Here is a 72,089-nt window from a genome sequence, read left to right as displayed (position 1 = left end):
CCTATCCTATGCATAGTATATCATATCTGTTACCATTTTACTAGAAAATACCAGAATAGCTTCCAGTCCTATCTGCAATACTCTATTTATATTTTCAAATTTACACCAAAATAAGCCATTCACCAGATCTGTGCTGGATAATAAAAATCTCCAGAATTCTGCTTCTGCTATCAAACTTGAATATCCCACTTCAACTAAAAGTAAATTATTAATGTCTTTACTGGGTTTAGCATGAACCTCTACAGTATTTGAAAATATAGTGAATTTATTCTAGTTCCCTTAAATGCAAAAAAAGAAGCAGGGCTTTCTTGAATATGTTGAAAGAAACAAAAGTGTTAATCTCATTCTCCTTTTAAATTCAGAAATGTTCAGTCATTTCCACTTACTAATCCACTTGTTCCACTTCAAAAGATTTTACTCAAAACAGTATTGACTGACAGACCTATACTAAAACATACTTCTGCACCCCCCAAAAAAAATCCCCATTTAAAGCAAGGATCTCAGTTGTGGACTAATTAATGTTTACTTTGAATGTACATGGAAAGATTTTCAGTACCTCAAAAATGCAATGATCAACCTCCCTTCCTTACTCTACAAGATCATGTCACATGCAGAGCCATAGAAAATTGCCTAAAATCTCCGCAATGTCTACACCTGCCATTAAATATTTAATAATTTAATGAATAATAAAATATAACCATTGACTCAATAGGCACTTTGAAGGCAATGGATTTTCTATATGATATCCCCAAATCATCAATTCAGCACCACATGGTATGATGACTTAGTAGTTAAAGTATAGACCTAATTTCTCCAGCATCAGGAATTCAGTCCTAACCAAATACATGCTACTGTCTCTCTGTATAATTTGCTTATTTGATGCATAGCTGTGTGGGAGTCTGTTAATAATTCATTTTCTTACCACCTCCCAAAATATGTGGGTTAATCAGCTACTCTTAACTGTTCTTTCATATTGCATTTATCCTTACCCTTGTGACCTAGATTGCAACTGAAGGAGGTCTGCAAAGGACTGATTTACTTACCATGTAAACAAATAAATGCATTAAATTAAACTCAGTTAAATTCTGCTTAACCATATAATCCCTGTGTAATAGCTTTAATACAGTAACTCCTTTTGTAGCAACACTTGCCACTTCCAATCCATTCCTCTCTCCCACCATGGAATTAGATCAAAGGCCTCCTTGGTTTAAACAGGCAATGTACTTGCTCCGTCCCTTCTCCTTATTCTGTTTTAGAAAACGCTCTTGCAATAAATATAGATTAGTTTGACTAAACCTATTGTTTACTCCCCAAGTTTACTTTTCCAAAATACTACTCAAATGCTCATCTGATGCAACAGAAGCTGCAGGAGGACTTTATAATCATTGATATATAACACAAGGATCAGTGCTATAAGATTAGTAAACCCATACTGTAAAGAAGGGGTAGGCAAATGTCAATCTTCGGCCAACTCTTCATGGCATTCAGCCATATTTTAGCATAAAATATTGCAGTCCTGATCTGTGGCTATTAAGTAGGCAGTTTGCCTAAAAAGGAAAATAATTCCATGTTTTCCTCAGTTCTTTTGCTACCTGAACTAAAAGGTCACTTTTATTAGGTTCATATAGTTGTTAAATTTTTGGTGTCTTTTGAGAATAATGACATCCGCTGAGAAAGTTGTCATATTTCACCCACAGATCCTCATCTCTAATACCTTTTGTGTCTTGGCTGAAGGCTCTTGAGGTGAATCTTGGCACCAAAGTTGACACCTGATACTAATTCTTTGTAGTGCATGGAACTTTGAACATCTGATCCATGTGCTATCAGTTACAGAAACAAAAAGTGCAGGAGCACAAAGTGTTTTTTTTTTTTTGCCTTTCAAAGCCTTTGAATGCTGGTAAAAAACTTCAGTGCTGACAGGCAGACAGAAACAAAGTGTCCCTCTCCTTTAAAAGTGATTACACACTTTATTTTGTGTTTTTTTTTTGTTTATACATGTAGCAGAGCTAAGTATCAACATTTAAAGATTTTTTACCTTTTGCTACTGCTGTTTGGTGGCTGTTAGCGTCCACTTCCACTCCCCAGCATGAGACCCAATCTTAATAGTTCTAAGGGGTGCTTAACTGAAGCTTGTAAAACAAATTTCTGATGTCAGAAAGGTGCTTAACAGGCTTGTCTTTCTTCCACATTTTTAGAGTATAATGTAGTGCTCCATGCACAACATTGAATATGTGGTCAATGTGCTACGTTTAATAAAAATACACTAATTAGAATCTTATAACCTTTACTGAGTTGTCAAAGGTGTAGGACAGGTGGCACAGAGGTACAATCTCACAGGGCTATATATACCCTCCATAAATCTTGTCAGGGCTTTTGTTAGATGCTCTGCTTTTTTCCCATATATTGCCATAGGTGAATTAGATATTTTCCAAATTTTCTGTAGGGTGTGTGTGTGTGTGTGTGTGTCTGTGTGTGTGTATGTGTGTGTGTGTGTGTGTGTGTGTGTGTGTGTGTGTGTGTGTGTGTGTGTGTGTGTGTGTGTGTGTGTGTCTTGCAATAGACTGGCATCTTCTCCAGCACCACATTCCACATCTTTTCCTTATTTTATAACCAGGAGAGGATCTAGCTCCCATATGACCTTAAACTGAATTAGATGGGTAATTGTAGAATAAATAAATGCAAAAAGTTGCAAGATGTTTCTTCTAGTTCAGTATCTACCTCTCAGTCGGACGTCATTTCTAAAAAATATCAGAAAAATGTAGTTTTACTTTAAGGAGAAACATAGGGAGCTGCTAGAAAAAATATAAAATAAAAGAAATTAAGAAATGTTGAGCTGTGGGAACCTTTAAAGGAATGAAGGCTTAGAAATGTGTGCGTCTGTTTGCTTGACTGTCGGTATTCTCTCGCCAGACATTACAGTTAATGCTCATCCAGTCACTCCCAAAGGTGAAGTCCCTCAAGTGTCCATGCCCTCCAGACTTCTCATGCTTTTTTTTCCTGAGGATTTAAAAGGACCGGTGATAGTTTTGAGGCAAGTTCCTTTAACAGAACAGCAGAAATTTCAGAAGGTTTAGGTTGAAGAAATGTATTCAGACAGAACAACATACACCAGATATCCTTCCTCTGACAGTCAGGACATATCCTGAATATATTACTTTTTATTTCTGGAAAATGTCACTGTTTCTCTCTCACTTTCTTTAAGGCTGTAATTTCTACAGTTATGATGAAGACATCTGGAAACCATATGCCAATTGGCCAGATACTCAGATGTAAAGTGACTTTCTCTATAAGGGAAGAGATCTCTAGTTCCTGGACATCAGTTGTATGGATACCTAAGACTTGGATGTTTGTTCTATGGACAGCAGAGTCCCCAGTAGTCAAAGAATGTTAAAAGATAGAACAAGAATATTTTGACCTTTTTCAGAAGGCTGTATCCAGAGTCATGACAGAACCCAAGTTACCTACTTCAGGGAAAGTTCCTGAAGAAGAAAGTAAGAGAGAACTCTCATCCCCATCATTAAATTCTTAAGGTGAGGAAATGGTGGCTCATACGTGAGGACTCTGATGAGATGTCCTTCCATATAGGTTACAATACTTATGATGATGAGCATTCATTGTCTTTGGGATGAAGTATTCTTGGTGATTCTCTTATTTAATGAAAGAGCACTTTAAGTGGGCAAGTAAAAATATTCACTGTATAAGCAGAGATGTTTTGAACTCTTGGAATTGGGACAGTCCAAACCTGTAGCTATTCAACCTTTCATTGACTCATAATCATGAAATATTTAATGAAATTGACCAAGAACCTGACATTATGCCACATACTACCTATACACAAATAGTTATTTTATAGGAATCTGGGCTGACCCTGATAGTATAGAATTAGCATCTGACAAAGAAAGGCAATGCCTGCATTACTTATTAGCATCTGACAAAGGGTTGGCTATCACCCCCTACAACAAGATCTCTTCAAATAGGTAAACAAAAAACAGGACTGGAAAAAAGTTTGCACTGCGGCCACGTTGGGTGTCAAGGCTTCTAATTACCAGCCCTGTAGAGCACACTACCCATCTGATGTCCTGAAATAAACAGTGATTTTGCTACTGCTTCTGACAGAGTAAGAAAAAGAGTGCATAGATCCAAACTCAGCCTTTTCCTGATGATGGAAAGACAACGTCTTTCTTTCTTTCTTTCTTTTTGTTCTCCACTGAATCTGTCTGATGGCAGCACTACCTTCACCCACCATGGGGTCTCCAGGCTGGTTGAGAGTCCTATAACATTTATTCTTGCCCACTCAGCTTATTATCATTCATTCCCCCCATTGGCAAAATTCATGTGGTATGAGTGTGCTAGCTTACCAGTCTAGTGGGGTAGCCTAATGTCTGCCTGAGGAGCATTACCAAGCTCAGCTTCCAAGCTGCCACCTGCAGGTAATGTGCCTCTGTACACTCTCTTGGTTTATGTGCAGGCAGTGTGTGCTCATAGGCTTGTGCTCCATGGGCGCAACACTGGATAATTCTTCTAACTCACTCCCATTCTCCCCTGCCAGATCTTACAGGCACCAAAGCCAGTTGACAAACTTAGGTCACCTGTGTCATAGACAGGGCTTTATCCCTCTATATCATACAGCTAGGAAGCCAAAAGATTTCTTGGAAGGGCTTACCTTTTTGTTAGTTTTTTTCCATGTTCAGTAACAGTCCCAATAAGGAAAGACTTCATAATGCTAAACAAAGGTTTAAATCTCCATTTGCAAAAAAATAACATTATAACATAAATTATCCAAATAAAAACTGGTCATTTTACAGGAAACAGTCCAGACAGATGCAGCTTACAAATCAGAAGCAATTTCAAAGACAACATAGGTTCATAGGTAGGTACTAGGCTATCTGCCTGAGGGCAATTATAAGCCTAGCCAGAGTGTGTTGGCTTTCGCCACCCCACTGATTAATTAACTGATCCTCTGTCAAGCAGAGCCAATGAAGTAATCCCAGGGGTGTATTTTCTGTTACCCATCCACTCATCAAGGTTTCTCTTGAAGAGTGTTAGTGAGGGGCTCTGTCTAATGTAGTTTGGAATCTTGTTCCAAAGCATGGGGGAGTCTCTGTGACATGAATCTATCCCTCCAGCATGTTCTATTTATTGTTGTGGTGAGGTTTAGCTCACTAGAGCGTGTGGCTCGCAGTGAATTGGATTTCTTTAAGTGGAGCATGTCCATCAATTCTGAGTTGGACATGGCTTTGTAAGTCAGGCAGAGATCACCTCTGAGTAAGCGCTATGCCACTGAGTACAGCCGAAGGTTTTTCAGTCGGGCTGCATAGGACATATGTTTGAGGCTAGTAATCCTCTTGGTGAGGTACATTTGTGGTCTTTCCAGCTGTTGGAAGTGTCTTGTGAGGTACATCCCAAATGGGGCATTGTACTCTATGATGGGTCTAATGAGTGATGAGTAGAGATGCACTATAACCTCTTTATTTCTAGATGCGAACCCTTTAGTAATTAGATGGGCCACATAGAAGGATTTTCTAACTACTTTGGCAATATGATTGTCAAAGGAGAGATTGCTATCTACCTGGGTCCACAGATCTCTTATTATCTCTTCTGTATTAAGGGGGCTGCCACCTATGTGGTAATTCGTGGGTGTTTTGTTTTTCCCAAATGAGATGACTATGGATTTTTTTGCATTTAGCTTGAGGCCATGACTTTGACACCAGGTGTCCGTCTCAGTAAGACCCTTTTGGAAGATGTCCGTGTCAGCCAGAGAGTCAATTATGGCTCCCAGTTTGCAGTCATCGGCGAACTTGGTTAGCCATAGTCCTTCTGTGTTTGCCTGTACGTCTGAGAAGTTTATGCTGAACAGTAGGGGTCCCAGGACCGAGCCTTGTGGGACACCACTTGTGACTGGTTTAGAGTAGGACATGGAGCTCGCTATTCTTACCATGTGAGTTCTGTCTGTAAGCCAGTTGGCAACCCATGTCGTGATGTAGGGGTTTATGTTCGGGCTGGTGAGTTTTTCTGTAATACCAGAGTGGGGAATGGTGTCGAAAGCCTTGGCGAGGTCAAGGTAGGCTGTATGAATGACCTTTCCCTTGTCTATGGCCTTGGTGACTGTCTCGAAGAAGTCAACCTGGTTTAGTAGGCATGATCTGCCCTTAACAAAGTCGAACTGGGTTGGGTCAAGTGTTTGGAGGTTCCCAATGTCTTTATTAATGAGTTCCATGATGATGCGCTCCATAGCCTTGCAGACCAGGGTAGTCAGGCTTATGGGGTGATAGTTACCAGGGTCAGTTGTGGCCCCTCCTTTCTGGACAGGAATAACCATTGCTGTGCGCCATTCTATGGGCATGTAGCCTGTGAAGAGGCTGAGGTTGAACAGCGTGTTTAGGTGGGGGGGTTAGTTTGTTCTGTAGTTTGTGCAAGACGCAGCCTGGGACACCATCTGGTCCCATTGACGCTGTGTTTTTGGCTTTTGAAAGGGCTGTTTTCACCTGTGCATCTGTAATTTTTGGGACACTACACTTTTCTGGTATTGTTGTGGGCCCTTTTGGAGCTGAGAGGGGGGTGAAGTTTGCACTGAATCTATCTGCCAGGATGTTGGCAATACAAGTAGGTTCAGTAAATTTTGTGCTATTTTGCACTAGTTCAGTGCATATCTGTGAGTTGCCACTTAGATTCTTAACATAGTTAAAGAAGGTTTTGTGGTTATCTTTTGAATCCTTGGCTATTTTTCTTTTGAAGTTAGCCTTGGATGATTTCATGAGAGACCTTAGTTTCTTACTGATACTGATCAGGGATGTCTTTCCTTCTTGGGATTTGCTTTTTTTCTGAACTAGTTTCTTCCTTCTATTGTATGGCCTGTTTATGGCAGGGGTCCACCAAACTGGTTTCCTTTGCTTAGAGGAGTGAGTCTTGGTTTTGCTAGGGATGGCACAATCCATGCATCCTTGCAGGTGCTCATAGAGTGCATTTGTCAAGGTTTCTGCATCTTGGGCAGCATTATCCCTTAGCGTGGGGTCTGTGAAACTTACCACCTTTGTCTTAAGTAAGGTGAAGTTTGCTTTAGAAAAGTATTTTACTGTTGTTTCCTTAGTTGGGGGTGGTGGCAGGGTGTGGACATCCAGAGTGATTAGTTTATGGTCTGATCTAACCAGTGATGGGTTGACCTCCGGTGTGGAACACCTGTTGCCCATGTTGGTGATGACCAGGTCCAATATGTTTTTACCTCTGGTAAGGGAGTTTACCAGCTGATCCAGGGTGTTTGAGTTGATGAATTCCAGGAAGCACTGGGCCTGGGAGTTTGTACTCGAGTAGTTTTCCCAGTGAATGGTAGGGTAATTGAAATTGCGCAATATCAGGGTGTTCTGTAGGACCTTCATGTTTTCCAGTGTCTCTAGAAAGGTGGAGTGGTGGTCCTGGGTCATGGAGGGTGATCGGTAGCAGGCCACAATTTGCATTGCAGATTTGCCCGATGTTAGTTGCACATGGATGATCTCAGAGGTATCATGCTGCGCCACTAACCTGGAGGTGTAGGTATCCTTGATGAATATGGATACACCCCCCCCCTTTGTATTTTGGTCCGTGTTCTGTGGTCGAAACGTGTGGTATGAGTTGTAGCCCAGTAGCACTGGGGGGGCTCTCTGGAGCCCTGAACCAGGTTTCAGTTACTGCACAGATGTCGATGTTCTCCATACTGAGGAGTGCTTCGAGCGTGTGCATTTTGAGATTTAAACTCCTGGCATTGAGTAGCATAACCCTCAGTTTTTTGTTAAGTGTGCTGTTTACGGAGGTGGGTTTGACTTTTGAGCCTTGCCTAAAAAAGGCACTATGGGGCAGCAAGAGCCTTGGCCAGTATTCGAAAGCCTAGGGGTGACAGGTGCAAGCCGTCTCTTGCGAAGCAATGTGGCTTGTCGAGCATGTCGTCCCAGGCTGACAGACACTGGATCCCCTTTGAATGACACCAGAAGCTTAGCCAATTGTTGAAATTGATCATTTTTTCTTTATACTGAGGTATCATTCTTGGTGAGGGCAGGATGCTACTCAGGGTCAGGGTCATACCAGCCTGGGCTACATGATCATGTAGTCCAGGGAGGCATGTATTAGGTCATTCACACCAACATGAACAATGACAGAGTCATATTTGTACTTGTTCTGGAGTGACCTGAGTGCTTGTGTTATGTGGCGGATTCTGGCTCCCGACAGGCAGCTAACAGTAACCTTCTGCTTGTCCAGCCTAGTGAGTGGGACGTCAGTGTGCCTGACTGTAGAGTCACCTATTACTAGTGTGTTAGGTATGTTATTTCACCTTAAGGGCTGTGATTGTGCGGCACACTGATTTTGTGTTTTATGTGTTGTCTGGTTTGTGATGGGAGGTGCAGGTTGTTTGGGTGTCTGCTTCGGCGGTCTCTGATGCTTTTTCAGGTTTTTATTTAGATCTTCTGAGTATGATTTTGTGTATTTATGTGTATTTTTTGCCACTGCTGTTTTAGTAGGTCTGTGTGCAGCTGGAGGTGTGGTGCAAGTGTTAACCTTCTCCTCTTGACTGTCTGTTCCAGTCTTGGGTGGAGACAGCTTAGCTTCCAGTTTGGCTGTATAATTGCATCTCTCACATATGTTAGTATTTTGTGGTAGGAGGAGAGGGTTGTCTGTGTACATGAGGCAGTTGTAATATTGCCTCCGGATACCCAGATTCACCAGCTGGACTGGAGAGTACACCTGAAATTGCCCTTTGGTCATGCCTAAATAGTAAGGTGAGCTGCTTAGTTGCTTGGTTGGTGAGGGGTGAATAAAGAGCCTTGCCCTGCTGGGCAATCAGTGTCAGGGTATATTAGTGCTTGCTATTAGGTCTGAGCAAGTGCTGGGCTGTAGGATGCTTTTTGAGTGCTTAGGTTGAGAGTTAGACTAGTTTCAAGGGAAAAACTAAAGAGGAGACTTAGTAGAGCCGGGAATAATTTAACCGTAGCTAACCGTCGCTGCCCGGTGTGCAAAACTGTGCAAACACATTTTTTATAGTAGGGAAATGAAAGAGATAGAAATTAGCCCAAAATGGCCAATAAACTACTAACTTCTGGGCTGGAACCACTCCTCCAGGGACAGATAAGTTGCTCAAAGCTCCCCTCTCTCACAGGTGAACAGAGAAACTTCCTTCTATCCAAGTAAGGTATGGGCAACTCAGAAACATCAGATTTAGAGGGGAAAAAGCAGCAATACACCAGAGTTTCTTTACAACAGAATAGATCTTTCTCTATACACTTGTGAAATTCAGATCCATCATCACACATCCCCTACCCATCACCTATTCAGTGCAGAATGGAGATAGATTTTATTATTTCAAATATCATTGGGAGCAAATAACATCAGGCCTATAGGACAGAGAGGTTCAGTTAAGGAAGAGGGGGACCTGAGAATTTGTGACATTCCAGTTCCATGCAATTGTCTTCATATACTAAAACTTCATTACCTAAGCAACCCCAGATCTGAATAATCTTCTGGACATTGAGGTAGCAGCACTTACTGAAGAAGTAGAAAGGTGAGCAGTTTTTCATGTTTTCATGCAAGTCCCTTCCTAGTCCCCCCCAAAAAGTAATTATTTATTTTCTTTTCTGTATGCTACCTGTTTTTAAGTTTGTAATACAAAGACTCTTTGTAATTCATTCATGTAATTAATTAATGTAAATAAACTATGTATTACGGAGCGTTTCTCCTCGGGCCTCCACTGAAAACGGGCTCTCCAAGCCCAGTGGACCTCCCCGGTCATCAAACTCGAATAAATAAATAATAGAGACCCATCCTAGTGATCTATCAAATCTGAACAAATAAACAAAAACAAAAAACACTCAAGATGCTAACCTTGCAGGCCATCATACCTGTCTTCCAGCCAAATGCCTTTTTTAGTCCCTTTGGAAATGCAGATGCATACCTTCACATGTCACTTTTTCAGGTTCAGTGTTGGGAACTCATATTTTTGTGTGCAGTCTTGCCTTTTGTTCTTTCTACTGTGTACTTAGTTTTTTTTTCAATTTTCCAAAATGGCTGTTCCCAGAATTTGCCCACTTAAAACTAAAGGGATATGTATACTCTTACTTGTTCAACTGTGAGTCATGCATAACATCTAGAGACTGTCACTCTATTTAATGGAATGTTGTATGTTTTTAGCACTTAAGCAGAGTTCCAAATATACAAAGGTCAGCTCTCTGATGTTTTCGAATACATTTTAGAGGCCATTATTAACATGAACACTTTCACTGGGTCTGACACATGGGACAGGGTTCAAAGAATGATGGAACTGGTCAATCCAGCAATGAAAGAAACTCATTTTACTGCCAGAACATTCTTGAAGATAGTAGGGTTTACACTCTCCTCCACCCTAATGAGTCATTATGCAAGGTTTCACATGAGAAAACCCAGCTGCATATGAGGACCTTACAGAATCAGAAGAGAAAGACTAGTCATTAAGAATTCAGTCTTCCTCTTTTGTTCTCATTGACAATGAAGTTACAGTGCTGGATCCAACAGCCATGACCCAAGAATTTACATTTGTACCACCTTCCTCAAACCAGAAGTTAAGTATGGAAGTCTTACATTATCCTTGTGGAACCCATTTCAAAAACTGCAAGTGAAGATATGTTCTCTGCCATAGATCAAGAAGCATATAAATGTAAAGATGTTAGCTATCCTTCTGACCATCAAATCACTCCAGACAGTTCTTCAGCCAGAGAATCTACATGCACTGACAGTAGTAATGTGGTATAGAAACAAGCATGAGGCATTCACTCTTAAAAGCTGAATGCTGGCAGTAAAATCCGTACATGGCAGTCAAGTCAAACACAATCCAGCAGCAGCCAGCTTCAAGGTACAGAGATGAGCTGTGATTGACAGGTAACCTAAAAACTGGAGGAGTTGGCGAGGAAGGATGTGAGTGGTGAAAGGTGGTCCCTCCCGTCCTGGTGCAACCAAAAATCCAGACATATTATGAACATCTTGTAGTATATCCAATGTGTGGCCTGTAAGGGTGCATGACTAAACAAAAGCCAAAAAGGATGATACTCTGGTTCATGTCCTAGATCTATAACCTAGTTATAAACTGTATGCTACAGACTGGGTCAGATGAGGATCATGTGATAAAGAACCACACCAGTAACAGGTTCGACAATATCTTTACTTAATCCTGATGGACAACTAATCTTGGTTAGTGAATATCCAGTAGCTGTTACCGTTTTTAAATGGTAACAGAGGGGGAAGTGCTATGTCTTCTGGGTTTTAGCTGGGCACATTGTTGGGAGTCCTTTTCACCTGTTTTGCATATCCAATAAGAGCTGGTGTCTGTTTTACCTGTTTTATATATTCAATAAGACTTGGTGTTCTTTTTACCTATTTTGCATATCAAATTGAACTCAGTATTCACCCAACAAACAAGTTATCCTCCTACAATGTATCCTCTGTTTTGAAACAAAATTATTTTTATGTGGATCATTAAGTATAAAACTACTAAAATTTACTTTATACACAATATTAGTTAAAAAAATTTAGTAAAGAACATCTGAAAACATTTTGATTTGCTTTAATCTTGGAGCTTCATCATTTATTTAAGCAGTATTGTCTGTATCATTATCTGTCTTAAACCCTACTGTTGGCCAAGGGCCTGTAGATCACATTAATATTGTTAAACACACTCTGGAAATGCAGTGCCCACTTTCATGGGTCTCAATAGCTTAAGATTGATAATATGTATATAGAATACAACAACTGTAATTGTTTTTATGGGGCTCATATACAGAGAAAATTATGCTAACAAATAAAAATGCTTGTTACATGCTGACACAGAATAATGAAAGGTTTTCAGTAATATGACTTGGGCTGTAGCTTCCTCAAACCTAGAACAGTCTTTATGGAACAACTGGAATGGCAGCTGTATTACATATAACACTACTACCACTACTACTATTCAGGCAAACCATGTTTTATGGCAATGGTATATATATATATATATATATATATATATATATATATATATATATATATATATATAGATATATATATATATTTTTTTTCTTGTATATTTATTGTAATATGCTCACTTTTGGCAGTTAGTCTGATAGCAGCTGCAATTCCCACATGTCACTCCTTTCAATAAAGGACTGTGAGGAGAGACGAGGATAACTTTTTGGTTACGGTTGTGTAGAATCTTGACTGTTTGGGGGGAGTGAGAGAACAAATGTTTTTAATATGCAGGGAGTACCTGTTCCACAGTAGCAGAATTATTTGAGTCAGGTGTCCACCATGCCAGCAGGTTCCCTTTATGGTTTGACGAAGGTTGAGATCTTTTGTGAGGTTGTTCATGCTTTACTGGTTTTATGAATATGAAGGCAGTTTCTCAGGATATGGCCATTTGAGGCCTTATAGGCTAGTCAGAAATCAACTCTGAGGAGTCTGTATAAGACAGAGAAGAGGGATAGTACTTTAAATCATTCTGTGTAGGTAATGGAGCTCTTGCCTTTGATTTTCTTTAAAAGGAAACACTAAGGCCTTTGCAATTACATCATATGTTACAGGCACATGTCGATGTGAGCATTGTATTCAATAGCACGTCTAATAGGGGCAGATTAGGTAAGTATGATAACATCCTCAGACCTGGAAGATATACCCTAATAGGGGCAGATTAGGTAAGTATGATAACATCCTCGGACCTGGAAGATATACCCTAATAGGGGCAGATTAGGTAAGTATGATAACATCCTCAGACCTGGAAGATATACCCTAATAGGGGCAGATTAGGTAAGTATGATAACATCCTCGGAACTGGAAGATATACCCTAATAGGGGCAGATTAGGTAAGTATGATAACATCCTCGGACCTGGAAGATATACCGTAATAGGGGCAGATTAGGTAAGTATGATAACATCCTCGGACCTGGAAGATATACCGTAATAGGGGCAGATTAGGTAAGTATGATAACATCCTCGGAACTGGAAGATATACCCTAATAGGGGCAGATCAGGTAAGTATGATAACATCCTCGGACCTGGAAGATATACCCTAATAGAGGCAGATTAGGTAAGTATGATAACATCCTCGGACCTGGAAGATATACCCTAATAGGGGCAGATTAGGTAAGTAGGATAACATCCTCAGACCTGGAAGATATACCCTAATAGGGGCAGATTAGGTAAGTATGATAACATCCTCGGACCTGGAAGATATACTCTAATAGGGACAGATTAGGAAAGTATGATAACATCCTCGGACCTGGAAGATATACCCTAATAGGGGCAGATTAGGTAAGTATGATAACATCCTTGGACCTGGAAGATATACCCTCAGTAGTTAGCTGGGTCAGACGGAAGGATTTTCTAATAACTGTAGATACTTGATGGTCACAGAAGAGTTTGGATACTTGATGGTAACAGGAGAGTTTATCAACAAATGTGCCAAGGTCTCTAAGAACTGTGTCTGTTTTGAGGAAAGTACTGTTAATGTGGTACAATGGGTCTTGTATTCCAATGGATACTATATCATATATTTTGACATTTAGATTAAGGCCATGTTCTTGGCACCATTTGTTTGTACAAGTTAAGTCCTTCTTGTATAACTCCAGAGTGTTTCAGGGAGTTTATGATGGCATCATGTTTACAAACATCCTCAGACTTGATCAGTCAAAGGCCCCTGACATTAGCTTTGGCATCTGAGAAATAAATACCAAATAGGAGCAACTCTAGTACTGAGTCCTGAGGGATACCACTGGTAATTATCCTTTTGGAAGGGAGTGTGCACTCAATCTTAAGTAACTGTAATATGTGAGCCAGTTTGCTATACAATGGGTAATGTAGAGATTTACATGTAGTTTGATTAGCTTATCTAAAATAACTTGAGTAGTGAATGGTGTCAAAGGCTTTGGCTCCACTGAAGTATACTGTGTGTGCTGATTTGCCTTTGTTTAAGACCAGCATGATTATTTCAAAGAAATTAGCTAGGTTATGCTGGCAGGACCTACATTTCACAAACACAGACTGATTTGAGTTAAGGGACTTTAGTCTACCAATGTCTGTGTTTATGAAGTCAATAATAATGCATTCTATTGTTCTGCAGATAAGGTTTGTGAAGCTTATGGGTTTACGGCTTCCAGGATTACAGATGAGATTTCTCTTGTGAAGAGGGATGAGTACATATCCTCTCTACACCTTATGCATGAAGCCAGATGAAAAGCTGAAGTTGAACAGATTGTGGAGTGGGACAGGCAGACAGTGCTCCATGCTGACAAGGAAGCACCCCAGCACATTATTAGGCCTCATTAAACTAGTGATTCTTACCTTAGAGAAAACCTTTATGACTTGCTCAGGGGAAATTTTTGGTGGTGGGACTGATATGAAGTCAAGAGTATGGAATCAAGGCAGAGGGGGAATAAGTCAAATTACATTTGTCTGCTGATTTGCCAGCTGTGTCTTCAGGTCTGAGTAGGTAGCATCATCATGTATCAGCTAAGAGCAGTGATGAGCATTTTCTTACATTTTTAACATACTTATAGAAGGAGTTGTGATTACCTTTGACTGGTGTAGCAATTTCCAGTTCATACTTTGCCTTAGAAGATTTTATGTTTTTTCCTGAGCTCTTTGTTTAACTTCATGAGTTTAATTAGAAAGTGTGTGTATGTATGTATGAGTGTGTGTGTGTGTGTGTGTGTGTGTGTGTGTGTGTGTGTGTGTGTGTGTGTGTGTGTGTGTATGTGTGTGTGCTTGTGTGCTTGCATGTGCGTGTGTTTGTATGTGTGTGTGTGTGTGTGTGTGTGTGTGTGTGTGTGTGTGTGTGTGTCTGTGTGCAAGAATTTGGGGGGGGGGACAAAGGCCCAAAATCAGGGACACATTTTAAATATTGCTCCTATCAATGTGTAAAGTCATTAGAGTAACAGGTTTTGCATTAGCATGCATTTTCTGAAGTATATGAAGTCTGAAACTAAAATGTATGTCATTATCTATTGACTTCAATCTTCAGTGATTTGCCAGGAAAATACAAATGTTATGAGGAACAGCCTAAAGATATCACGCAAAAATCTGGACATGCTTGCAATATCTGGACAATTGCAAGGTATGGCATTGAACCTTGGGTGGAAAGGTGGAACCATATTTTAATAATGATGCAAATATCAATATTTTCAAAAGTTAAGCAGGCCTCTTTGCAGGGCCATTTCTTAAAGAAACTTCTGGCATTGAACAGCAGTACTCTCACACTGTCTTGATTTGGTTTGGCTAGATTGCTGGATAGACCAAATTGACGTTGGAGATGGAGATGTCTTGGCGAGTATAAGAAAGCTCTTGTGAAGCAGATATAACTGTCAGCCAACTCTCTACAGGTTGACACACATTGGATCATTCTTTGAATGACACATATCTTAGCCAGTAGTTAAATTCAGTCATCTTTTGTTTGTTCTGAAACACAAAGCTCTCTGAATAAGATACTTTATTCAAAGTAAAATAATAAAAGCAAGTCAAGCTCAGAGAAAATGCTCAGCACAATCCACTTTGTCAGAGCTATTTAGCATCGCAAGACAAGTCATTTTATGATATGCCATTGGTTAATCAATCAGCCAGTAGCCTTAATTTTGTTTGCACTAAGGCATCATTCTTAGAGAAAGTAGGATGCTGCCTAAGACTAGCTGCATACCATTTTTGGATGTATATTGTGGGAACTCAACACACTCTAGATTTAGAACTTGCTATTGTCTCCTCATCTAGACAAGGGATATGTGTCTTAAGTCATTCATACCTGCTTGAACAATGGTCATGTAGTAGGTGTTTCTGGGGTCAAGGGGCTTGAGTTCCCTAGTCACCTGATGTATCCTGACTCCTTGAGAGGCAGCTCACCATCAGCTTATCTTTTCTAAGCCTCATGAGTGGAGTATCTGTGTGTATGGGTATAGAGTCATCTATGACTAGGTCATTGCCTTGTGTTTTGTTTGGCCCTGAGACCTTAAGGCCAGTTGCAAGGTATGGCAAAGAGGGTGACCCTCCTAAGAAATGTTTGTGATTGATGGTTATAAAGCTGTAGATTGAGTGATTTCATTGTGTTCAGAAATTTGGAGGTCAGACTTGTAGGTATACTCTCTCTCTCTCTTTATATATATATATATATATATATATATATATATATATATATATATATATAAATTCACAAATACACACGCACACACACACACACACACACACACACACACACACACACACACACACACACACACACACACACACACACACACACTTACTCATGTGCATATGTGTAATGTTTGAAGCACATTTCTTCCTATAAAAGAACAAAGAAGTGCTTTGCACTGTTTTTACTTTATGCCCTCCCCCAGTCTTGTACAGAATCTGACTGTATCTCTGGCCCCTTTACTAGACCAGCCCCAGATCTTCACACTGCAACTTGACAAGTATCCTGGAATGACAGAGTGAAAGATGAATACATGTATGTATGCAAAAAATGAGAACTAAATCAGTACAAGAACAGAAGCGATATAAAGATAATAAATGCTGAAGTGATACTGTTAATAACCTCAGGAGCTTCTTTTAGCATATTGACAAGTGATATTTGCCAAATGATAACCCTATAACCAGAGCAACAGAGCACAGATGCCAGAATATATGCACAAATCTAAAACATGCCTTTCTCTATAAAATGGTGATTATAATGCATCAGCAGAGATGTATGACAGAGTGGCAAAAGCAATTTTCAATGTACTGGGGTGACTGTATCATATTCCCTGAGCTTTTTATGCAAAATTTGTTAATCACACAAGGGAACCAATCTCTGGACCTTTTTCAGTCACATCCAAGGCCTCCAAAGACATCAAGCATCAGTTTATAAATATAAGACATGTCATGAACAAATTGATTAAATACGTTTTGCTAATATCTCAGAAAAATCTTTACAATAAAGCTTTAACAAAATAAACTTTAACATTACAGTTCCTCTTGATATGCAAGTATTGGAATAGCAAACTAAAATATGTGTAGATAGCAAAAACAGAGCATTAATATACAAATGTGGTCATACTTTTACATATGCTGCATTTGTACATCAAAAATGTATATGTAGTATCAATGAAGGATGTATATTATTAAGGAAAATGTATGGCTTTTTATATAAAGATATTCTTAATGTTCATACAATTGAGTTTGTTTTGATGAAGTTTATATCCAATATTTGCAAACGCTTTCGTGTACCAAAATACATTCACTTCTTCAGACAAGTTACTTTGGAACTTCCTGTGAGTATAATTACACTCACATACACAAATAATTACCTAATTAAATTAATTAATTAAACAGTCAAATAATCAAGTAGATGTATTCAGCCCCACGAAAACAACTACCAATACTTTACTACTTCATAGTTGAGTGTGACAAATACTTACACAGAAGTTAAAATTGTGTGTTTGTGAGAAAATTATTGCATACCACTTATCATAACTTATAACTAATAACTGTTATTTATTATCTAACAGTTATTAGTTATAAGTTATGATAAGTGGTATGCAATAATTTTCTCACAAACACACAATTTTAACTTCTGTGTAAGTATTTGTCACACTCAACTATGAAGTAGTAAAGTATTGGTAGTTGTTTTCGTGGGGCTGAATACATCTACTTGATTATTTGACTGTTTAATTAATTAATTTAATTAGGTAATTATTTGTGTATGTGAGTGTATTTATACTCACAGGAAGTTCCAAAGTAACTTGTCTGAAGAAGTGTATGTATTTTGGTACACGAAAGCGTTTGCAAGTAAAGGATTTCGGATTTTACATTGGTACTGTGCTTTGTTGGATTCACTTATTGTTTTCTTAGTTTTCGTAACTTTTCGAAGTTCTCTGTGTTTTTTATATCCAATATTTACAAAGTATACAAACAAGTAATCTCAGCTGTGTTTAGAGGTTAACTGCAAGAGCTAAATTTGGTTATGATGAATTCCTTTATATACAGGCAGAGATGAAGTTGTTTTGGCTTGGACCATTAACACAATGCAGTTTTTTTTCCCCTTTTGAGGTGTTTCTGAAGCTACATCCTGAAAAATACTAGGTTGTTTGTTTTGCTTATTCCTTGTGTGATGTTACTCTAGCTTGCTGGGCTGTTTTAACAAAGGTTTGTTCAGTTGTTACCAATGTGCAGTAGGGTTTTTGTAGTTGAGGACCCTCTTTGTTTTGAAGACAGAGTAAGCTGCATGTCTCATTTGGAGATGTTTTTTTAGTAGGGGTTATTAATTTATATTGAGTAATTTAAAGGTTAACCAGTTAGGGAAAAGTTACTGTAGCCATCACTGGCAGCCAGTTTACCAAATGTTATGTTCATAGGTTCATAGGTTCATAGGTTCATACTAGGCTATCTGCCCGAGGGCATTTACAAGCCTAGCCCATAGTTTTGTGGCTTACGCCACCCCTTTAGTATGGGGAACTATACCCATTATTTTGCTGTGCCTCTGTCGAGCAGTGACACTGAGGTAATCCCTGGGGTATATCTGCGATCTCCCATCCATTGGTCAAGATTTCTCTTGAACAAGGCCAGCAAGGTGCTCTGCCTCACATATACCGGGATTTTGTTCCACAGCATAGGGAGTCTTTGGGTGATGAATCTATCCCTCCAGCACATCCTATTAATAGCCGTGTCGAAGTTTAAGTCTTCCGCCCTTGTGGCTCTGACAGATCTAGATTTTTTAAGGTGAAGCATATTCATCAAATCTGGGTTTGACATGGCCTTGTATGTCAGGCAAAGGTCACCTCTGAGCAAGCGGTAAGCGACTGAATAGAGCTGAAGTTCTTTCAGTCGGGCAGCATAGGACAGATTTTTGAGACCCTTTATCCTTTTGGTGAGGAACTTTTGTGGCCTCTCCAGCTGCTGCAAGTGTCGGGTCAGATACATTCCGAATGGGGCATTGTACTCAATCATTGGTCTGATGAGTGATGAGTATAGGGAGACTATGACCTCCCTTGATCTAGATGTGAATCCCTTCATGATAAGGTGGGCAATGTAGAAGGTCTTCCTAACTACTTTAGCTACATGGGTGTCGAATGACAGGCTACTGTCAACCTGGGTCCCCAGGTCCCTGATAACTTCTTCTGTGCTCAGTGGATTGCCACCTATATGGTAGCTAGGGGTAACCTTGTTTTTCCCGAAGGGTATGACTATGCATTTTTTGGCATTTAACTTTAGGCCATGGCTCTGGCACCAGTTATCCGTTTCTGTGAGACCCTTCTGAAGGATATCTGTGTCAGATGTGTTTTCGACTACGGTGCCCAGTTTGCAGTCATCTGCAAACTTTGTCAGCCATAACCCTCCTATGTTTGCTTGTACTTCGGAAAAGTAGATGCCAAACAAGAGTGGGCCCAGGACTGAGCCCTGTGGGACACCACTTGTGACAGGCTTTGAGTCTGACATGGCGCCAGCAACTCTGACCCTGTGGGTTCTGTCACTCAGCCAGTTTGCAACCCATCTTGTGATGTATGGGTTAACATTTAAGCTGATGAGTTTTTCAATGATACCCGAGTGGGGTATTGTATCGAAGGCCTTCGCCAGATCGAGGTAGGCTGTATGGACTGCCTTTCCCTCATCAATGGCTTTGGTGACTGTTTCGAAAAAGTCAACCAAGTTTAAAAGGCATGATCTGCCTTTGACAAAGCCAAACTGGGTTGGATCCAAAGTCTGCAAATTCCCTATGTCTTTATTTATGAGGTCCATTATGATCCTCTCCATGGCTTTGCAGATAAGGCTTGTCAAGCTAATGGGCCGGTAATTTCCAGGGTCGGTGGAGGCACCGCCTTTGTGAAGTGGGACCACAGTCACAGTGCGCCACTCCCTGGGTATGTATCCAGAGGTGAGACTATGATTAAGCAGCTGTCCTAGCTGTGGGTTTAATTCCTCGTTGAGTTTGTGGAGCACACAGCTGGGGACACCATCAGGTCCCATGGATGCTGTGTTTTTTGCTTTGGAGAGAGCAGTTCTCACTTGGGCGTTAGAGATGTTTGGGGGGCTGCAATCGTTTGGTATAGATATCTCTCCTTTTGGGGGGGGGGAGAAGTTTGCACTGAACCTGTCAGCCAGCATGTTGGCAATGTCTGTAGGATCAGTAATCTTCACATCATTTTGAACTAGTTCTGAGCATATCTGGGAGTTTCCTCCCAGGTTTCTAACATAGCTAAAGAAGGCCTTATGATTGTCTTTTGAGTCTTTAGCTATTTTTCTCTCAAAATTTGCTTTGGATGATTTTATGAGAGCTCTTAGTTTTTTACTTATAGTGATCAAAGGTGTCTTACCTTTTAAGGATTTTGCTCTATCTTGTAGTAGCTTCCTCCTTTTGTTGTAGAGTTTGTTTATGGCTGGGGTCCACCAGACTGGATGCTTGCCTTTGGTACAAAGAGTCTTTGTTTTGCTTGGGATTGCCTTATCCATGCAGTCCTGCAGGTGCTGGTAGAAGGCATTTGTAAGTGATTCAGCGGCTTGAGTACTGTTTTCCGCCGGCTCGGGGGCCTTAAAGGAGACCACACTGGTCTTTAGAAGTGTGGTCGGCTTTCGAGAAGTTCTTTACTGTGGCCTTTTTTATTTCAGGTGGGGGTGGGATGAGGACCTCCAGCGAGATTAGTTTGTGATCTGATCTCACTAGTGAGGGGTATACTTCCGGTGTTGAACATTGTGCTCCCATGTTCGTGATTATGAGATCAAGTATGTTTTCTCCTCTTGTGGGGATGGTGACTAGTTGTTCCATGGCATTTGAGTTTATGAATTCCAGGAACTTTTGGGCTAGGGTGTTTGGGCTTGAGTAGTGTTCCCAGTCTATATTAGGGTAATTGAAGTCACCTAGTATGATGGTGTTTGGAGATACATTTATCCCCTCCAGTGTTTTCAGGAAAGCCATGTGAGGTTCCTGAGTTTGTGAGGGTGGCCTGTAACATGCTACAATTTGCAGAGCAGTCTTGCCTATGGTTAATTGCACCTGGATGGTCTCCGATGCATCGTGCGTTGCCACCAGTCTTGAGGTGTGGGTGTCCTTGATGAATATGGATACCCCCCCTCCTTTCTTGGTATCCCCTGTTGTTTGATAGGTGGACGAATCTGAAAATTTTATTTTCTCTTGTCTGTAAAATGGAAGTGTTTTGAGAAGAAAGGAAAGCAAATTAATAGCGGTGTCCCCTGTTGTTTGATAGGTGGACGAATCTGAAAATTTTATTTTCTCTTGTCTGTAAAATGGAAGTGTTTTGAGAAGAAAGGAAAGCAAATTAATATCTTTTATGGACAGTAGTATATTAATGACTTTAACTTGTTTTGCTTTGGTGTTACAGAAATGATCTATTTTGTAAGAGACTTTAAGATGGGCTAAAATGATTTCTGGTTGATATATTCAGTATGTGAAACCAATGAACGATTTTGATGTAGTATTATTTATAGATATGTGTGTTGTGTTGTGAATTCTACAAACAAGCCGCTGGGGGCGATCAAAATTCTGGGCAATACAAGCAGTTTGACAAATACAAGTTAAAAATATATGTGTTAAATGAATATGGTAACTTATTTGAAGGCAGAAGAATACCAAAGACTTCTTTTAGAGGTTTACGTTTTTGCATCTGCCCTTGGTATGACACACCCCTGCACTTTTATTCCCCCCTGAACAGCTCCCCAAGCAAAGTCCAAAGCATCTGTGATGATTGACTGCTTTGGAGAAAGGATGGACAAGGGGAAACCCGGATTTAAAGATATCCATTGTCTCCACCAAAAGATTTCTCTTCTGACAAGCCTCTTCTGTAGGGATATGATGATAAACATTGTATATGCCTAGGGTTACCAGGAAACCTCAAAGAGGAAGAAGAGGTAACAGATTGTGAAGTGACATCATTTTTGAGTTAGGGCACTATCACATACAGGTCTAGAAAAAAAGATCCAGAACTGCTTTCCAAGTATTTTCTTTCTTCGGCACTACGAACAACATTGAAAAAAAAACTTCCTCACTAGAGAAGAAAAAAGTGGTTCTATCAGTCCTTGGGACAGGTGGAAACAAAAGAGTCTGATCTGGAGGATGAGGAAAGGCTCCTTGGAAAGGAGGAGTTTTCTCTTACTGCCATTTTTAATCTTGGTGAGTGACATACAGAATCCATTTGTCTGAAGCAATCTGTTGCCAAAGAGAAAAAAAAAAAAGGCGATTAAGACTTTCTAGAAATAAAAGGGGGTCAGGGTGGGAGTGGATCACACGGTCTCTTGAACAGTCAATTAAACATATTAGACTGTCCTTGGTTTGTGGTGGTCAGAGACTTCTTTTTGAACACCCTTGTCATTCCGTCTTAAACATCAGTTTACCTGAATTCCATTTAGATTATTTACTTTGTTTTCTGCCAAAAATGGAAGAGGAGAAAGAATATCGGAGACTGCTGCAACCCCCTACTGTAATGTCTTCCCTGATAAGATCAGACCACAAAATGGTCTCCTTTGAAGTAAAAATAAAACCTGGACCCCTAGCTAAACCTGAAATTTTCAGGAACTATTCTAAGGCTAACCCCCTGCTATTAAGCTCCCATAAACCCTTTGAACACTTCTTCCTATGCAGAACTGTTCACAGAAACCCTGTACAAGCATGTTAATAGCTGCATAGAGGCAGCTGTATCCCCCAGGAAGAAATACAGAACTAACTCAAAAAACAAACCACCCTGATGGAATCACAAAATCAATCGGCTGTATAACAGGAGGAAGAAAATCATGGCAAAAATTAGGAGGTGTAGCACCCAGCAGGATCAAAGTACTCTCATCAAACTAAACAAACAACTCAGGACAAATAAAGTCTACCAAAGCCAAAGTTGAGGTGAGTTTGGCTTCCCAGGCCAAGGACAACCACAAAGCATTTTTTAGCTATGTCTACAACTTCAAAGGCAATACACAATTGTGTGCAAAGCTGATTGTAAATAGAGCAACCTGTACTGAGTCAGAAGATATAGCAAACCTCCTGGCTGATAAATTCAGCCCCAACTTTACCCCTCTCTCCCGCTCAACCTTCCCTCAGGAAATATCATCAAATATAACTCCCCTTACTATCACTAGGGAACAGGTCCTTAATGCTCTCTCTAAGACCAAGAACACACTCTGATGGAACTCATGCATATCTGCAAAACAAACAACACCAGAATTACCCATTCTAAAGACTTAAATTTTGCCTGTGATATAAATGGGACCTGCTGGAGAGACAGGTATGTATCCCAGAGACTAACCCGTTTGTGGAACAGGCTCCCCATCCATGTGAAGCAGAGTTCATCCTTAACCCAATTCACATGCAACTTGGATAACTGTATGGGAAACAAGAAAGTCATCCCTTGTTTGGCACCTATGTCTCTAATGGACAGAGGTAACCTGTAAATGGTTCATCTCCCCGGCCCATGCTTATACTTATCAAGGGTATCAGAACTTGTCAGAGATTTGGGATGCATGGCTAGGCTTAAAAAGGCCCTTGTGGTCGTTAGCCTAGTAAAGACCTATGAATCTATGAACCTATGAAAATCCCTTGAACAGTTCAACAAAGGAGAGCTGAAAAATCTTAGAGATTCCTTGGATTAGCTTGCCCCTTTCATCTCACTTTTTGATCACATCTACAGCAAAGGGGTAAAACACTAACTCTCTGTCCAAGGAAGAATTTAAAATGTCATTTTAAACATCATCTGGAAGGTTCTAAGATTGCAGTCATGCAACCCTCATTAAAACAGTACCAGTGGCCATAGCCCTGGAGGAAGTATTAACAGAGCCATACAATACACGACAAACAATGAGTAGTGACTGGTGCAAAAGAAGAAACTAAGTTATTTATAGAATATTTTTTCCTTACAAGAAGAAACTGCAGGTAAAACATTCCTTATAATATAGTTAGAATGGTATAGTTGTAGTTATGTTGGGTTGTATCTTTAATTTTGTTTATTTACATACTTGATTGGGGTGGGTTCTTTTTGTATTTAATGTGGTTCTCTGCTCAGTTGAATCTTTTGGTCTGAAGAAGCTCCTAAGTGAAAGCGCTTACCATTTGTATACAATAAACCTGAGTTTTTATATTATAACCAGCACTGTTTTTTTGCTTGAATTGACACCTGCTGCTGCTTTTCGCTGCTGTTCTTAATGGACTGGTTTTTGCTGCTGTTCTTGGCTACTGCTTGTGTGGCATGGTAACTCCGTGGAATAGTTGCTAATTTAGTTATTTTTGTATTTATTACCACAGAGTTTTTGCCCCCTGGTGTGCTGGTTACTTTGTTACTTTTTATAGTTTTCGTTTTGTTTTTACTGGCTACCATTGGGAACATGACCAACGAACAACAAACGGACATTGAGTTAGACTATAATCCAAATGGAGAGGTGAATACTGTCATTTATAATAATCCTGAGACTGTATTATTTGGAGGGATACAAACATCTGAATTGATTCCCTTGTTGGTGAGATTTGAACAATATTTAACCAGAGACATTGGGAATGTATGGGGTTTTGGATTTCACGCCACTGGAGATGACGTTATTGGAGCAAAAGACAATCTAGAGAGTCTTCAGAACAGCTTGGATGTTTTTAAAAGAGATTTCCTCCACTACAAGCATCTACAATTGCAACGTTTACATTTTGAGACATGCCTTGATAGGAATATTGTACCCAGGGGGTTGCGTGTATTTAATATGCCAAGCCAGGGTTCTCGGTATCCTGAGTTGCTTACATAATGGCAAAAACTCAATCTTGAGGTAAGCACTAATTATATGAGACTTCTCATAGAATTTTTTAAACCTGAGGAGGAATAGCTTAAACTGTCTTTACAGAAAAAACAATCAGAACTGTTTTCGATCACTCTACTGTGTTGACTCCCCTATTTGAGAGACTGTTGGACAGTGTCGCTGTGTTCGAATGGAAGTTGATAGAACAGAAATGGACTAAAATTATGAGACACTTCAGATTTTAGGGCAGGACATGTATTTATGTGGCCTCGCCCAAGGTTTAATGATGGTAATAATGCTGTTTGTAGTAATGTGAATGTTTCAAGTAATATTAATGCTGTACCAGGTGAAATGTCTAATACAACAGTTCATTGTGGTTTGCAAACATCACAGGGCTCTAATGTTGAGGTTCCATCAAACAAAACAGAGAGACTGTGCCCTGTTAGCAGGGTCTGTAGTAATGAAGGCAGACTTGAGTGTAATGTACATGAATTAGGTAATGATGTACCACTTGAAAGGACTGTTGATGAAAATATACAAGGTGCTGCTTCGAGCCCAGGTCTGGATGTCAATAGGGTTGGTAATAATACTGCCTGGCAAGGGACTACTAGCACGTTATTTCCTCCCTCTACTCCTAATTTACTTGGGAGGAGGGTAGATGTGGGAGAACATGAAATAGTAGTTAGACCTAAAACTATTACTACAGGTACACAGAATTTATACATCAATGATACATCAGGGCATGGTGATGGTCATGGACATGGCGTACTTCCTTTTCCACTACCCGCTTGTTCAGACAGGGGAGGGGGGAGAGGGAGGTCTTCCAGTAGGAACAGATTCAAGAGGAAGCTATCAGGGGACTTACCATCCAACCAGACTATAAAGAAAATGTGGGGGAAGACCAAACTGCATTAATTCATAACATCTCGAGCTATCTCTTAACAATAGAAGAGAAGAATGTATTATGCAAAGGTTTGAGCTTTATACCCACTCGTCCTAGTACTGTTCAGGATACAATACAAAAAACATTGCTGGATACTGCTGTTCACCAAACTTAAAATTTATTGTAACACAGAATATAACAGAGATAAGCGCTTTCGGGCTATGGCCCTTCATCAGATAAAGTTACTCAAACAAACATTTCTTTTTAAAAAGACTACAACCAATGAGATGCTAATAAAAAGCCCGCCTATTTTTAAGGGCTGGTTTAAGGGGGACTACATCATTAAGCCCTGGTTTCTATGGGCCATCATCTCCAAAATCCACTTAGATTCAGTTAATTCTGTTAACTGTTTGATGTCGCCCCCTATTCATTAATTTCAGGTTCACTATAACCCTAAATTTAAAACCATGTTGTAGTTATGTTGGGTTGTATCTTTAATTTTGTTCATTTACATAATTGATTGGGGTGGGTTCTTTTTGTATTTAATGTGGTTCTCTGCTCAGTTGAATCTTTTGGTCTGAAGAAGCTCCTAAGTGAAAGCGCTTACCATTTGTATACAATAAACCTGAGTTTTTATATTATACCAGCACTGTTTTTTTGCTTGAATTGACACCTGCTGCTGCTTTTCACTGCTGTTCTTAATGGACTGTTTTTTGTTGCTGTTCTTGGCTACTGCTTGTGTGGTATGGTAACTCCGTGGAATAGTTGCTAATTTATTCCATATACTTTCACAATTTGTCAGAACAAGCTTTAACATATGAATCTGGCAATTTAAAATTCTAAACACCAAAGTTGCAGAAGTTAATTTCCTCCTCCTTATCAGAAAGAGTAAGATTGGAATTGACTAAGTTCTTAGCGTCAAAGGGATCAATTAAGGCTATAGCTGTGGGCCAGGTTTGGGAATAGTGTATAAAAATTTAAAAGACTGAAGAATTTGATACATCCTATCTGCCTTTTTAGGGGCAGCTGGCTGACTAACAGGAAAATTGCAGACAGTAACACACACATCCTCTAAACCTGGCAGAACAGGAGGAATGGGTATAGGTTCTGGAGAATCCTTCTGCAAAACTCATAGTATTTTCTGAGGGACTGAGAAACCTCAGGTGTTTTCAGATTGAAAACACTGGGACATTCTAGCAATAGTCTCAGAGAGAATAAGAAACTAAGTTCTCCTCTGAGTCTGAATTAGAAATCTGAGAGAAAAAAACTGAGTCTGTCCCTGCATCTTCCTGCTTCTTCCTGTTCAGATTCTGAATCTTGAATATCTTCAGGTTAGAGGAATCCCTCTTTCTTTTACCAGAAAGTAGTTTACAAGAGGATCAATAGCCTGAATTAAACCCTGAGCTAGACCCACTAAACTACTCCTGCCTAAAGAAAATGGAGGAGTAGATACATGCTTGGTTTTCTGTTTCTTTTTGAAAGGAACAAATGGGTGAACTGTGTTACTCATGGCAGCAGCTACTTCTCAGGGGGTGGGCAGAGCATTCTGGCACAACAGGGAAAGCTTCATTGTTTCCATTCCCAGGACCGATAAGAGTGACTTTCCCTTGATCACTGAGGGGACTCCAGCAACTGCAGAGGACAAAGCTAACTCCAGTTCATACTGGCTGTAAGTGCTGCACCAGAGGGATCCAGAGTGAAAGGTGAGTGGTATGAAGTACAAAAATAGTCACAGCAGAGTCACCCACTTGTGGATGAGACAAATTGCTAGCCTGCTGTGGTGACAAAGGCTGCTTAACTTTTTTCTTTTTGTGGTTGGTTAGAAGAAGGACTGACAGTGAGACCAGCAGTCTATTCCCTGATCAAACTGAAAATGGTGCACCTTTCTCCGGGAAGAACAGCGGCAATTGCGAGTAAAACTAGCAGTCCACAAAAGTTATTTATCTTATTTATGTATTTATTTTTGACAGAAAAAAACACAAAAAAGCACTTTAAAAACCATATCAGCTCCACCAAGGAAAAATAAACAGTGTTTCTACACAGAAAAAATATTTTCAGTTAATTGACACTAATTTTAATCTGAGAAAACAAAAAAAACAAGTGCTCTATTTAAAAGTACATTACAGTCTCAAGACAGTTCATTATAATTCAGCACAACAGTCCTAGCTTTAAAATAACTTTCCTGAAAAGGAAAGTAATAAAACATCAAGGCATTTAAGAAAATGAAAGCTTTTCCCCAAAGGGAACTTATCTACCCAGCAAAGGAAAACACAAGCTGACCATCGATCTTCAAAAGCCTCAGAGGGGCGTACTCTTCAGCAGCAGTAAAGCGCTGAAGGTCTTTGCACCCAGACTTGTCTTTTAGTCAGCTTAGTTTGAGCTGATTGACAGTTTGGGTGCATGAAAGATGCCCTGAAACTTTGGAAGGTGGCCAGCCATTACATCCTTGGAAGGATATAACCCATATAGCTAAGGCTACTGCAGAAGTGATCAATATGTAAAACATCTACAGCAATTGCATAACTATCTTTAGGAAAGCCCAAAAACAAGCATAATGACATATTAATGGAGGTAGTGCAAAGACTTAAATATAATGGACTAATCCTTACCACAAACGTGAATATGTTATATGTTAACTGACAGCATTAATGTAAAATCTATACATGGCATGTCAACACCAAGAAAAGCCAAATAAGAAGGAAGTCTGCTATATATGGATAACTACAGGTCAAGGCTTGTCAGATTTTAGTTACTATCAAAGGACAATGAGAGACCCTCTGAAAATAATACAACATTTGAATGGTATGAGAAATACCAAACAGCGCAAAAGCAATTGAAGAAATGGTTAAGCTCACAGTCATATCATAATCTGATCTGCAGTACAGAGTAAAGGTGGAAGATGCCTGTTCAGCTGGTTTAGGGATAATTCTGAGTAAGATGTAAAATAGTAGCACATATGCCAGCATTTATAAAGACTGTTGCATCTGATTCACCCCAAGTGTTGATCTCAGTTTGGGCAAAAAAATTGTTACAATGTTTGCAATAGCAGAAACCAGGAAAAGCTGGTAAAAGCACTTCCTTTGACAGCTCACAATTCAAACAGTTCACTGAAGCACAGCAAACACCACACAGAAAGGCAAATCTATTATGGCCATAATCAAGGGCAACAGCAAAGAGTTTTATCGCAAACAAAGGGGAAGCCACAGGAATTGCAAAATGTAAAACTGTACCATATAGCAGCGGATAAACAGCATGCCAAGAGAGTACAGAAGTTATGCATAATGAGCTACATCTACAACAACCAGGCTGGTGTTCAGAGGTAAATTTCAAAGCAACATTCCATCTCTGAATGAGTAATGAATGTTAAATTCACACAATTTTAACAATAAAATGAGTATACATATACAAAGCAAACTGCTGTAAACATTTTTTTCATTAGTTTCTTGCATTATTCAAATGTTTTCTTCTTAACAATTATAGTTCACTCTAACACTGCATACATTGCTCCAGTCCTGACTTCCCTTAAATGTCACTCCTGCTCCTCCTGAACATTATTTTGCATGTATTGTTTCCACAAATTCCATTTATTTACATGTAATTTACTGCTTCCTTTTTCTAAAGAGCCCACCTCTATTTTTTTTAAACACCATTATTAAAATATCACTTAAAACATAGGCACACATACATTAACAGAAAAGAAAACAAACCACATTTTTTTCATTTACACACATTATACATTACAAGTTTTCTTTCTTTATAAAACAACTTTCAGTCCAACTTTACATAAATCACTCAATTCCTGCCTTCTCTTAAACCTCACTCCTCTGCCTGAACATTATTCTGTATGTATTATTCCTATAAATTTTATTGCTATGCAATTTGCAGCTCCCCTATTAAAATGTTGGCACCCGAAATGCTGAGTGCTGAAAACACAGGAGAACAATAAATCTTGAAAATCTTCTTCTTTAAACTTCTTTTTGCAGGGGGGTGAGCTCCCCTGCCCCCCCCCCCCAAATTCATATATATCAACTCCAAGATCGTCATACCTCAGAGAAAAGGGAATATTCCGAGAAATGGCATCTCTGTATGTAAGCCTGTTCTTTTGGCCCTTCAGTCTACATATTTTGGGACTTGCTCAAGAGGGTCCCAACAACTCATATGGTTACCTTAATTCACTCTTTACATTTTCTAAAGATACCTCATCTGGTTCTTTTATTTTACAATATTCAATACTTCAAATGACATAGATTTAGCCGCCCAATTTAACTCTTTCTTTATCGAATCCATAACCAAATTAACATCATCCTTCACTAATAAACCTACATCCTCTCCTCCACCATCCCCTACCCCTTCTTCCTCAAGAACCCTCACCCCCAAATCCCCTCCTTTCTCTATAAAACCCATCCCCTTAACTACTATATAAGAAACTCCTGCACAATCTGAAACCATGTTCCACTGCTCCCGACAACATTCCCTCCTACTTTCCAAAGATTGCTGCAGACGCCATTGCCTTCCCCATCTGCATTCTAATAAATAGATCAATTCAAGAAGGCCACGTACCCAAACTTTGGGAAAAGTCCTTTATTATTCCCCTTCACAAAGGTGGTAACAATAACAGTATTCCAGATTGTTGACCTATTGCCATCCTATCCCCCATCTCAAAACTTCTCGAAAAATGTATTCATCTGCAACTTCTACTCTGTCTCATTGACAATCACTTACTAAGCCCCACACAACATGGATTTAGACCTGGCCACAGCACCATCATCACTCTTCTCGCCTTCCTCAAAACTATTAATAAAGCCAGTGACTCCAGCTGTATTGTTTCTACTCTACGCCTAGATCTCTCAAAGGCCTTCGACACTATCTCTCACAACCTTCTACTAACTAAGCTCTCTAATCTAAACCTATCCCTCTCCTCTCTTAACTAGTTTACTAGTTACCTTTCTCATAGGCAATAAGCAGTAAAATGGAAAAAAGCCACCTCCCCATTCCTCAGTACCCAGACTGGTGTACTCTCACTTTGACATTTTCATAAATGACTTTCACCATTGAATCCCTAATGCAAAACCCATCCAATACACAGATGATTCAACTATCATCTGTTCTGTCACTTCTATCCCCATCCTTATAAAACTGAACCAAGATGCCTTCAACACCACAGAACAATGGATGTTAGACAACCACCTAGCACTCAATGCATCCAAAAACAAAACTTATAATATTCACCCCATCTAAATCAACAACCATAGACAAAAACTCCTTCTCCATCACCAGTCGGTGCAATACATCTCTCAAATTAGTTTCGGAAGCTAAACTTCTAGGTGTCTTGATTGATGACCAACTTAAGTTCAACTCACATCTACATATAAATATTAAAAAAAAACATCAGAAACTTGGCATGCTCTACCACCATAATCTCACTCTCTCTACCAAATTCATTCTCTCTACCACATACCTCATCCCTTCTCTATTATACGGTGCCCCACTCCTGATTAACCTATATCCATTCACTATTATACGGTGCTCCACTCCTCACTAACCTACAATCCACTCTTAAGACAAAACTCTCATGCTGTTACAATAAAATTGCCAAATTTGCCTCTGGATACAAATCTTCAACTCATTACTGCATTGCCCTTGATAAACTACATTGGTTAGAGTTGCCCAGCTTTCTCATCTACATTCAGCTTATCCAAGCTCATAAACTCATCTTCACTCCCTCCCTCCCTCTGCCCCTCTCTTTCCTCTACCTTTAAAATGCACCTTCCAGAAAGACTCTTAAGATCCAACAACCAAAACCTGATTGAACTGCATAAATCAGCTCACCCTCCAGGTAAAAACCTTTTGTCCTTTGCTCTAGGACACCTTTGGAACTCCCTACCACCACACATCCATACCACCCCAAGTCACTCTACCTTCAAAACCATGCTCCACTCACATCTAAAATCTAGCTGGGAATGCTCTTGCTCCCATCCCACATGACATCCTTACTTCTTACCTTCCTCACCCCTCCCCTTTTTCTCCCCCCTTCTCTTTTCTCAGTCAATTTCTCCCCAATCTCACATCCCCACTAACACCAGAGGTACCCTAGTGTTCATTGCACAGCTGTCTTTATAGCAGGAGCAGATATATTTGTAAATATTTGTACATACTTACTTATATTTTATATTTACCTTTATTTTTAAATTAATATTTGTTGTCTCTCCACTGTAACTGTTGATGTGCTGCATACCACTGCAAAAACATGTCTTTTGTAATTTGAGTGTATACTGATCATGTCTAAATGTATTTTTCTATGTGGAGCTTTTCTCCACAGGCCTCTGTTGAAAAAGGGCCTTTTCGGCTCAGTCAGACACCCCCAGTTAACAAATGTAAAATAAATAAAATAAATAATACTTACTTTGTTGATTTTTTATACTTAATTGTGGATTTTCGTTAACTGTATCTCCAAATGCCATGTTTTTATATGTACTACTGTTGTACTATGTAACTTGCAATCTGTTGTTCATGAATGCTATCTGTATGGAGCTTTTCTCCCCAGGACTCCACTGAAAATGGGTTCTTCTTGGCCCAGTGGACCATCCTGGTAAACCAACTGCAAATAAATAAATACATGAACAAATACAGTTGGATTAGATTTTGCTTTCCATTTTCTAGTGATTACTTTTTTGCAGCCAACAAAATTAAACTTATTAAGGCCTTAGGTTGTCAAGGCAATTTAGATCCTATGTCCCATTTGTAAGGAATAATTTTCTTAGTTACAGCAATTTGTTCCCCCAATATTTCTGACACACTACTTTGAGGGGAACTTTTTAAATCTGCCAACTCATTATACTGCCAAAAAACATGTTCCCTTTTACCTCTTTCTTTCCCATCTCATCTCCAACATTTGCTACCTTCCTGAGGAAAAATTTCTTTGAAGTCTGCTTGGGATATAAAAATAGTTATGCAAACACTTCCAAGAAAAATTACTAAACCATCTAGACTTTGTCGCATACTTGGGAGCCATACATGTTCCTCCCATTCCTCCACTGTAAATTGCTTTTCCAATATTTCTTCCCAATCTTTTCTGAACTCCTCTGATTTATTCTTATTGTTACCATGCAATATTTTATATGACCTATTAATTACTCTCCTTTTAAAAGCAGTGTCTGGTCTAGATTCAAATAAAAACTTTACCAGAGCAGGTCTTTCCCTAAGGACTACCCTATCCCTTTCTGTTACCTTATACTCTGATATCAATGTTTGATAGGGAAGACAGTCTCTTACTTGCAGTCCAGACTTCTTTGTAGCCTCATCCCAGTCAATTACCTTTTCCTCTCGAGTTATTTGCTCCCAATACTTTGGTTCCTTTGCCAGTTTTCTCCAGTAACTTCTATCACCTCTTGCCTATTTTCTGTACCCTTACTTGCAGTCACCCTTATTGGCAAACTCTCCTTTCTCCATTCATGTGTTGGCTTAGTTCTTTGAATACTTTCTGCAACTTTTTGAATATAATCTTCTGTATGGCAGTTATTATTCTCCTTCAGGATCTACATCCAAAATCCCCCTCACTTCATCATTGTCCCTTTCCACTTTTAAGTATAATCGTCTGCTTGTGTTTTGTGTATGAGCCTTAGCTGTGTAGCTGTAAAATATCCCTTTAAATTAGATAATCCTAAACCATCTTGTTATACTGGCAGGATCAACTTAACCCACTTAACTATTGGCCTCTTTCCGTCTCAGATAAATTCCTTCAACTCTTTATTAATTATTGTCCACAACTACCAAAAAATAGCTGTTCAACAGCAATCTTTCCAAACTCTTGCATACTATACAAATACTTCTTTATTTTCTCTTTAACATTCTGTAATTGTGCCTCTTCTTGCTCGTGAGATTCCTCTCATTCTGCAGTTCTTTAACCTTTGTCCATCCATCCTCAACCCCTTTTTCCATTTTGCATATGGGGTCAGGGTCTAGAAATTTCGATCGTCCATTTAATCAGAGCTTCCTTGTGCTTGGCTTGGACACCCATGACTGTATCCTGCTGGTATAAAAAGCTCTGCACAAACACAGTGCCCTGTACTTGCATGTAAGCAAACCTCTCCAGTTTAAAATGTTCTATAGGAAATGCTCTCCATAGTCTCTTACTGTTCATAGCTGCTTAAAGAGCTGCCACTTTGTGCAGAGGGTGGTACCACTGCAGGTCATCTAATAGTATACTACTAAACACTCTCACTTTGACATTTAAGTAACTCTCCCTTACTCCTTCCCATCTAGAAATTGTGTTTCCTTGCCTTACATAGCATAGGGTTGGGAGGGTGGCCTAATGGTTAAGGTGTTTGTCTTACAAACACAAGGTGCAGGGTTTGAGTCTCACAAGGGATAATTGGCTAGGCTTAAAATGGCTCACAAGGGCAGTTAGCTTAGTACTACCCTATGAAACCTATGAAACTATAGGCTAGATTCCGACCTGCTGAGGGACTCAGAGGAACTTCCTCCACCCCTGTGGCAGAAGTGTGTAGCTCAGGACCCATCTGAGTTGGGGATTGCTGCAGAAAGGCTCAGTTAGGGGCTCTCCCATTGGTAGCTGTGTTAAAACTGTTTAAATGTGCCTGTATATAAGCCTGACATTTGCTCAGGTTTGTGCTCAGTTTACTGGAGCTGCTCAATGTTTGGCAACTTTAGCCAGATGTCTGGACTACATTTGCACTGGAATCTAAGGCATCCACAGAAAAAGAAAAACTGAAAAATAAGTATAGTTTAAGCTAGAACTGCACTTTGCTAACTGTATTTAATTGAATTACTACTTCATTTTTGCTGTTTGCGACTAAGTGCAGCTAGCCACTTCCTTCCCGTATACCACATTCAGAAATATCCTGCCACATTGGATGGACAGTTTCCCATCATTTCTCCTGCCAGCTTGATTGATATGGGCATCTTGATGCAATGTAGCAATTGCTTAATATATCCTGACAACCATTTACTCCTAAAGCAAGCAAGCACCCTATGTGAGAGTTGCAAATACCCTGTGGAATTGCAGTCAATTCTCTCACGTAAAAACAAATTAGACTTCAAACAGGTTGTCAACACACACACACACTCTTCACCTCTCACACAAACCTTATCTCTTGCACAAAATAAGGTCATGACACACGAATCCACATATGCAGAGGTACTCACTAAAAGTCTACCAAAAGAACAGAGGACTTCCAAAGGTACACCACCCACTTTCATGACTAAGCAAAAATGAAACCACTACACATATCACCACACATCCCTGTGTCTCAACAAATAAGACCCAAAGGCAAAACACATTAAAGGTCTTGGTCATAGGCAACTACATAGTGAGACACACAGATATCCCCCTCATCAGACTGGACAAGGAGAAGGTCATGGTCAGCTGCCTATCAGGTGCCAGGACCCGAGAAATCATGCATACACTCAAGTCCCTCAACAACAAGTACCGTTATGACTCTGTCATAGTCCATGTTGGAGTGAATGACTTGAGACGTACCTCTCTGGATTTTATGAAGGGAGACATAATGGGACTCTCTGATTATGTGTCTCAGACAGGTATGTCCTTAACCCTAAGTTGTATCCTACCCTCACCCAGGATGATGTCACAATATAAATAAAAAATGACTGACTTCAACAATTGGCTCAGCTTCTGGTGTCAGTCTAAGGGAATCCAGTATCTGTCAGCCTGGGAGGATATGGTAAACAGAGCTCGCTGCTTTGCTAGAGATGGTCTGCACCTATCTCCCCCCAGGCTTTCAGAAACTGACAAAGGCCCTTGCCTCCCCCATAGTGTCTTTTTTAGGCAATGTCAAAACAAATTTTCCAACGTAACAAAATTTAATCGAGAAAAAATTCAAGCTTGTGCTGCTTAATGCTAGGAATTTAAACACAAAACTGCACTCCATGGAAGCACTCCTCACCTGGGAGAATTCTGATGTATGTGTATTTACCAAGACATGGTTCAAGGCCTTTGAGAGCACCCCAGCTGTGCAAGGCTACAATGCCTTCCACACGTTCAGCCCTCAAAATGAGCGTAAAGGAACCAAAGGTGGAGGTGTAGCCATCTTCGTTAAACTAAATACACTTTGAGACTGGTCAAACGGCAGGCTCTCTTGATCTACTCCATGTCCAATTAACAATTGGGAAAGTACCACGCCACATCATTACTAGCTATAGGTCCTCTACCATGAACCAGGATAAGCACACTGCCTACCTCAATTTACTGGAATCCCTCATCATACAGACCAACATTATTTATTTATTTATTTATTTTATTTAACATTTGTTGACTGGGATAGTCTGACTGGATGTATGTCCATTTTCAGTGGAGGCCTGGGGTGAAAAGCTCTAAGATAATAATACACATTGAACATTTAGTAAATGCTAGTTTCAAGCAGATTACAGTCATAAGCAATACCAGCATTTAGCACATATAGTACCTATTATAAAACACTTTACAAAACATAACATTATTTTCAAAGTTAAACATACATAACATTACGTTTAGGTTTAAGACACACTGAGCAGCAGTTATACAATTGACCCCTCCTGAAATGGAGTAGTTGAAAAAAGTTAGATGTAGCTGAAGGTAAGGCACCTAAGAAATAGAGAGGTCACTAGTCAGGGTTAGTGGAAGGACATAACCAATGAGTTTTATCATATTCATATTCATATTTATAGGAGATTTCAACTATCCTTCCTTAGACTGGAGGACATACATGAGCAAAAACATGCTTGTCCAGAGGTTCCTGGACTCTGTCAACACAAATGCTCTAGAACAGATAGTCTGCACCCCCACTAGGGACTCTAATGTTCTGGACATAGTACTCACCAACATGGAGGTCACTGTACTTCCTCATGTGTGATGCCATCCCTGGTTAGGTCAGACCACAAATCAGTCTCATTTGAAGTAACTACTGGAACTGACACCCTCATGGAAACAAAAATTATAAAAAACATTACCAAAGCTAACTACAGCCTACTAAGCAATGTTATAAAAAGCTTCATACCACCCACAATCGCAGACATCAATGATCGCAATGCAGAAGTGTATGCCAATGTACAAACACTTAAGTGACTGCAAGAGTTCTGCTGTACCTGACCAGATCAAAACTAGGTCTTGTCTTACAAACAAGCCACTGTGGTGGAGTTGAATTATAAACAGATTATATAACAAGAGGAAGAAGCTGTTGTTCAAAAGCAAGAGGAAAGAAGAAAGAGTCCTTGTAAAGTCTTCTAAAGAGAATTATGAAACTAAAATCACATCTCTAGCCAAGGATAATCATAAGGCATTCTTCAATTATGTACGAAGTCTAAAAGTGAATGACTAGCTATGTTCTGAACTGGTTATAGATGGGATCACTCATACTACACTAGAAGATATCGCCAACCTACTAGCTGACAGATTCAGTGCTAACTTCACTCCCCATCCCCACCTACCATATCCCAAAGAATATCTGACACCAGCCCTCTGCCTAGTATCTCTAGAGAACAGGTAATCTCTGCACTTGCCAAGGCCAAATATATCTAAACTAGTACTTGTTTTAATGTAATTTAGTATTCTGTTCCATGCATCAGCTACTCTCTCAGAGAATCAATGAGTACACTTATCATTCCTATAGAATCTTCTACATAGGTTGTCTGATAATTCTCTACTACTTTTTGATAACCCCAAACATTCCCGGAGGTAGTTGTCTCTAAATGTCCTATATACCTGAATAAGATCTCCTCTTAGATATCTATAAGATACACTGTACAAGTTCAGATATTTTAGTCTTTCATAATAACTTAAATTTTCACATTCATGGATGCCCTTGGTATATTTCCACTGTACTCTTTCCAGTTTACCCATGCTTGTTTTCTTATAAGGTTTCCGTATTGCTATTCCATACTCAAGTTTGGGTCTAATGTAACTGACAAACAAAGACTTCATCATTTCTGATTTCCTAGATTTTATAAATCATTTTATATAACCTATAGTTCTATAACTATCATTAACCAACTGGTGGATATGATTAGAAAAACTCATAGCTGGATCTACCCATATACCCAGATCTTTAAATGAATCTACAGTTTCAATCACTGCGTGCTGTATTAAATTTTCACCTTTCACTTTGTGTCTCCCAAATCTCATATGCTTAGTTTTTCATGTATTTATCAGCATATTATTCTCCTGTGCCCAAATGGTCAATTTAGTCAAGTTCTTTTGCAAACATGCCTTATCTGTAACACATGTATTAACTTTACCCAATTTCAGGTCATTTGCATATAGACTGTACAACACCTCAGATGAAAAAGTTAGGTCTGAAAGATACAATCTAAACAAGTAAGGGCCTAGGACAGAGCCCTGTGGGACACCCTGACTGTAACCAGTGATTTCACCTGCCAGTTGCTGTATGATACTTGCCATGTCCCATTTGTAAGCCATGCAACTATCCATCTTATCAAGAAGACATCAATACCTAGTTGTTCTAATTTATTGATCCATGTTTTGTGTCTGACCCTGTCAAATGCTGAAGTCATATCTACATAAATTACATCACAGCACAATTTTCATTTATAACTATTATATTGTTATAGAGCATCATGTTACAGGTGGTAATAGATCTATTTTCAACATATGCATGCTGATATATGGTTTCAACTCCCAACCTATCCATTTCTGACAATAACGTATCTAATATTACCTTCTCCATTATTTTTCCACAACATGAAAGTAGACATAAGGGTCTATATAGGTTCATAGGTTGGTACTGGGATATCTGCCCAAAGGCATATATTAGCCCAGCCACATTGTGCGATATTCACTGCCCCTTTAGTAGTTCCCTAGACCCTTGTACTAGCAGCTAATACCCTTGACCCCTATCTAGTAGTGCTGTTGGTGTGATCCCCGGTGTGAACTTTCTGTTACCCATCCACTCATCAAGGTACCTCTTGAAGAGTGATAGTGAGGGGCTCTGTCTTATATAGATCAGGATCCTGTTCTATAGTAAGGGAAGTCTCTGCAAAGGGAATCTATCCCTCCAGCATTTTCTATTCATTGTTGTGTTGAGGTTTATATCCCTAGAGCGTGTAGCTCAAGCAGATTTGGTTTTGCTAAGATGGAGCATGTTCAACAATTCTGGGTTGGACATGGCTCTGTACGTTAGACAGAGATCGCCTCTGAGAAAGTGGTATGCAACAGAGAACAGTCTTAGCTTTTTCAATCGTGCTGCATAGGGCAACTGTTTGAGGCCAGTAATCCTCTTGGTTAGGTACCTCTGTGGTCTCTCCAGCTGCTGGAGATGTCAAGCCAGGTACATTCCAATTGGTGCATTGTATTCAATAATGGGTCTGATAAGGGAAGAGTAGAGGGGCACCATTACATCCTTAGATCTTGATGCGAACCCTTTCTTGATTAGATAGGTCACATAGAAGGATTTTCTAACCACTTTGACAACATGGTTGTCAAAGGAAAGCTGACTATTTACTTGGGTCCCTAGATCCCTTATTTCTTCTTCAGATTTCAGGGGATTACCTCCTATGTTGTAGTTTGTGGGTACTCTGTTTTTTCCAAAGGGGATTACTACCCATTTTTTTGCATTTAGCTTGAAACCATGGCTTTGACACCATGCATCAGTCTCATTTAGGCCCTTCTGGAGGATCTCCATGTCGGCCGGAGACTCTATTATAGCACCCAGTTTGCAGTCGTCCGCAAACTTAATCAGCCACAGCCCTTCCGTGCTTGCCTGTACTTTTGAGAAGTATATGCCAAACAGGAGGGGCCCCAGGACAGAGCCCTGAGGCACACCACTCATTACTGGTCTGGAATCGGACATAGATCCCACTACTCTTACTTTATGGGATCTGTCTGAGAGCCAGTTTGCGATCCATCTTGTGACGTAAGGGTTTATGCTCAGGCTGGTGAGCTTATCAATAATACCTGACTAATAATATATGACTCTGGGTTTGTCCTACTCCCCTTTCTTTTAAAGAAGGTTTAATAAGGGCTTGTTTCCAGTCTTGAGAAATCTCCCCATATTTATGTGACCTAGTGAATAATAGATATAAAGGTACTGTAAGTTCTTACTGTAGTGTTCTCAGGTCATTATTACTAATTTTGTCTCCTCCCTGTGCTTTGTTTGGATCCAGTTTGTGCAGTTCTTTTTCAATATAATCTAATTTGGTTCAAGTATTTCAGGCTACCTGGATGTCCCTAGGACAACCTATCACCACCTTTATGGAGCCAAGCAGTTTTGCATAAGGTTTTGTAAAAATATCTATATTCAGACTATGTTTCTGCACAATGGAGAACAGCAGCAATAATCACCCTGCAAAAAGGGGGGCCATCAACTAACCTGGGGAGCAAGAGACCCATAAGTCTAACCAGCCTCATCTGCAAGGCCATGGTAAGAATTATCATGGACCTTATCAACAAGAACATAAACGACCTCCAAATGCTGAACCTAACCCTGTTTGGCTTCGTTAAGGGTAGGGCATGCTTATTAAACTTGGTGGACTTCTTTGAGAATGTCACCAAAGCCATGCACAAAGGTAAGACAGTGCACACAGCCTAGCTCAATCTTGCCAAGGCTTTCAACACAATTTCCCACTCTGGCATCATTGAGAAACTCTCCAGATAGAGATTAACCCTTACATAATTAAATGGGTAGCCGATTGGCACACTGACAGAACACACTCTGTCAAAATTGGTGACTCCATCTCCACCAGTAGGCCCATCACCAGTGGGTTTGTGCTGTGCCCCTTAATGTTTGGCATTTATTTCTCAAAATGTCCAGGCCAAAGTAGATGATCTTCAGCTCACCACGTTCGCTGATGATTGGAAACTGGGAGCAATCAAGTCCCCCAGCAATGTCATCATATTACAGGAAGGGCTAACACTAACAAATTATTTGTGCCAAAGCCATGGTCTAAGACTAAATGCAAAACAATGCATTATTATTCCCTTTGGCAAAACAGAATTTCCTACAAATTACAATATTGACTGTAACCCCCCCTGAGTTCCAACCCAGGTTGAAAGCAGTCAGAACTTTGACCACCAAGTTTCCACAGTGGTAAGGAAAGCCTTCTATGTAGAGCACCTCACAAGCAAGGGCATAGCATCCAGGTCAGGGGATGTTATAAGTTGACCCTCATCAGACCACTAATAGAGTATAATGCACCCTTTTGCATGAACTTCACCAGATACCTGCAGTGGCTTGAGAGACCTCAGATGTTTCTCACTAAGAAAATACAGGGATTCCAAACCATGACCTATGTGGACAGAGCCCTGTTACTTTACTCTGCATTTTATAGTCTGCTGAGAGGTGACTTGTGCTTGGCCTATAGGGCAATCTGCAACCCTGCCCTAATAGAAATGCTGCACACTGGCAAGTATATGGCACAAGAGTCACTCGCTCACATGATCCTAACCTAGCTTGTGAATTTAACCTCACTGACCCTATTCAAATGCAACCTAGATAACTGGATGGGAGACCACAAATTCACCCCTGGGGTAGCACCCATGTCCCTCACGGACAGGGGTAGCCTGTGTTGATCACAGACCCACTCTGTTCATAAATTAGTTCTGTAAACTACCCAAAAAGAACAAATGGGGATTCTTGGGATTAACATGGCTAGGCTTGTAAAGAATCTAGGGCCACTAACCTAGCAACCTCCTATGAACCTATGTCTACAATAACTCTTGACTAATTTCCGACACCCATTCCTTAAATCCCTTTCTTTTTAACAAGTAGGTGTGGAAGTGCTAGTGTCTCATTTTTACTTCAATACCCTACATTTTTGTCTTAGTTTTTATTGCATCATGATCTGAAATATTGATTGGATATGTGTTGAAAGTTTCAATTAAATGCATATATTCCTATAAAATATAATTAATATCCAGTTTAGCCCAGTTATTGTACCTTGGGGAATAATATGTAAATTATGTCAAAGTTCCCACTACTAAATTCATGTCTTCCATACCAATTATTTTCAGAAATTTCTTCAGATATCTACCCTATTTTGTTACACTTTCCCTTCTAGGCCACTCTGGTATGCACTTACTATAATATTCCCTAATAAAAGCTGATTATTTCTCCCAAAATTTCCTTAAGCTCCATAATGGCAGTTTTTGGTATAATGTAAATACATGCCAACATAATCCTCCTCCCTTACAAATAGCCCCTTACTACTACAAATGTATTATTATTGTCTTTTTTCCTCTTCTATCAAACCTAGAGGCCCTCTAGTAACCAATATTATTACACCCCTTTTCCTTTGTCACTGATATTCTTCTGAATATTCATCATGAAATCCTTTCTTTGTCAAATAGCATTGGTATTTGCATTCAATATTTATTAATATAATTCAATACACTTTCCTTTTTGCATATACCTGTAAGGCCATTTACATTCTGAGATACTATGCCTAGAGTAGCCATTATGATAAAAAGCTATTGCTCCCACAAATTATACATGACAGCTTTTTTTTGGAGTGTGTATTTCCAATTTTTGTCATATATGCATACAGTAATGTTTGACGGGCTGATTTTTTATATAGTTGTTTCTTTACATCACCATTTCAGCCTTTCTCACATATCTCAAGACTTTTGCTTTAATGAAAACCCTCACTCAAAAACTAAATACATATTCAAAACACCTCATTCCTGAATTAACTCAAAAGAAACACTCAAAACTATGTACATTTTTAACAAATGAAGTTTAAACCACCATATAGTACAATTACCCCAAACTGACAGCTGCACCCATAGGCATAACCTAATCTAAAATTAAGGTTATCCATGCTAAAGCACATGTTACAGCCTGTGCTCTCACTTGCACTGATTGCTATCCGTTCTTTTCTCATCTCTGTTCTTCTCCCACATGTGAAAAACAGCTTGTATGCTTTCAGAAAATATTAACTTTTATCCCTAAGAAAAAGTTCACTGCCAACCTTTGAATAAAACTAAATTATTCCTCTGCTCTCTTAATTGCATTAAAGTTTTAAGGCTGCAAGTAAGGCTTGTGATGATGTGAGGTAGTGCTGGTTATGCCAGGAGTAGGGCAGTGGATATGTAACATATACTAGCATAGCTAGCTGGTGTTTTGTAAAGAATTATATGTCATTTGTATATCAAACTGATTTGTACAGGAGCTTGTGTTGAAAATGTATTTGTAAAGTTGCTTGTGTTAAAAAATGTACTAACAGCGGGTCCTGCTGGTCCAAAAAGAAATACACCTGTATGTCACCTGTATGTCAGACTATTGTAACTGTTGAAATGAATATATTGCAACAGAGGATACTGAAAAAAAAGAGATTAATCTCTGATCAGCTAACTTTGAAAAATGACCTGAAATTAAATTACTTGGTATAAGCCATACAGATTGTATATTTCAGGTCTGAATACAGCCAGAGATGCAATGTCTGTGAAAACAAGGATTAGGAATCCTGTTGTATTGTCCTTAGTGGTAAACTAATTGCTACCCTGGAATGGTGGAAGTGTTGAAATCGTTTTATAGCTTCCAGATGCTGTAACACATCTTAGCAAAGCTCTATATGTGTGTATTGTGACACATATGTGCAAGATCTTGGTTCAGCTTCTAGTAAAGAGGATAGTGTGAGAACTACAGAGTCAGGTGACTAGATGTGATGTCATTCTGTAATCCAGCATTGAAATTATGCTTTAATACTAGATGAGACAGAAGTCTCAGGACAGTCTGTTTGTGAAACCTGACAAGAAAGACCACTCACCCACATCACCTTGCCGTGTTCTCTTAAGTAAGTAGGAAACAGTAATTCTTTCGATCAGTCAGGAAGATATAGTGAGATTAGTTAAGTATTGTTTTTCTGTATCTGTGTGAATCTTTCTGTTTGTGTTATTTTTGATATTTAGTGTGACTGAAACTCTGGTGTTTGTTGTAAACAGATATTCAATATTTTCATGTTTTACTATTTATTATTAAATATATCCACACCTTTCATTTTGATAGTCCTTTAGAAAATAGTTTAACCTTTGAGAGAATTGCATTCATCTATACCAGCCTTTCCCAGGTGTGTGTGTGTGTGTGTGTGTGTGTGTGTGTGTGTGTGTGTGTGTGTGTGTGTGTGTGTGTGTGTGTGTGTGTGTGTGTGATTGTGTGTGAAAATCAAATCTCAAAGAGTGTATGTGTGTGTGTGTGTGTGTGTGTGTGTACTACTTGGAATAGGGACACAGAGCTCCTTAGTGGTCAGTGTGGATTCTTATTTGGGGCCTGGAGAGAGAGCAAGAGAGAGAGAAAGGGAGAGAGAGTCCAGCCCCAGGACTGCAGTATGTTCCCTGTGTGCTCTTGAGGGAAATTGTGCTTGATGCAGAGAGCTGCATCTGAACATACTCTGTGTGTCTGTGTCTTTCAAAGTTAATGTTCCCATACCAATCACAATGAAAGATGAGGATTGAGGCTCCTTGATCACTGGCCCAGAGAAGGGATGTCACAAGGCTACTATCTTATTCACTTCCCATAATTTTTAACTTCATTTTACACTAAACTGCTTGTCATTGTACCTTTAAAATTTGCATTTTCCTCAGAAAAGAAGGCTCAGAAATCTCATGATTAATTGATTACATCTACAGATAGCTTGTCATCATGTACAAGTAGTCAACAATGAGAAAAACAACTAACAACTTGCAGATGCATTAAGGAATCTTTATAAATTTCAGTCAGAACAAAATGAACAGAATTCCCCTGGCTAACTGCATTCAGCTGCAGGCTTCTTGTCTCACACTGAGAGCACTACTTTGCAGATGCAAGAAGCTTAATATTTTTCATAGCTTTCATCATTTTGTCTTATTTTACAAGCTTATTTGCTTACAAAAAAATGTTTATAACTTAAGGCAAGGACATTAATCTAGACATCCATCCTTGTAAAAACAAGGGGAATTATCATCTTAGTTCTACATATAATATAACCAGTGCACTTTTACACCCTACAAAACCCCATCAGACCACGATCACAGCATTATATTAATTTAAACCTGCCTCTATGCAGCCTTCATTTTCTTGCTGTACTTCTTCCAACTAAAAATGTAGTTACTTTAATAACTTTAACACATACAGCATTCACAGAAAAGACTCACCCCCACATTTAAAATACCCCTCACTGCACACAATAAAACATGCAGTTTATATCAGGAAATGTTTTGTACAAGTACTAATAATAACAAAAATAATGTTGTACTTACAGACATAGCATGGAGTGTATGCTTTACAGTCCACCCACAAGTTTAACAAAGTCAACAAAAGTCAAGTCTTTTCTCAGTCACTTTTATTTGTAAAGCCATATTTCACAAATGTGAATGATACTTTATAATCTCACATTTACTTGCTAATTACAGTGTCACTGGTCTTCTTCCTGATCAACCCCATCTCCCAAAACAAATCTCTGGTTCAAGTCCAAAGTACTCCTGATTCTTCTAATCAATCATCGCGTTTTTTCTCTCTGTTTATCAAGCATTTTTCTTTGATTCAGAACATTGGAAATGGTTTTATTGACAATATCTCTCAATGATCTTTATTGTCAAAAAAATGAGAAGCAATGTCCCCTTCTACTTGCTGACTCACTTTTTGTTGCATAAACTCATTTATATCCTCCTTAGCCTGTTCTGCATGAGAAATGTCTTTGATCCTGCAAGAAAAACATACTCTGAAGGCAACTGGATACAGTAGGTTGAATATTGCTCCTGTCTCTCAACATTTCCTGACTGCTGGGATAAATTTGCTTCTCTTCTGACTGCTGTACAGTAAATAATCATTTTCCAGAAACAATCTTCTGTCTCCAATTTTTAATACTTTTCCCTTTTGCCATTGTTTTGTCAGGATCAACTCTTTCTACTTGTATGAAGCCATCTTTACTAATATAGCTCTTGGCTGCTTTTTCATGGCCATATTCAGAGCACACACTCAATGTGCCCTTTCATTTAACAAGTCCTGTTGTGGAACACCTCTCCAGTTGCTTATTTGTGCTTTCATAAAATTAATATAGTCTGTTTCCACCAATTTCTCTGGTACAGCCAAAAATCTCAGGTTTTCTTTGTACCCTTTATCCTCCAACTCTACTGTTTTTTGAAACAGCTCTTTAAGGCCGCCCTTTTCTTCATTTTGACCTCTGATTTTTGCAATTTTAGAAGTTCATCTGAATACCTAATTAAAGCTTCTGCCATTTTTTCAGTCTTTTGATTTTAGAGTTGATACATTCCTTCAATATTTCATTTATTTTAATCACATCTAAATTGCTGGAAACCATATGTTGAACCAAAGCTGAAGCCTAAACTGCTTTTTGCTGAGCAGCTGCAGGATCCTTCCCAGACAGTATTTTCTCTTCAACTTTTCTGCTATATTTTCTTTCAGGTTCTCTAAATTTCTTCTTTGTTGCCATGTAAGCAATATACTTATGAGCCAGTAACTGATTTTTATCTAAATAACAGTTTCCATGTCAGTCCTTTCTCTCAGTTTCTGTTTTCATACTGGGAAAGTTTTAATTAAGCTGCTGATCAGTATGCAGCCATCTTGGAATTCCATATCCAATACTTTTATCCCATTTATAATATTCAGTACATCAGTAACAGATGGTGTAGGGCTACAATTTAGCAATGCCTTACTGTGTATGCAATTCAGATCATATATACCAGCTCAAAAGAATAATTTCCTCTGTTACAATCATTTGCTTCTCAAACATTTTTGACAAAGTACTCCGTAGGAAATTTTTTAAATCTACCATCTTATTACATTCCCCCAAAACCATGTTCCCAATTACATCATATTTCCTACCATACTACAAGAAATTGCTATCTACCTGAGAAAAAAAAAAATCTCTGAAGTCTGCTTGGGGTATAAAAAAAATATCTAAGCAAGTTAATCAAAAGTTCAGTAGATCAACATCCCTAATGTCATCAAAAAAGGTAAGAAAAACAACATAACCTCAGAACATGCAATTTAAAAACAATGTTTTTTGCAGGAGGTGAACACCCCCCTGCCCCTCCATGTAGGGAACTACACCCCCTGCTAACTAAATATACCATCTCTGAGACTGCACAACACCAGGGAAAGGCTATATTCCCAACCCTGGTATTATGTGAATTTCTCAGAAAAAGTCAGATTTTCTTTCTACCAAATGCAACAGGCAGGAAAGTGTTTCACTAAGATGGCAGTTGACTAATATTACGGTCACCAAGTTATTTTTGAAGAATTATGTACATACACAAAATTGAATGTCAAAAGCAAAGAATGTGACTATGGATAAAACTGAACATCTGCCAAAGACTTTATGAAGCAGTCCTGAGAAAAGTAGACCCAGATGTGTGAGCTTTTATCAGAGAAATGGACTTTATCAGACAAGTTACTGTTAAGAGTTATTTTTACCACTGCATTCAAAGATATCCCTAATTATACAGTTTTGCAATTATTAAAAAATCCATCAGTGGCTTGTTATGCGAAATATATTTTAATCCAAGCATGAAATAGTGGATGAGATTAAAATTGTGCAAACCAAAAGCCTATTGGGGTAACCAATAAAATGCTGGCTTTGATAAGGGGAATAAATCATGGCATTGTTTTCCTAGATAAGGGGGATAAATCAAGACACTGTCTTCCTAGATCAGGTAAGTTAAGGAATAAAGAATAATAACTGTAGAAGGCTAGAGAAACACAACAGGAGATTGGCACTAACAGCAAAGAGGAAAATGTTTTTGTACATGCATAAATAATGAACTAAAGATCTTCCCTGACCAGATTTCAACATTCTAGGGGAAATTAACATTATTAAGTGCTTAATCTACAGTACTACTCAATCTAGTAGAGATCACAGGATTAAGCAAACCTGCTGGGATCTGTGAATGAAGAGCAGTTAAAGGGATTTACATTAACTACTAAAGAAAAGAACTGTGGTCAAGAAAGATTAAAAGAGTTAAAAATGAGGTTAGGGAAAAGCCAGTGCCACATGAGACTGACTAGACTAGTTCTAGACCATGATGAAGACCTTTCAGTGAACAGTGGAGGTAGAGCACCAAACATCATGGAATAAAGATAGTGACTGTCAAACGCTGCAGAGTAGCAGTAGTGCACTTAAGGCTAGCAGTTAAGAAGCTGACATGATTTTCTAAGAAAAGACTTCCACGTGTAGATCTAAGGAGTCAAAGAGAAGCTAAAATGGGGAGGAGGGGGAGGTTATGGGTAATAATGAGACATTTAATAACTGTTGGTTATTGTTAAAAATCCTGGTATGGTAAGAAATCCCAGGAAAAAAATTATATGCTGCTGCTTTTTAAAAAAACACCTTTATTGAATTATCGTTTGTAACAAAGGCAAACTTACATTTATATAAACGTAATTAAACCCTATTAACAAGATCACATTTACAAATTCTATACATCACATATATTATTCTATATAACAATCTAACCAACATTGCATAAATCATTCAATTATTTCCTTCTCTTAAACTTCATTCCTCCTCCAAAACATTTTTCTGCAAGTGCCATTCCTACAATTTCCATTTTTTTCTATATAATTTACTCTTACATTTTAAAGATCACTCTTCTTGTTCTTTTATCTCTGTTACAATATTCACTACTTCAGGTATGGTTGGTTTAGACTTTGATTTCCACTTTCTGGTAAATATTTTTTTTTGGCAGACACCAGAATTAAACTTAACAAGGTCTTACTATGTCTAGACGATTGAGATCCTGTATTCCAGCTCAAAAAAAAAAAATTTCCTTAGATACACTGATTTAGTTGCCCAGTATCCCTGACAGAGTACTCTGTAGGGAATTTTTAAAGTCTTCAACTCACTGCACCCAGCAAATATATCCTCCTCAGTACCTCTTTCTTCCCCATTACACCTCTTACATTTACCATATACTCAAGGAAAAAATCTTTAGAGTCTGCTTGGGATATAAAAGTACCTATACAAACACTTCCAGGAAAAAATCCAAAATCTTCTAGATTTTGCTGAATATTTGTTTCTTTGTGAATTGCTTATCTAACCTCTCTTCCCAATCTTTTCTGACCTCCTTTAATTGATTCCTATAGTTATTGAGCAATATTTTATATGCCTTACTAATTATCTTATTTAAACAGTAGGTTCTGTTCTAGATTCAGCTAAAAACTCAACACAGTGCAGGTCATTCATTCAGTATTCCCCTATCCCTTTCTCTTTGCCTCTACTCTGATAACAATCCCTAATAGGGAAGGGAATCTCTAGCCTGCAGCCCAGATGTTTTATTGCCCCCTTCCCATGCTATTACCTTTCCCTTTCTGATTATTTGTTTCTAATACCTTGGTTCCTTTTTCAGCTATCTCAGATAATTGCCTATTGTCTGTACCCCTAATTACAGTCATCCCTATCCACATAATCTACTTTCTCCATTCCCATGTTGGCTAAGTTCCTTGTATACTTTCTGCTACTTTAGAAATATAATATTCTCTATCTGTGTATAAAATATCACTCTTATTTCTTGAATTATACCTCTGCTTCATCATCATCCCTTTCTAGTTTGAATTGGAGCTTTCTGCTTGTGTTATGTATAACAGCCTTGACTGTGTAGCTCTGAAATATCCCTTCAGATCAAGTAATCCTAAACCTCCTTGTATTGGAAGGATTAGCTTATTCCCACTTGATGCTAGCCTTCTGAGCCTCCCAGATAAAATCCTTCAACTCTTTATTAATTACTATCCACAACTTCTCCTTTGGTTGATACAAGTATGCCTGATCTGTATATAAAACTAAAGGGACTAAAACCAGTTTACTGCTTATATCTTTCTATCAAAATCCTTAGGCAAGAGTTTCCATTTTCTCAGTTTTTGTATTATCTTTTGCTTAGTCTCGTCCCACATGTGGCTAACTGCCATAACAGAATCATTTTAACCCATACTGCTAAATACTTCAATTTATCATGTTCCTATAAACATGGGTATAGCTGAACCAATTTGTGTGTAGATACATAGTTTACAGTTAAAGCCTTTGTTTTATCTGAATTAATTTTATATCCCAAGAAAAAAAACTGCCTTAGAATGTTCCACAACACTGAGATGTCCTTTTTTTATTTTTTTGGTTCTGTCAGGTACAAAATAATACCACTTGCAAATAAAGCCAACTTTTATCAAATACCATACCAAGTATATCCTTGAATTTCTGAGTCCCTTATTTTCTTTGCCAGTGGTTCTAAATATAACACAAATAACAAGGGGGGAAGAGAACATCCCTGCCTGGTTCCTCTGCTCAGAACAATTTATCAGACAGGAAAACCTCCCACTTTAGTTTTTGTCTCCAGTACCTCATATATCCTTCTAATTAACCCTGTTGTTGTATCAGGGAATGCAAATGCTTCCATTGCCCTACAAATAGAATTCCAGCTTACTTTGTTGAATGCTTTCTCTGCATCAAGACCCACCTAAAATAGTGATATTTTCTTATATTCTGCTTCTTTCTCAATTACCGTTGTTCTATTAATGTGATCAAATATTTGTCTCCCCTCTACAAAACCACACTGATCTATATCTATCAATTTTAGCAACACCTTTGCCATTCTTTTAGCCATTACATACAATTGAATTGGGCCTGTATGAAGCTGGATCTGTTCTGTCCTTACCTTCTTTAGGCAATACAGTCACCACAGCTTTTTTCCAGGATGTTGGTGCTTTCCATCCTTTTAAAATGCTTTTAAACAAATTTCCAAATCTTTATCACTTTCTTCCTTCCTAGCTTCCAAACTTCAGCTGAATACTATCTGTTCCTGGAGACATTCCTATCTTAACTTTTAATTTTTGACTTTCATCTGCCTCCAAGCTTAGCATATTTAAGTCTTCCATAATTATTTCCATTTGTGCTTTTTATGATTTTCCAACTTCTATGCTTTATAAAAATGTTCATAAAATTCCTGAAATGTCTCTAATACCTCAACAGGATCTCTAGTTATTTTACTTGTTATAGGCTCCCTAAGTTTGGCAACAACCTTTCCTAATTTCTGTTGCCTAGGTCATTGTGCTAAAAGGTTTTGTGCTCTGTAGTTATTATCAAAAAACAGTTGCTTAATAGCAATCTTTCTAAACTCATGCATATTATCCAGGAACTCCATTATTTTCTATTTAGCACTCTGCAATTATGCCTCTTCTTGTTCTGTGAGATTTCCCTTATTTTGTAAAGCTTTAACCTTTGTCAGCCTATCTAAATAATTATTGTTACTTCTTAACCATATCTCTTTTTCTTCTATTTCTATCCTGTTTTTATACTCCACTTTCATTTTATCCCACTCACTCCCTATAACTTCTGCAGTACTTTCTATCTTATATAATAACTCCCAAATAATTTCCACTACCCATTCCTTAAATTCATGTCTTTTTAACAGGTAGGTAGGGGAGTGTCAATGCTCATCTTTACTTCATTACCCTACATATTTATCTTAGTAAGTATTGGTGCATGATCTAGAATAGTTATTGGATGTATGTCAAAGTTCTCAATTAAATCAACGTTCCTCTGGAATATAATTTCTGCTTAGTCTAGCCCAGTTATTGTACCTTGGGGAAAATTTATTAATTTGGGGATAATTTGTAAATTCTCTCTCAGTCATTATTATTGAATTCACGCCTTCTATACCAAAATATGTTTTTATAAATCTCCTCAGAAATCTTCCTCTTTTGATATATTTTCCCTTCTAGGCCCCCTGATGCATGCTCATTGTTTCAAATCAAATTCCAATCCCAGCTACAAGTAATATTCCCAGCTAAAAGCTAATTATTTCTCCCAAAACTTTTTCAAGCTCCCGAATAGCAGTTTCAGGTGAAATATACATACATGCCAGCATAATCCTCATCCCTTGACAGTAGCCCATTACTACCACAAATCTGCCATTATTATATTTTTCCCTCTTCTATCACTATTGGAGCTCCTCTAACAACTAATATAAGTACTCCTGCTTTCCTTTGTCCCTGATATTCTAGTGAATATCTATCCTGAAATCCTTTCTTTATCAAAATTACATGCTCGTTTCATACCTCTCAACCTCTTAGCTCAAGAAATCTGGACAAAACCAAACATAATGGGTGGGGAGGCACAAAAATAGGGATAGATTTTAATTATTGGTTTTATGAACTTAGAATGTTGTTAGAATAAAAGGTGTTGTGTTAGCATACATTTTCTGAAGGTTATAAACTCTGAAACTCCAATGTTTATTATTTAGTGACTACAGTCCTGTCAGAAAACCACAAATTGTATGAGGAGCAGACCAAAACTATGAGGCAATAATCTGGACATTCTTTGAAAGTCTGGACAGTTGGGAGGTATGGCTAGTTCTTTCCAGATGTGTCCCCTGTAGCATTGGTATGTGCACTCTGCATGTTTTCTTCTTCTTCTCCTTTCAGCTGCTCCTGTTAGGGGTTGCCACAGCAGATCAATGGTCTGCAGAATGAAGGGCAGTAGAGTTTTATGTTGTTGAGTTGCCAGCCTGGTTCCCAAACTTCCTCAGAAGGCACACACACCTATACCTAGGGGCAATTGCACTCTATATTTTTTAATATAATTAAATATTCTTTCCTTTTTTGTCTGCACCTGTTAGACTATTCACATTCCAAAATAACATGGAAAGTGCTACCATTATAATAAGAAATCATTGTTCCTACCTATTCTATATGACTGCCTTTTTAAATGTCTATTTCCAGCTTTTGTGATACATACACTCTCTGATGTTTTGCAGATTAATCCTTTATACAGTTTTTTCTTATCATCAATGTTGGAACCTATGTTCCAAATAGACAGCTGCAAAAACAGGCCTTAAGTAACCTTAAATTGAGGTTATCCATGCTAAGGCCCATGTTAGTGTCTGTGTTTCTAGTTATAGAAATTGGTATCTGTTCTTTTTTTATCTTTACTCCCCTCTCAGATGTGAAAATCAACTTGCATACTTTCAAAAAAAAAAAACTTTTAGCATTAAAGCATTAAACTGCTGTTCTGTCTTTTTATTGCCCCATTATCAGCTTGTCTCCATGGAAACAGGAGAGAAATGTAGTCCTCAGCTGCAGGCTTCAAAAGACAAGCCAAAACATTTATTGTTAAATGAAAATGTTTAATTTTATTCCATGTTCTCTTATTTACTTGTTTCCACATAGAACTTGTTATTAGATTAAGCCAAGGATCTTAATTCATAGGTTCATAGGTTTATAGGTAGGTACTAGGCTATCGGCCCAAGGGCCTACATAAGCCTAGCCAACAAGTTTCCCTGGCTTATGCCACCCAAGAAAGTTATTTTCCTGTGCCACTGTCAAGCAGAGACACAGAAGTGATCCCCGGGGTGTATTTCCTATTTCCCATCCACTCATCAAGATTTTTTTTGAAGAGTGCTAATGAAGAACTTTGCTTGACATAGATGGGTAGCCTGTTCCAGAGTATGAAAAGTCTCTGGGACAGGAATCTATCCCTCCAGCATGTCCTGTATATTGTGGTAACAAGGTTCAGGTCCCTAGAATCTGTAGCTTGGAGGGATTGGGATTTCCTTAGGTGCAGCATGTCCAACAGCTCTGGGTTTGACATAGCTTTATATGTTAGGCAGAGATCACCTCAGAGTGAGAGTAAGTCATCAGACAGTCATCTATGCAAAAGTAAGCAAAGACATATCAGCTCTACATATATTATGATCCCCCCACCTCAACAAACTGACATTACAGCCTATTAACTTAAATATTCTTTTATTTAGCCTTTTTTTCTCTTTTTGTATTGTAATGCTTACATTTCTTAACACTAAAAAAGAAGAAACAGAAAAAAGCATGTTTACTTCAGTATCTTTATCAATACAAGAACAACTAAAAATGCTTAACTGTAAAACATACAATGTATAATGTGAATGATTTCATAGAAATACTGTTAAAAACAGACATAGTTTTACTTATAGTTACCTTTTTCCTTCCCCCTTCCCTCCCCTTTCCTCAATATTCTTACAAACATTAATTACATAAAGTGAGACAAATGATTTTCAGTTCCCCACAAGTTTAATAAAGTCAATCAAAGTCCACTCTTTTTACTTTCACTTATATAGCCATTTCACAAATATGACTGATGCTTATATCACATTTAGTAACTAATTTCTGTGTTGCTTTTTGTTCATTTGCCAACTTTAGATTCCAGTCCGATTCCAAAGTACTCCTGATTCTTCTAGTCACCTCCTGTGCTTTTTCTCTGTCTCCCAATCATTTTCCTTTGGAATAGTAGAAAAGGTTTCACTGGCAAAGTCTCTCCATGTGCTCTTTTATCATATGAATGAGAACCAGAGCCCCCTTCTGTTTGACATCTCACTTCTTATTGGACAAATGTTTGTACTTCATCCTTAGCATGTTCTGAGTCAAAAAATGACTTTGATCCTCCAGAAGAAAATATTCAAAAGACAGATAGATACACCAGCTTGAATCTCACACCTGCCTCTTGACATTCACTGAATGCTGGAATAAATTTGCTTTTCTTCTGCTTGTGTACAGTGAAGAATCATATCATTTTCCACAAACACCTATGGTCTTCAAATTTTAATACTTTGCCCTTTTGCCACAGTTTTGTCAGAACCATTTCTGATGGTAGGTTTGCATCTTTACTAATACAGGTTTCGGCTTCTTTCACGTGGGCAGATTTGGAGCATACACACAATATGCCCTTTCAATTAACAGTTCCTTCTTTGGAATACCAGTGTAGTTGCTTATTTGAGCCTTCATAAAATTAATACAGTCTGCTCCTTCTAGTTTCTTTGGTACAGCAAAAATATCAGATTTCCCCTACTTGCTCTTGTTCTCTACCATTTTTTGAAACATCTCTTCTTGAACAGTATCATAAGAACAAAAGGCAGTCCAGCATCAGTGGATAATGCAGATATTTAATGAATAAAAAACAGTATGAGCGCTTTTGTCTCCGAAACCTGAGGAGGTCTCTGTTTTCTGAGATGAAAGTGCTCATACTGTTTTTTATTCATTAAATATTTGCATTATCTGCTGATGCTGAACTGCCTTTTCTTCTTATTTTCTATGTTTTGGGTTGTGACAATGCACGTTTTGTGATTTTCCTGAACAGTAGCATACCCAGCCAGCCTTTTCTTCATTTTGACTTGATTTTTGCAGTTTTATCAGCTATTCTGAATGCCTGTTTAAAGCTTCTTCCATTTTTTCTCCAGCCTTGTATTATTTGAGTTGATGTACTCTTTCAGTGTTTCATTTATTTGAATCAGCTCTGAGCACATCTGACTTATTTTCCTCTAGATTACAGGAAGCCATGTCTTGCACCAAAGCTGGAGCTTGAACTGCTTTTTGCTGAACAGCTGCAGGATTATCCCCAGTCAATGTTTTCTCTTCACCTATTCTAACTGATTTTCTTGCAAGCTCTTTTAATTTCTTCTTTGCTGGTGTCCAGGCAGTATACTTACTAGCCAGTAACTGAATTTACTAAAAGTTAATGAGTTCTTGCCCCTGTTAATCAGTCTGCAGCTACATTGGAAAGTCATATATGATTTTGCTTTTATACTTGGGGTAAATGGGGCTGGCAGGCAGGGAGATTCAAGACTGACTTCAAAAGGCTTGAACTAAAACTGATGTATTATCCCAATGAAGCATAGTAATCCTTAAATGATCTGTTCACTCAGACGGAACCCCAGATTGCAGAGTTCATCAATTTGAGTGGAAGGTGGAATGAAATATTACTAATAAGGGAGCTGAAAGTTCTGTCCTATAGAGAAATTGTTTATGAAAACAGGAGAAGGGAACAACTGTCCAGTCAGAGAACAAAAAAGCTGCACCAATCAGGTGCTGACTGAATAGAGGGAAGGAATAACTTTTCTGGTTCAGGGGGCTTGCCATCCAATCAGATAAGGAAAAATCACTCCAATCATGATTTGTCCTTGTGAATACACTTCCAGTCGTTGTGGTGGATTTTAAGTTAGAACAATGTGAAAACTGGTTAATCTTTGTTTGATAGCCCCTGGACATTATCTGTTAAGAAAATCATCTAATCTGATTGTTAAGAAAAATGCAAATTAAACACCAATATAGTCCAATCAAATGGAGTCCTTGGCATAAGACATCTAAATAATTACAATTTATGTTACACTATCAGAGCAACAACATGTTGCTTTTTGGTTGAACTACCCTGTCTCTTTCTGACTACTGTAACTGCTTGTATCTATGATTCTCTAATAAAGCGCTTGACTGATGACCAATAGTACACAACACCTTAGTCTGGACACTTAAAGGTCCTCCTAATTACTTGCATATTATTCCAGTTCTGTAGAAAATGCTCTGAGTTCCAATTCATTATGAATAACCTTCAACAATGTAATCTTAGTATATCTTGTCCTGCACAAGCTTGGTTCCTTATCTGAAGGAGCTTCTGCTCCCTTATAGCCAATCAAACCCTTGCACTCTTCTTCTTTGAAGTTGTTGTCGGTTTGCACAGAGCAAATTGAGACATCTAGTGCCTCTAAGACTTCCACCATCAGTGGGTTAGGGAGTCATTCACATTATCAAGCTTTAAGAGGTCCCCAAAAACACAGCTTATGACACGTCACAACTTTTATTGCCTTAATGCACCTTATTTTGTTAACATCTATTTATTCTTGCTATTTTTTTATTTTGATTTAATTTTATTTATTGTTTGTTGCTTGGTTACGAGCACCATAATAAAACTGAATTTGAGCATCATCACCTGTGTGTATGTTCTGTCATTACAACCCAGACTGAAACAACTTCCTATATTACTGTCATAGACATGAACAGGTAGCTTACTGAATCATTGGTAAATAAACCAGACTACAATTTATCCTTCTGTGCTTTGATTTTTATGTTTTTTCCTGTATGTTTACAGATGAGCTGGTCACAGTCCACTGTTCTTGCTGAGTACTATCCTTGACGATGGTAGTAGCACTACATACATTTTCCACATTATTGAATTCCACGTGTCTATCTGTTTTAAATAGTGGCACTTTTTTAATTAAAAAAAAAAATCATAATTTCTAAAGGATGTAATGTAAGGCTTTTTCTCACGGAAGAATACAACTGCAACTCCAGGATAAAAAACATAAAATTTGAAAAATATAGATACAACATATCATAAGATTGAACCAAATGTTACACTGTCATTTTATAGTCACTCAGTTTAGATTTTTTAAACAAAACTTTAATACTGCTATTTTGAAATGACTTAGTCAATAAATCAGTCAATCTGTGTCACACCTTATGCTAGAGCTTTTTATAACTAGTTTTGAAATTCTTTTACATTTTTCTCACCTCAAATCAGTCAATCTGTGTCACACCTTATGCTAGAGCTTTTTATAACTAGTTTTGAAATTCTTTTACATTTTTCTCACCTCTGACAGTTCTGTGTCCTGTAACTCCCATGAACTCTATGAGACTATGCAATTATTTTCTACTATTGTGTCATTTTGAATCAGGTGTTAATAGTTGTTTATTACATAATGCAGGAGTGTTTCAGTCCCACTGTCAGATTAGTGCAAGCTACTCTTACAAGTAATAGATGTACAAGAGTCCTTGTAATAGATCAGTATGGAACATGGACCCCAGGGCTTAGGTTCCCATGGCTGCTGCAAAGCAGGCTTTGCCTCTAAAGTTTACATAGACAAGCACTATATTGTGTTTCCCATTCATAACTATGCTACATACTGAAATGTCACAACATTCAGGAAAAGTCTAATCATTCTACTGAATAATCTGTTTGAGAAAAATGTTATTCATAAAAATCAGAATGCAAGCACAAGGAAAGGAGTCAACTTTACCTCACTTACCACCACTTTCAGTTACATTGCAATGGCATTATAGTGGGATTTATATACAGTGCTCAAGTTGCTGTGCTTTCAAAAGCTGCAGACAAGAATGATTGTAATGTGGACTATGAAATCATGTGCTTTTCATTTCACAACACAAAGTGCTATTTTAGGTTAAGCGTGGAGAGTTTAATAAATGCAGGTCACCTATGGTTGGTTCAGTCATTTTCAATGTCAGCACAAAGAGCACCAATAAAGAAGGCAATGCACATCCTTGCTTCATTGTTATGTTTCATCTTGAGGTATCATCTTTGGGTAGTTTACAAAATTCACAGAATTATGTTTTAGTCCGGTGCTACCAGTCTGATGTCTGCTCATGGTTTGGCATAATTAACAATGGAAATGGTAAATACGATGGGGACTTTATATATAGCCCAGGTTACATCTTGATGATGCAGTTTAGATTCATTGTCTCATAAGTTTGGGGAACAAGATTATGGCATATTTAGCAGTTGGCAGCTTAATGCTCCAGATCCTCAGATCCTAAGAAGGAAGTTAAAGGTATCTATGTAATTCCTTCTTGAAGCTATAAACTGATGGGCTAAATTCAATTGATGGAGGGGTATTATTTTACACGCATACAGGCAAACAAATCTTTGAGTTAGTACATTGTCATAGTACATATGATATTAATTTTGACTGCGACCATGCAACTTCTTGTGTGCGGGACTCCAGGACAGTATTCTAAGCAAATTGTTCAAAAGTAAGGAAGTCACTTAATGCTCTGTATATCAGGGCCAGATCTCCTTCAAGAAGGTGATAAGATGCAGGGGGAGAGACAGAGAGAGAGTGTGTTGTTGTAGTCTTTGGCAATGAAACTTTAAAGCCCATTGAGCCCCTTTAGGAGGAATCACTGGGTGCCATTTCCAACTGCACCAGATAGCATGCCAGTAGGTCTCAGAACATGATGCAGTATTATATAACTAGATTGATAACAGTTGCATACAATGTGACAGTTACTTCTCTGGCATGGCTGTTGACGCTGCGGAGGATCAGGTGGGCAACACAATATGTTTTGCAGATGGTAGTGCCAAATGGGTATCAAATTAAAGGTCATTGACAGCAAGTGCACCTGGGTCTTTCAATATGTTGCCAAAATTTAGTTGTTGCTCACCAATAGCATATAAAGCTTGTGGGGTGGGGAGTGGCAAATACCAGAATATAATTTTTTTGACACACAGAGTCATTGTACGAAATAACATATTTGAGAAAAATGTTTCAGTTACATTGCAAGGTCTTTCATACTACACCATTTATGTCTTATGTCAGGTACTATCTGAAGGGATCAATGTACGCTCCTTGTTTGGCATCATTGGTTATGGGAATGGTAAATACAATGAGAAGAGTATATATAGTCCAGTTTACAATGCTCTAAAGTTTGCATCCATCTACATATTTGTAGAGCTAGACAGTGGAGTCAGTTCTGACATCTGAAAGAAAGATGCCAAAAAGGAGTACCTCCAAAACAGATCCTTAGAATGGTGAAGATAGGAGCCCTTCTATAAATTGTTCTACATGACCACATAGCTAGTCGCAGACCCAAATTATTATGGCTTTGTTTACCTTTAGAACCCTGAGTTTAAACACGTAGAAAGAAAGAAAGACAATTCCTATTAAGAATAAGCAGTAAATTCAGACAAAAGAGATTCCTTCGACTCCAGTATGACTAAATGTGAATACTTGAACCCTGACTCTGCAGACACAGATATTACTAGCATTCTGAAAGTTATCATTTGGTTTGGGGACTTGTGCAGTCTAATGAGCTTGTCCATTATAAGCGGTGATACAAACCATAAAAAAGGTGCTGAATCTTGCAGTGGCAGTGGGACACGTTTTATTACTGAGTTGCTCATTGATATCCTTCCCTGTGGCTGACCTCTGCTAGCTTCTCTAGTTGCTGTTATTATCATTATAATTATTATTACCATTATTACAGCTCTAGTATTTTATATAGACCACAGATGTCAGCCTCTCAGTTAAAGAAGCCATGTACTTTCAGAATTTTAGCATGTTGTTTCACAGTAAAACTGCTACATTTTCGGTTCAGACTTGGTTTGCTAGAAGGTAAACCTTATCAGACATTTGCAAAATGATAAACAAGTTATAGCTCATCAGCTGCAGAGTAGACATGATTATATTTGTGGCATAGAAAGTTATTAAGGGGTTGTTGGCATTCTCTTCTCTGTCTTTCAACTAATATGTCAATTTATCATTCTGAAGTTTTTTGATTATCCCTGATGGGTAAAAATAAATGAATAAAAAGTTTTTGTTATATGAAAGTTTGTATTCTTTCCACCTTCTTGTGACATGCAGATGTTTGCACATCAGTAAATGACAAGTTTAAAGGTAATGTGTCTGCTTACTGCAGTGTTCTATTTACTCAGCCTGGACATGACTGCTGACTCAGAAAGAATATAATAGACTTGTGATCCAAAAGATAAGTAGACTGATTAATGATACTCCTTTGCAGAGCTCTTTAAAGTCCCTCTTGTGGCATATACAAAGATGAAAAATCTGCAGTTGATCCTTGCTAAGACTGGCAATTACTATTCCAGGAATATATCATACATTAAAGCCTTAATCTTTACAGGCAACCTGCCATCACTATTGCATGCATTTCTTTTGTCTAGTCTTTTTACTGAATACTGTTATTATGACAGTCCAGAGCTACTTCACTGCTTCCTTCTAATACAGAATGTAGTTATCAGTTTCCTGATGGCTTTTCCAAAATATTGTAATCTGACACTTATACAGTATAAAAAAAAAACAAAAGTCCACTAGTGAAACAGCCAGAAACCAAGAAAAACCAAACGTGTTTTTAGCGCTTTCATCCACAATTTAATACGTGAACTTCTTCAGAACAATACACAAAGTTTACCAGTTCCTTAAATACAGCACAATACAGGAAATGACATTACACAACAACAATTAATTCTTCTTCTTCTTTCGGCTTTTTCCCGGTTAGGGGTCGCCACAGCGGATCACCTTGTCCGCACATTGAATGGCAGTGGAGTTTTACGGTGTCGAGTTGCCAGCCCGGCGCCCAACCTTCCACAGAAGGCACACTCACACACACACCTAGGGCCAATTTAGAGTGTCCAATCCACCTGCAGCATGTCTTTGGGATGTGGGAGGAAACCGGAGAACCCGGAGGAAACCCACGCGACCACAGGGAGGACATGCAGACTCCACACAGAAGGCACCCCAGCCGAGGATCGAACCGGAGAACCTCTTGCTGTGACACAACAACAATTAATTACAGATGATTAAATAATTAACCAAAGAAATTTTGTGTAAAAAATATTGTTGTAATAAAAATATGTGTAAAAATGAATATAAATATACACATATGTATATATATGTCTGTACAAATATGTAAGTTGTACACAAACATACACACACATATATATATATATATATATATATATATATATATATATATATATATATATATATGTATGTATGTTAAATATGTACTTATATATATATCTACCTATACATTAAAAAACACTTTAAATTAATAGATTCATTAAGACCAGGCGGCCTGTCTGCCCCTAATACAAGTTGCCACAGTACAGTATAGTTTGCACAGTCTGATATTAAAAGAGATCCCCCATGAAGGTGGGACTTGCTACCCTTAAAACATTACACACGGCAGGCCTAGACTGATAGGAAGAATTACTAATGTCTGATCATTTCTACAGGTCTTTCCAGTGTACCGAAGATGGTTGCCTAGTTTTATAGGATCCAATTAAAAACACCTGCTCTCTGCCTAAGGGGTCACTTCGCTAACAATGAATAATTTGCAATTGGGTCTCATATGTAATTCAGTGGGTAGGCCACTAGTTAAGTAGTACAGTGGCTGAGTGGTGGGTTTACCTGTCTATTTCAAAATGTTTATCACTGATGTTCCACAGGGCTCTGAGTTAAGAATCTCATCCGAAGGATGAATATGTGTGCATAGGTGTGTGCATGTGTATGTATATACATATATCTATATATATATATATATATATATATATATATACATATATATATATATATATCTATATATATATATATATATATATATATATATATATATATATAGGGTCCCTATTAAGTCAGCGAACACTTGAAATTGCGAACGCTGCTTAATCAAACTTATTTCAGCGAAATGGCAAAATTCCGAAAGCACAGAACAGCGATTTTTTTCCTAGGGAAAAAAAAATCACTGGGCCATTTTTGGGACTTTGCCATTTCCTACACTGTGGTGCGATCTTGGAGTTGGTATATTTAAGTGGGGGGGGGGGTTGTGGGGGTAGAACCCCCCCATTTTATTTTGTGTGTTTTTTTTTTTTTAATGGATCAACCCTGGGGAAAAAAATCGTTGATCCGTTTTCTTCGGTATTTTGTCTTTTCATGGAATTTGGGTCGATTATATAGCGTTCGCAATGTTGAGCATTCGCTTATATAATATAGACCCATATACATATATATGTATATATATATATATATATATATATATATATATATATATATGAGAGTCTCCTTCTGTTTGTCAATAGCACACTTCATCGACAAATAGAAGACTGAGCCCACCTCCACAAAAGTGCAGTACATCGAAAGTGCACTTTCGCGAAAGCCGATTCACCAAATTGCGTTACAGTGGGGATAAGGGAATATATCTTTTTCCCCACTGTAATGCGATCTCGAAGTTACTATATTTAAGTAGGGGGGTGTGGGGGTGCAGACCCCCACATGGGGGGTGCATAAATGTGGTTTAGTGTTTTGTGTTTATTGTATTTTATTTTTTTTTATAGTTTTTGTTTCGATAGTTGTGTTTCGCAAAAGTGCATTTTTGACAAAGTGCACTTTCACAAAACTGAGTTGGTAGGTTTATGTTTCGATGGAAAGTAAATTCGATGGATCAGCATACCTCCATATATATATATATATGTGTGTATGTGTGTGTGTGTGTGTGTGTGTGTGTGTGTGTGTGTGTGTGTGTGTGTGTGTGTGTGTGTGTGTGTGCATGTGTGTGTCTGTGTGTCTCCACATCTAAACTAAAAAAATATCGACAGGAAAAAATATCTAAACACAAAATAGCTACAAAATCAAAGTTATATCAGGGAAGGGCTTATGCACTTTCCCTACTGTTGTGTGACCTTAGAGTAGCCATATATATAATTAACGGGGGGGAGGTGTAAGGGGTGCAGGGGGGCTTGTCCCCATGTAAAAAAATTAGTCTTGGATGTAGATATATTTTATTTTGTCAATATTTTGGGTTTAGATATTTTTGACTTTAGGTATTTTACTTTCAATATTTTTCTATCGCTATTATACTGTTTAGATTTTATATATATATATATATATATATATATATATATATATATATATCTGTCTATATTACCAGAGCAAAACTCCTTTTGAGCGAATACCAAAACATGAATTGCGCAAACAGCTTGAATACCGAATGCAGTAAACCACAAAATTTTAAATCTCGAACTGTCATAGTTGGCCAACCCCACCACCCGCTACATACTACCTACCCAAACAAAATAAATAAACCACATACATACACTAACCAAACCCTACTTCTAACCCTAAAGTAAAGCACCAAAACCCTACTTCTAACCCTATACTAAACCCCACATGCACAACTATCTATGCACTATCCTTAAACCCTCCCTAACCCTAAGGTCCGTAACTACTGCACACGTCCCCTCCGAAAATATAAACAAACAAAATAAATAATCCACATAGATACATTTACCAAAACCCTACTCCCAACCCTACACTAAATCTTACATACATTAACTATCTATGCACTTACCTTAACCCGCACCCTAACCCTAAGGCCCATAACTATCGCACACTTACCTTATAGAGCTATACCACAGATGGGCCAACCATGGTAATTTGACATTTCCAAATTCACAGTTTTGGCCGTTCGCTGTAATGTCGGTTTGCGCAATACGTGTCGACATTTATGGATTCACTTAAACGGACTTTTGCTCTCGTAATAGGGAACCTATACATAATATATATATATATATATATATATATATATATATATATATATATATATATATATATATATATATAAATCACTCATATGATTGATTACTAGAGTGTGACTGTCTGGCCTTTCCTCAGAATTTTGACTTGGCGATCTCCCAGGGATTTCCTCGTCCATTTGCTGTGGTGATGCTACTTCTGAGTTGGTATATATAAGTAGTATAGGTGTGAGGGTGCAGCCCCCCCCTCGCACATGGAGGTGCAGGGGGCTTTTCCTGTCAAAGCAAACACATTTTTCCTTTTATTTTTACATTTCGGAGTACTGTTCACATTTCTGGATTTTCCCCATTTGTGATCTCTGTTTTGTGACTCAGTCACAATTGAGTTGAAGTCTTGTCAGACCCCTGGGTCTATATTGTTGCAATAATATCACAACATAGTAAAGTTATATATGTTGACTACATGACCATGAAAAGTAAGCTATGCTTAAGTAAAAACTACTAAACATATTAAACTCAAATTACACAAGTATTTTTCTGTAGGTGCAAGTCTAGTGCACTCCACCCATTTATATTATGAACATCAAACTAAAACTTCAAATAGGAACAAACTAAGCAAAAAACAAAAGATGGCATGAATGAGATAACCACCACTTTTAATATAAGCGCTTTCGTTCAAACAATGTACTTCTTCAGAAGAAGTACATGTCATTGTTTGTACGAAAGCGCTTACATTAAAAGTGGTGGTTATCTCATTCGTGCCATCTTTTATATTATAAACAGCAGATAGCATCCTTTGATGCTGGAAGAGCAAATGACTGTGAGGTATATTCCCTCCTGATGTGAGTGCATTCATTTTTCCATTACCGACACTGCAGTGCAGCATGGGGGGGTCATTCACTCCTGAGTATACCATTCTTTGGATGAGATGGTAAGACAAGGTCCCATCTGCTGCCCATGTGGTAGCTCAGGTGGATGTAAAAGATCCCACAGCAGTTACCAAAAAGAGTAGGTGTCCTTTATTTACATTCTGTACAGTCTTACTTATTTCATAATTACTTAATAGCACCCATCAAATTTGCATTGTTTCCTGTATATTATTCCTATCAACTTGATCCCCACTCCTTCGCAGGAAGGAGAAGATTAGAGACTGTATTGTCTAGTTGTGGCAATGGACAATGGAGTCGAGCTTAGGACCAGTTGGAAGCCATAGGTAAACTTGGCAGAGATGTATAAGCTCTGTTACAGCTAAAGACTTCATTTTAGTTCCTCTGTGCCGGAAGTGTTTAGAGTTAAATTAGTTGCATCTCAGGAGTGAAGATAGGGATTTGTGGATTATGCTAAAGGAAAAGATAACATAAACTGACAGAAAAACACAGGAAATGTACGTGGACTATGGCTGGGAAATAGTACTATGTAATGCAAGGACTGCAGGCAAGAAGATGAGGAAGTGAATGCAGTTATGCAAGAGGAGAGAGTGGGCATCGCTGGTAAAGCAGAAATATGAGCTAGTGAAATGAGGACACGTTATGAGAGATTCCTGAGAATATGTAAAAATGACAGACAGGAAATAAATGGAGGCACACTAACTATCTACATAAAGGAGGGCCTCAAATTCGGGGCACAGAGGATGAGGATGGGAACACCACACCATAAAGGGGCTGAGAGAGCAGATATGATGTAAGCATACAGTAAGCACCCTGGGTGTTTAGGTAGATGAATGGAAAGTGTTAGTGGATCAGCAGGCTGTGTCAGACCCAGACATATCAAGAATGGAGGATGCTAGACTTGAGAAAGAGCAAAGGTGTGGTAGGAGGAAGAGGATTATACTGACAGAGAATAAGAATCTGCCAGAAGGATGAAGTATTCTGAGATCCATGGAACAGAGGAAGTGAGATATAAATGAACCATGAGGGAGTTCAGAAATTTGTTGTGGGACTGCACCAGAAATTCTTGATGTGTACTAACCAAGGCTAAGGAAATCAGGATGTTCTATGAAGTGACCATTACCTAACAATGATCACACAAACGAGTGGTTTGAAATTAGGAGAATAAGAAAGGAAGACGAGATGGTAGTGTGGGATGTAAGGGTAATGCTGAGCAGGGACAGACGATCAAAGAAGACTTGGTGTCCTGAGGTGAACTGAGTGAGCAAACAAGCTATGGGAGTGGGTTTATGGAAAAGGTTTGTAGAAAAGGCAAAAAGGTAAAAAAAAGAAGAAAAACAACAAAGTTACATAGAAATAAGAATTTATTAATTAGAGCAAAAGACAGGGCATACATGTGATAGAATGGAGGGGGTAGGAAAGTGAAGGAGGCTCAGTTCAAGGGTTTCTATTACAATTGTGAGACTAAAATCTCCGAGCCCTGCATGAATGAATAATAAATTAAGACTTCATTACAATAACAGCAGTTTACAAAACTTAGTGTTACACTTATAGAGGACTTTCCATGGTCCAAATCTCCTTGTGTATCCCAGTGTGATAACTGCACAGTCAAACTGCTGCTAATTAATATATCACATTTGATTTTGAATATATTTTCTCTTTTATTGCTGTGGTCAGACCCACTATTTCTGGGATCATAAATATGGTCCTTAGCATTAAAGCAAGAATCCAACTGCAAGGAGGTGAGAATAACAAAATGTGCAGGATGAAAAGAAATAAGGGGAATGGGTAAAAGAGAACACAAGTATTTTAGGTATATTGTATGGATGGATGGAAAAAAAATGACAGGAGATAAAATCAATAAAACCACCAAAGAAGAAACCGCTAGATAAAATCAGAACCTTTATAGCACAGAGAACAAATTATGTGCCATTGTTAGCACTTCTGTCTTCAAAATGACTTCATCATCTCTTTGTCTTTGCACAAATATTGGCGAGGTTATTGGAATCTGCTATTCATGTCTACATTTATTTATTTATCTCTATCTATCTATATATCTATCTATTTATATATCTATCTGTCTGTCTGTCTGTCTGTCTGTCTATCTAGCTGTCTGTCTTTGTTTACTGGTAAAGTCCATCTGTGATAAAACTCCATGTGTACGGCGCAGTGGTGCAGCGGTAGAGTTGTCACCTCACAGCAAGAGGTTCTCTGGTTTGACTCTCAGCTGGAGTGCCTTCTGTGCGGAATCTGCATATCCTCCCTGCATTTGTATGGGTTTCCTCTGGGTGCTCAGGTTTACTCCCACATTACAAAGACATGCATCTGGAGCATTTCTCCCCAGGCCTCCGCTGAAAATTGGCTTTGTTCCAAGTTGGACTTTCCCAGTTAACAAATGTTAAATAAAAAAATAAACCCTTTTCTCAGTAGAGACCCACGGAGAAAAGTTCTACATTACACACCAGTTTGGACATATACATAAAATACAGTTACATGATTATTTATTTTATTTATTTATTTTACATTTGTTAACCAGGTTAGTCGAACTGAGCAGTTATAGCCCATTTTCAGTGGAGACCCAAGGAGAAAAGCTCCAACAAATTAATAAATACATAGTAGCAACAATAGGCTTAAACAGCAAGCAAATACAATATAAGAAAAATAATAACAAGAAACAGTGAACAAACACTAAATACAGCATATGTTTGATAGAGTGTAAACCTTACATAAAGAGATGAGTAACTTTTTGGAGGTATATGTCTCAGAAAAGGCAATAAAAAGAAGAGCGATATGGATTACACAATAACCAGACAGGAATTTCAGTGGTTAGATAAATTTGACTAAAAAAGAATTTTAAGGTCAAGTTCCCTAAACTAGCAACGCTAGTAGGCATTCCTAAGATACATAAAAGTGTTAGTAACCCCCCCCCTTTTGACCTATTATATCTGGGAGTCATTCTAAAACTTTCCCAATAGGGCAAGCCATAGATATGTGGTTAAAGCATTTATATGCTAAGATACCACACATGGTAAAGGATTCTTGGGAATTCTTAAGTAAATATTCAACAGATGGATGGAAAGAGGGACTTATGTTTGTGACCATTGATGTGATAGACCTCTTTTCCTGCATTCCGAAAGAAGCTGGTTTGGATGCATTATGCAATAGTATTAGAAAACATACTATAATGGACTGGGACACTACATGTCTAATTATGTAATGTATGTCAATAGTGCTTGATAACAATTTCATATATTTTGAGGGTGAACACTTCTGTCAAACTAGAGCTGTTGCAATGAGGGCAGCTTGTGCCCCCATTTTTGCGAATTTGGTCATGTTAGACTGGGAAGATATGGTTCTGTTTCCTAGTATGTACTATAAGTGTATCAAGCACTATTCTAGATTTCTTGATGACATATATATCCTTTGGGATGGCAGCATTGAACAATTAGAAGGGTTTATCATTTTTTTAAACACAAGTAGTGATTACCTTAAATTTACACACTCTTCCAGTAATGAAGGTATAGCCTACTTGGACACTTATATATCTAGCCAAGAAAGGGGATTTAAATCTCGTATCTACCGTAAAAATACCTTCTCTAATGATTACCTTGAATACACCAGTTATCATCCAGAAAAGGTAAAATACAACATATTTAAAGGGCAATGCATACATGCAGCACGAATGACATCTCAATATGATGATATGATAGATGAAATGGATTATATAACAAGTTTGTTCAAGGAGAGGGGTTACAAGGTAGACATGATGAATAACGTGAGGCAGTATGTTATACAGGAATGGGGGTTGAATTATAAACCATTATTGGGTTCACATCTTGTTGGTAATTCTACCCAAATAATTGGACGAAGGGACGATCAAGTAAGTGATAAACACCAACGTTCATGTATCCTCAAGTACTGTCCAGAGGTAGGGCAAGTAAAACGTATATTGAACAAATATTGGAATCTAATGTTGGTGGATCAGGCCCTTTCTGATATAATTGGAGAGAAACCAAATTTTGTATATAAGATGGGTAGGAACATAAAGAGTTATTTGGAACATCACAAACATGTATCAATAGTTAAGGGTGTTAATATAAACAGCAGACACACTAAAAATGTGGGTGCTGTAATCAATGTTCATATATACTAGAGGAGGAATCCATTCTAATAGAGAATGGGTTAAATATCATAGTTAAGCTCCAACAGGGTAATTGTAACACCAAAATGGTTATATATTTGGCTAAGTGTACCCAATGTGCATGTTTTATATAGGAAAAATGGAGAGATGCTTTAGGAAACGTATCTATGACCATACATACAGCATCAGAAGGAAGGACACCAATAATGCCCTATATAGGCACATATAAAAACAAGGAGAGTCTCATGATTTTAAGTTTGCCATTTTAGAAACTATTGGGATGGATCCCAGGGGAGGTGATTACAAAACCCTCCTCGGGTATAAAGAAGTGTGGTGGCAACTTCTAACTGATGCTTCTACACCACCTGGTCTTAATGACCACATCTCTAGTAAACCCATCCTGGCTATAAAATAAGACGTGCAATAACATACTAGATGAAGGACAAAGATTACAGTTTACATTCACATTTGCAGATGCATAATTTAATTTAAGGGTAATACAGCAAAAAAAAATATTATTTAGTGACTAAGGGTGTTATTAGTGTCATTTAAGCAAGACCATATTATTTGTAATTATAACACTTCATATTATACATTACATTTATATATTACTTTCATTTCATAGGTATATTATCAATTTATATGAATATTTATTTTTTATATTAAGTAGGGTGCAGATTTTTACTAATTTATTCATATATATGCATCAGCTTTTCATCGGAAATTATATGTAATTTTATTGATTAACATTCATACATTTCATACTAAATTTATGCATAAGGAATTATAAGAATAATTAATTGCATATTTTTAATTAATGCATATAACAAGAGTTTTATTAATTTTGTTTTTATGGTTTACGGAAATATATTGGAGCAATTAGTTGTATATGTATGACAGATATAATGCTTTTATTGGTTGAACATTTTTATCAAGTGTATGTCTCTTTAAAGAAATAATGTTTGATGCCAAGTTTTGAATTTAAGCACCAGCATATAGTAATCATTACGTTCTGATGAAGCCCACTTTCAACTGGGTGAAGGCGCTTAATGTTTTGTGTTTTTAAATGTAATAAAGTCTTCTCATATATCGGAGTATCCTTGTCACTTATTGGTGATATCTAGGCATTTTGGACAATTTCTACAGTGGTTTATTAGTTTGTGGTTTATTCTGGATTTGCACAAATATTGGCGAGGTTATTGGAATCTGCCATTCATGTCTACATTTATTTATTTATCTCTATCTATCTATCTATCTATCTATCTATCTATCTATCTATCTATCTATCTATCTGTCTTTGTTTACTGGTAAAGTCCATCTCTGATAAAACCCCACGTGTACGACGCAGTGGTGCAGTGGTAGAGCTGTCACCTCACAGCGAGAGGTTCTCTGGTTCAATTCTCAGCTGGAGTGCCTTCTGTGCGGAGTCTGCATATCCTCCCTGCATTCGTATGGGTTTCCTCCAGGTGCTCTGGTTTCCTCCCATATTACAAAGACATGCGTCTGGAGCATTTCTCCCCAGACCTCCGCTGAAAATTGGCTTTGTTCCAAGTTGGACTTTCCCAGTTAACAAATGTTAAATAAAAAAATAAACCCTTTTCTCAACAGAGACCCAGGGAGAAAAGTTCCACATTAAACACCAGTTTGGACATATGCATAAAATACAGTTACGTGATTATTTATTTTATTTATTTATTTTACATTTGTTAATCGGGTTAGTCCAACTGAGCTGTTATAGCCCATTTTCAGTGGAGACCCAAGGAGAAAAGCTCCAACAAATTAATAAATACATAGTAGCAACAATAGGCTTAAACAGCAAGCAAATACAATATAAGAAAAATAATAACAAGAAACAGTGGACAAACACTAAATACAGCATATGTTTGATAGAGTGTAAACCTTACATAAAGAGATGAGTAACTTTTTGGAGGTATATGTCTCAGAAAAGGCAATAAAAAGAAGAGCGATATGGATTACACAATAACCAGACAGGAATTTCAGTGGTTAGATAAATTTGACTAAAAAAGAGTAGTTATGTAGCAAAAACAGGATGTTCAGGTAGGATCATGGCATGGGCAGATCCAGTTGGTTTGAAAGAGTAGTTTTAGTTCTTTTTTAAAGCTTGTTGGTTGAGTGATGTTTCGGTTTTAGTAAGAGAAGATTTGTAAAGGAGATTGCCTATGTTAAGTTTAGCTGTATGTTTCTAGAGGGAATGCAAAATACAGGTAAGTGTATATACATGAGAGAAAAACCTTAGCAATAGCTTATATAAACATTACTTTGAAACAGTACATAGCTTATATAGGTATATACAGTGTTGAATATTCATTAGAAATAGACAGAAGCTTTTATATAGCAAAGAGAGATATAACATTGCAAAATATATTGTAATATTACCTGCGATTTTAAGCAATTAAAATGATGAAAAGAAGAGGTAGCTTAACTGTACAAACATTACAAAGGAGGGAATGTGGTTGATAGTGAAATGTAGTATAATATGTTTGCAGTAGAGCAATTAGTTTATGGAATTGGAGAGGGCATGTGATCTTATATCCCAAAATGTCTTACGGAAAGTGCTATGGCATTATGGGGTGACAGAGTCACAACCCAGTTCCATTTGGTCCCTGTAACTGAGGAGTTAGACTTTTATCCATAGTGTAAGTGTTAAGCTGAATATCTTCAGTATGGGCACAGGACTATGCCAGGGGTATATCTTGTCTCTTCTGTTTGTGATTTTCATGGGCAAGGTGTCACGGTACAACTGCATTTTAGAGACATTGGCATGGCATTTTTGCTATTTTCAGATAATATTAATCTATTGCAGATACAAAATGACACAGCCGAATATATAAAAACAAATAGTAAAGCTAGTGAAAAAAGCAAAACGCAAAGTTGCGCACGATATAAAAATTTAATCTCAAACAAATACTCTAGCGCCTCGGCAAACACAGCCTTCTTAGAGTTAATACAAAAAGAAAATAACTCTGCCATTAAATAGAAAACTCTAAGACCAATCATCAAATAATCAATTAAAACACTCCAGCTGTAGATACTTCCTTTACAAACGGGCTTTTCAATCACATTTTTTGCTCAAGCCCTGGGGCAACAATGTGCTAAATTTTAATATAAAGACTGTTTCTTTATAAAACAGCATATTTTTTTACCACAACAGTATCCTTCACATAAATTTGTTCTAAAATACAAGCTTATAGAACAGTATACACCCCTTCATGTGTCTAATATTAATCTATTGGCCTCAAGAGATTGCAATTTTCAGCATGCACCAGATGAATTTGCTGCTGAGCAAGAAGTGGCTGGGAAGAAAATTAACTCCTCTAAATCAAAGGCCACTTTTCTCTCGCAAAATCATTGGATTGTAATTGCAGTCTTTGGAATGGAAACTGACATAATAAATTTGGGGAAATTTATATTAAGAAAAAGTTTGTTGTATCTTAGAATATTATCCCTACTTTGAAGCACAGTGGCCTTGGATTTAGTTTATATACTGAGCAGGGATATGGGGGGGACCCGGCCTTCAATACTGAGCAGGTTGAAGGGGGTTGAAGACCTCCCTACAAAATGTTTTAATGGCGTTGCAACACATTTCAAAATTACCTGTTTAGGAGACAGAATCACAGTTTATCTTTCTTTCTTCTGGGACTCACAATATTGG

Source organism: Protopterus annectens, chromosome 3.part0 (assembly GCF_019279795.1).
Source record: "Protopterus annectens isolate FY-2018-M chromosome 3.part0, PAN1.0, whole genome shotgun sequence".
NCBI classification, from domain to species: Eukaryota; Metazoa; Chordata; order Ceratodontiformes; family Protopteridae; genus Protopterus; species Protopterus annectens.
Note: the sequence above shows the minus strand (reverse complement) of the source record.